This window comes from Hibiscus syriacus, unplaced genomic scaffold, assembly GCF_006381635.1.
Source record: "Hibiscus syriacus cultivar Baekdansim isolate YM2019G1 unplaced genomic scaffold, ASM638163v2 tig00111272_pilon, whole genome shotgun sequence".
Lineage (NCBI taxonomy): Eukaryota > Viridiplantae > Streptophyta > Magnoliopsida > Malvales > Malvaceae > Hibiscus > Hibiscus syriacus.
Genome location: NW_024063039.1, coordinates 148,894 through 220,982, shown reverse-complemented (window position 1 = coordinate 220,982; position 72,089 = coordinate 148,894). Strand labels below are relative to the sequence as shown.

Genomic DNA, 72,089 nt, shown 5'->3' with positions numbered 1-72,089 from the left:
TGAAAGTGGTATTCTCCATGTCTTAAGGGTGTATCTTGATCTGATTGTAACCCGAGAATCCATCCATGTATGAAAAATAGTTGTTCCCGACTGTATTGTCCACCGGAGTGTCTATGTGTGGCAGAGGAAAGTTGTCCTTGGAACTTGCCTTGTTAAGGTCCCAGTAATCGACACACATGCGTACTTTCCTGTCATTCTTCGGTACATGTACTATGTTGGCCACCCACTCCGGATATTTGGTCACTTGAAGAAAATCGACATCAAATTGTTTCTTGACTTCTTCCTTGATCTTAAGGAGTATTTCTGGTCGCATCCTTCTCAGTTTCTGCTGTACTGGTTTACATTCTGGTTTGGTAGGTAATTTGTGGACTACCATATCTGTGTCTAATCCCGGCATGTCTTGATATGACCAGGCGAACACCTCTCTGTACTCCTGAAGTAAGACTATTAGGTTGTGTCTTGCTTTTATCGAAAGAGTTGTGCCGATTTTAACCTTCTTTCGGTCTTCATCAGTGCCCAGATTCAAGATTTCGATTGTCTCTTTATGGGGCAGTATTTGTTTATCTTCTCTTTCTACTATTCTCAACAATTCGGTAGGCAAGTTACATTTCTCTTCAGAGTCGCATTCATCAAATTCCCCGAGACAAATAGCTGATTCAAAATCCACCTCCAGATCAGGATCATTAGTGCCTACATTATTGTTATCTGGGGATCTATTGTCCCGGGTATAGGCAAATAAAGATAGTTCGAATATTACTCTGAAAGACTCTTGTAAACCACAGGTAGTTCTTCGACCGACCAACTGCTAGGCACGAACCTAGGTGGCAGAGGGCATATCCTAGATTTATCTTCGCTGTCAGCTTTTCCAGTGGTCACGACATTGATGCTCAGATCTTCCAAATCTGCTTCTAAGTCTGATAAGGTGGTCTCAAATACATAACCACCTGACTTGAATGTGTGACAAAGAGGCGGGAATGTCATGGGTTCCTATTGAAGTTCACTTCCAGTCAACCTGGTTAGTCTTCTCTCTCGGTCTTCTGAACTTCTTTTCTCTTCTCATGATAACTGGGCTGAAAGTCGAGCCCAAACTGGTCTGGCTTTGAAATAGGAAGGACTGGATCAATCCTCCCTTGCAGAAACTTCCCAAACCCTTTTCCAATCTTGGTACCTCATCCCAATGTTTGCATGATCTCCATCCTGGTACACTTGGAAAACCGAGGTCCAGGAATTGTTCTTCCTTCTGCCACAAAGGTGGCATTCACAAATTCCAAGAAACGGAATGAACATTCCACCGCTTATTCATCTACTCCGATGTATGGGGCCTCCGTGGTCACACTTTCCACAATATCTTCCTCAGCATTGATAATTACTAAGGCCCGTCAATAACAATTTAACCTTTTGGTGCAGTGTGGATGTACTGCACCAGCTTGATGAATCCATGGCCTTCCCAAAAGACAGTTGTAAGAAGGCATAATATCCATCACAAGAAACTCAATGTTGTAGGTGGTTGGTCTGATCGTTAGCGGTACCTCAATCTTGTCAATTACCTCTCTCTTGGTCCCGTCAAATGCTCAGACCACGTTCTGGCAGGCTCTCATATGAGAGGTATCTATTGGCAGCCTCTTCAATATCACCAAAGGCATTACGTTCAAGGCTGAGTTGTTATCGATCAACACACTCGGTAAGGCATGCCCCTTACAATAGGTAGTGATGTGTAATGCCTTAGTTCAACCTCTTTCTTCGGATGGAATCTCATCATCTGAGAATGAGATGAGATTATCAGCTTGAATATTACTTACCAGTCGATCCATCTTGCTGACTGGTATGTCTTGTGGCACAAATGTTTTATTCAGGACTTTCAACAATGTCTCCCGATGTGCTTCAGAGTTTAATAAAAGTGCCAATATTGAAGTGCGCGTTGGTAAGCTGTGGAGTTGTTCTACAATATTGTACTCGCTATGCTTCAATAATTTGAGGAATTATTTAGCTTCCTTCTCCTTTATAGGTTCATTGATAGCCATCACATCTTCCTTGAAGGGCTCTAATGGTCTTTGCCCTACCTTGCTGTCACATTCTTTGGAAGCGCTTACCTGGCATTCGTACTTCCAAGGCACTTGTCGAATATCCTTGTATTGAAAAGGTCGAGGTGTCGTGATCACCACCTTTGCTTGTAAAGTTGTTGTTATCATCTTTGGTTTAGGAGTAATAACCAAAGGACTACCCCTACCGAGTATTTTGTTTGATGATTCTCCGGTAGCGTAAACATCTGCCTCCAGGGAATCCTGTTCTTCATAAAACTTCAACTCTTTCTGGTCCATCATGAGCTGGACTAAGATCATGAATTCAGAGCATTCTTACACTTTATGTCCCTCTTCGTTGTGATAACAACAATAGTTACCACATTCACCCTTTGCTACAAATGACTGTGGTGTAAGAAACTCTGCCTTTACCATTTGGCTCCATACCCAAGCCAGAGGAGCTTTGACTTCTGAAACACTGGTTTTAATTCTCCTACCATTTTCGGTGGTGATTGCATTAATTCCGGTCTCCGGATGATTAGGCAAGGGATTCTGGGCAACGTTTGGTGTTTCAGAGTCGAAAGTGATCCAATTCTTGTTCCGCATTCGTTGTACAAGCCTCTTGAATGCGAGGTAACCTTCGATTGAATGTCCCTGCACACCGCCATGATATTCGTAGTGAGCGTTTTCGTCATACCATCTCGGGTACGGGGGCTTCATCGGATCTATTGGGTAAGGTGACACTACATAAGTGTCGAAGAGTTGTTGATATAGATCTTTATATGTCATGGGAATGGGATCAATATGCTCCCTTTCTCTTTCTTTCCTTGGTTCTCTCTGAGCTTGGTTTGAAGTACCAGAAGGTACAGCTGCAGTGTTTTTTGAGCTTGAGATCGTAACACCCTTGTTGACGTTGTAAGTGTTGACATTGTTGATCTCTCGGTCTTTATTCTTCGTGGGAGGCTTTTTACTGGAGTCTCCTCCCTCGATTTTTCCTTGTTTAATGGCCAACTCGATCATTTCACCGGCCATGACTAGGTCTGAAAAACCTCCCGACGTAATTGCCACTAGGTGCCCGAAGTAAGGTGTCTTCAGGGTTTGTACAAACAACTTTCTAGTCTCTTTTTCATCAAATGGTGGATGAATCTGCACAGACAAATCCCTCCAACGCTGTGCGTATTGTCGGAAACTCTCGTTGTGCTTCTTTTCCAGGCCTTGTAGCATAACTCGATCTGGTCTCATATCATTAATATATTTGTATTGCTCCAGGAAAGACTTGGCTAGGTCTTTCCCTGTCTTGATATGAATTCGACTGAGTTGGTTGTACCACCAGATAGCTGAACCGGACATGCTCTCCTGAAAGCAGTAGATCAAGAATTGGTCATTCTCTCCATATCCTGTCATCTTCTGACAGAACATAGTGATATGGGCTGATAGGCAGCTGTTCCCATCGAACTTCTCAAACTCAGGAACTTTAAACTTTGGCGGAAACACCAAATCTGGAACTAGGCTCAACTCTCTTGCATCCACTCTATAATAATCATGGTCCCCTTGGACCATCTTCATTCGATCTTCTAACATCTTGATATTCTCTTCCATCTTTCTTGCTTTGTCATCTTCATTGAAATCCGGAGATATGTAATCACCGGATGATTATCAGGGTTAGTTTTGGAAGTTTGCACCTTTACAGCAGATGATGTTTTTCCTTTGATAGTAGAGGAGTTTTCTTGTGGTTTGGGTAAGATCCCGGGTGAAATAACCACTTGTGGGGTTGGTGATATGGTTACCCCATCGTAGGGACTTCCTCTTACTGCACTAGCTTGTTGTAATCCCGATAACTTGGCTACAATTTGGTCGACCAAGGACTCCTGGTTTTTCTTGATGGACTCCAGGGTGCTCTGATTGTTTTGAGCCATCTTATCTTCTAGTTCTTTTTGCAGTCTTGCCATGTTCTCCTCGAGTTTTTCCATTCTAGCCTCCATTTGTCTCTTCTTTGCTCGAGTGTTATGTGGATGATGCGTATTTAATGCTTGCAGTGGTAAATTTGGTGTTTGTTCTTTCCCTTTCTAATACATGTTATGTTAGTTAATATGAATATAAAAACATAGAAAATATAAAAATAATCATGAAATATAAAATGCAAAGTATGCAATGCACAATGTATGCAATTTAGAGGCATTGATCCAGAAAAGTGTCTATTATTATATATAATCCTTATTTAGACAGGAATGTTTTATCTTGTAAGAGACATAAAAAACAATCAAATGTATGTTCGGACTAAATCCTCTAGACCCCGAATAGTTTCTAATAGGTGGACAAGTCTTCTGTCTTCATCTGTCATTGGTTGAATGCCTTGTCGAACCACTCCAGCTTCCATTGCTAGGTCGTGAAGATGACGGGCTACTTTTTGCACTTGATCCAGGAAATCTCGGATGACTGCGTCTCTAGCTTTCACCCTTTGTTGTGCTTGCTCCCAACGAAAACGCCACTGCAGACCTCCGTCAAAGGGAACTATCTGAAGCTCGACTGCTTGCTTTTTGAATCCATCCACAATAACTTCTAACTCGGATATTGTTTTTCCATCTCTCTCATGTTGTTTTTCTAGGTTAGCCATCTGGATTCTCAAGCATTGATTTTGATGCTGACTGTCTGCTAAGCGCCTCTGAGCAGTTTTCAATTGTTCTTTCCAAGCTCTTTCATCAGACCCCTCGAACGTTCTTTTTAAGCTATAAAATTCGTCTTTCCAGTATTCAGAGGTTACTTTCAACTTGGAATTATCCTTGACTTTATTTTGATACCATTGTCTCAAATCCTCGAGCTCAAAACGGACTCTTTTCTGTCCTCTTTCCAACTTGTCTGTTGTATCTTTCTGAGATTCGACATCTAGCTTCCATTGATAACGTTCAGCTTCCAGTTCTCTAACCTTCTGCTTCAGCTCGTTATTCACAGCTTCAAACTTCGCCTTAGCTATCTTAAATTCAGAAGACATGCCTGATGTTCCTCCATGGTCGGGTGTCTTCACATTTTGGCACGGGATGTTATCATTCTTTCTCATTCTTCGCCACTCCACATAATCCGGAGTAAGCATGTCTCTGGCAGCCACAACATCCATCCGGTATACTTTCTTCCGCGAATCAGCTGCTTCCTTGATCATCTTCTTATAACTGTCACCATTATACACAAACTCTAATCTAGTTAGCCCGCGTGTTACCAGGACAAACTGACGAGCCCCATACTGTCAAAGTGCTAACAACAGAGCATACCCAACTGCAACCTAAAGTCCGAGTAAGGTTATAGTATCAGAATCCCCGCACCGGAAAAGAACATCACCGAGGAACAACCAGATAATATCCGATCCTGAAGATGTAAAAAACTTTCATCCACTTTTCCTTTGAAGCACCTTCATGCCTTTCCTATTGATGAATTATCCCAAAGGTGAATAGGTAGTGCTGAATCGGTGATAGGCTACCCCATTAGTCTTCCAAAAGTGGTTGTGAATCTAGACTTAAAGGAGCTGAATACACCCACCGAACCTTCCTCTGCCAGTTCTTCTGCAATGGTTGAGAGATCGAAAGGTTTCAGCTAAGATGGCCGGTGCTAGGTTGACTCACCTTGGAAGTTGTTCGAATAGCTCTACCACGGCTGCGTCGATGCAGCCCAAAGTCTTCGGAAAGATAACCAGACCGTACAGACGTAGTGCAAAAAGGTATATAGTCTTTCATTCATCAAGGTGGTTCTTCATTAGTTGCATTATGTGAATCCACTCGATTCCTTCCCGTTACCTTTGTGTCGAAGTCGATCAGCCACCCATTTTTCATCAACCCTGCATTCTTAGCTAGTCCGTTCTTGAAAGGTTGACTCTTGATGTGTTTGATATATGCCCTCTCTAGTCTGATGTTTTCGTAGTGCATTAGGGTAGTATACTCTTCAATTGTGGGCACCATGTCCTCCTGGTTAAAGGTGAAACAACTATATCCCGGGTTCCAGAATTGAATTAATGCTCGGAGCAGGGGCTCATCAATCTTAACATGGAGTAAGAGGGTAATATCACCATATCGTTGGCTGAACTTCTGCTTTCTGTCATTCCCCCAACTGTCCCAAATATTTTGCAGTTCTTGGACGTCGTTTTGTTTCAGGCTGACAGACGCGTAACTAACAAGCTCTGACACATAATTTCCCTGAAGACTATCTCCCTTCTCTTTCTGAGTCTTCTCGGACCATAGTCATGCCTCAGCGTTTTTAATCTCTTGTATTACAACACCTTTGTCCATTAATTTGAATTTATTGTGTGTTTAACAAATGCTTTTTAAGGATCAATAGCCTCTTGTTATGATGCAAATGCTAGAAAACAAACAAAAAGGCAAAAGGATTAGTAAAATAAAAATAAAAAAATGACGAAAGAAAAAAACACAAAAAAGAAAATGGTTAGGGTAAAAATATCCTAGGTTTTGGAATGTGGTTTCGGGGTAGGCTCTAATTCTCCATGGTTCCCAGTTTAGGTTCTAAAACAGGCTTGTGTGGACTAAGAAACTCGAGATGACACATTCTCTTATGCCCGCACGGTGAATAAATTCACACGAAGGTGTCGCTTTCACCCCCACTTAAGACAGGGTTTGGAGCTCGGGTGTAGAGCCTTAAATGAAAAAGATTTGAAGGCTAAAATTACGAGAAAACGATTAGTATAACTATTTACCCGAAAATATAATCAAAAGTATGTAAAAAAGGATCGAAATGTTACCTTAAAATTTAAACTTATCATTTTCGTTAAAAAGATAACTGGAAATTACCTTAGCCTGACTCACTTACATCTCCCCAGCGGAGTCGCCAAGCTGTCGTAATCGTCTTTCGGTTGGGCCCCAGAATTGGGCCCCAGAATTGGGCTTCGACTTGAAAAATGTGGATTGGAGTCGCCACCGACCATTTTAAAATAAATTTAGGTGGGTCGGACACCATCTTACATGATCTGCGTTTTTACCATAAATGTGTCGGGTTCGGGAATCGGTTACGATCAAAGAAGGATTAGCACCCTTGAATTGCCCTTTCGGTACCAATTAATTTATCGGTTGTCTTAGTTGTGAAAATTCGAAATTAAAATTTAACAGACCCGATTCAAATTACTTACAATTGATTGATTTGAATAACCTTAAAAGATAAAAACGTTTGACTCGTAGCGGAGTATAAAATCGAATTAGGATAGCAAGTGTGCAAACGTGAGAATAATAAATAAAACAAGAAAAAATAGAAAATAACAAAACACGTAAAAAAATAATAATAAAAATAAACAAAATGAATAAAATGTTAAAACACAAAGACACATATAAAAGGAAAATATTAATGGAGTAAAAAAAATAAAAAAGGTAAAAGAATTTAAAAAGGAATAAAAATAATGTGTACATATAAAGTAGTATTTACTAAACAAATAAAAATAATAAATATATAATACTAAGTAAAACAAATAAAAAATAAAGATATACATGATATTAAGAAAAAAATTAAAAAAAAAATAAAAAGTTAAAATATAATATATATAAATAAATAAAAACAAAAATAGAATATTAAGAAAATATATATATATAAACGTATAAAATATAATATTAAGAAAAAATATATATACATAGTAAATGGAGAAAAATTAATACATCTATACATCTATATATATATATATATAGATAATATATATATATAATGATATAAGATATATAATAAAAAAATAATATAAATAAATAAAGGAATATAGTAATAAATAAAAAAATATAATTAAAAATATATATATATGGGACAAAATTAATATAAAAGTAAAATTAAAGGGTAAATTTCAAGGTAAATTAAAGATTAAGATTGACTTAGGGGGAATATTAAATACTTTAAAAAATGAACATGCCTCGGGAGTGGATCTAGGTTCGAAACTTCGAAACCCCACCCCTTTTTGGTCATCGGCGCAACTCACGCTTTGGGTTATTCAAACCAAATCTCAAGAAAAATAACATGCTCATGCGAGAAATGAACGAATCAATGTAAAAAAAAATGCTACATTTTATTTCCCTTTCGAATCGTTTACAATAGCTTTGGCTTTGTATTTTTTCGTGCTTTCCTCTTTATATTCTATGTAAATCCGTGTGTTACAAATGGGGAAGATTACATGTATTTATAGTGAAAAAAAACTAACTAACAATAGAATCCTAATGCAACTAGACTCCTTGCTCGGTTGTTGCACGTTTGTTGGTGTGGTTGTTGCTTTAAAAGATATGGTGGTGGAAGAATCTTATTAGGAGATGAACTCTTGCTAGTTCTATCTTTTAAGAAAATAGATGTCTACAACCACCAACTACAAGGTCTTGATGATCTCTGGTAACAATTCCAATGGCCGCGGCTCTCGAGGTTTCAAACTAAGCACCGTCAACATTTATCTTCAGGCTACCAAACGGTGGACGTTTCCAGCAAATTTTTCCAAGAGCGTTTGAAGCTGATCTTTGGTTCAAAGCTGAGTTAAGGTCCGAGAGGATGAGCTTAGCATAGTCGTGTACCACCTTAGGCGGCAATAGGGTTTCTTAATGCTTTAGTTTGTTTCTTCTGTTTCATATATTCCAAAGGAGGGTGAGTAATAAAGCGAAGTGATCATTATCTATGAACTCGAAAATATAGTTAAGTCGGTCTTTGTTATTTGTTAAAGATTAGAAGGGTTGAAGATTATTCTATCCCATCTTATTGGGTCGCATTCATTTTAAATATCTGGTTCAGGGGTGGATTTTTTAGAAAACGTGTTCGGTCATATTAATTTTTAAAATCAAAAACACCTGATTTGATATGACTTAATTCGAAAACAATGTAATTTTAATTTATATATTTAGAGATAATTTCAATAATACTTATCTCTATGTTATTTGTTTTCAATTAGGTCATTATTTATTTTGAATAAAATCATATTTTTTATAAATTTATTTATTCCAAGTCAGTCAGGTTGTGTTTAAATTTTATCTCAAAATGACGGTCGAATCCAGATCGAGTGAAATCATTCTAACTTCGATCATATTAAATTTCAAACGAAGACTACATATTTTTTAAATTGGATCGAATTGATCGAAAATATGATCCGACCCAACTCATGTCGTTCCCTAATCCCAAGTGATGAGAAATTAGGTCAAAGGTGAAAGATAAATAATTTACTAACATATTAATCTTAGCTTAAGAGTAGCATTGAAGTTAGGTTCAAAGTCTAATATCCTGTCCCTATACCTTGCTTAGTGCACCACAAATTTTCCATCAAAAAGTGTATTCACCTTATGTAGCGAATCACGACTCACATGATATATAGTTCCATTATTCCTTCATCATTTAATAAAAATAAAATTTAGATTAAATAGAATAAAATTAATTTAAACTAATTAAGTTAATTTGATTAATTAGATTTTTCATTCATTATTATATATATATATATATTATATATAAATATATATATATATATAATATATATAAATCAATATTTAAGTATATGATCTAATTAATCAAAAAATATATTATCAAAATCTAAATCTAAATAATTATCTGAACCCTATAGCAAATAAAAAATTTAAAATATTTTGATCAAGATCAAAAAAAGTAATAGAATCACCTGTCAACTATTCATCTTTTCTTTGTTTTATCTTTTTAATGAAAACCAAATATTTTGATGTCAACCGATGATGTTTACTCATGATAGAAAGAGATATATCATCTATAATCATTACAACTTATTTATTTTCTTAAATAATTTTTAAAAGTTTTTTTATTTAAAAATATTTTTTTATTAATTTTAATGATTATAAGATAATATATGTTTAATTTTTTAATTTATTAACAATGAAAACACTTACATCTTTTAAAAATAATTACTCGAACTCAAATATCTAAGAAGTATAATACTCTATTATATCTTTAATATTTAAAAGGGTAAACTATGCAAACAATCATCTTTATTTTTGACCTAACCGACTTTTATCATTAATTTAAAAATTAAAATTAAATTATCCCTTATGTTATTGATCCGTCTGGTTTAAATTCATCCGTAGTTAATTTTCGATAACCCCTTTACGGAAGTCATATGTGTTACTTAAGAAATAAGAACAAAATCACGTGTTTTCTTCTTCTGTGAAATAAGTGAAAAAGAACGCAATCTTCCATAATGGAAACAATCCAGCAGGTTATTTGACTACTTCTCTCTCTGATTCACTTGCACATACAACAATATCTTAATTCTTCAGAAAAGGCCCACAAGTTTTTCTATTATTACAGTCATTTTTTTTCAAAGGACGTATTTTTTAAAGATTTTTTTCAAATGAAGTAAAAGTTAGATGATGGGGAAAGTTCCAACTCCAGTTTTTCAAACAACTCGTCTTATGTATTTTTTTATTCAAACCACCATGTTTGATGAGGACGAAAATTTTCATAAACAACTCTTAAGTTTTGAAGGTGCATGCCATGCATGTTTGATTGAACTCCATATATTTTTGTTGAGAAAGGGGTTAACCAGAAGAGTACAGACTTGTATATTGAATATCAGAATACCAGAAAATATATTTCATTAAGCGTGAGTTATACATCACCTAGCCTTAGCTTCTTATAGCAGGTTCATAACAAACTTTAACAAACTACTGCTTCTAGAATAGTTTACTAACAGCCTATTTTGCACGTGGATAGCACCCTCAGCTTCCTTGTGTATCTCAACATTCTCCCCGCTTCTTCTTCTTCTCCTCTTCTGACCATGAACACACTTGCACTCCAATATTTCCACAAATCACTTCAAATGTTGCTTGATGAAAAAACTAATTACAACTAATTTCTAACATTCAACCTTCTTGATGAAAAGATGAACAATTAAATCGAAAGTGCTTATGCTTCCTCCCGTTCACTTGAATCGAAAGTGCCGATGCTTCATTTCGTTCTTCTTGAGTCGAAAGTGTCGATGCTTCCTTCCGTTCACTTGAATCGAAAGTGTCGATGCTTCCTTTCGTTCTTCTTATTCGCCTTCATTTATTTCCTCTTCATCCTCTTTTACAAGGTTCCTTGACATTTTTTTAGCGAATATACTAATCTAATTGCAATATCAAATTAAGAGGAAATTGAAAGAACAAGAATATATCTAAGAATTGGTAAATTTGGTAACCGCTTTGGTTCCTTCAAAGACCGCGTGTTTAGCCAATTCACCAGGCAAAACCAGTCTAACCCCGTCTGGATCTCCCTCGACGTAATCATCGGCTTCTTGTTATACCTAGCCAATCTCGAAGCCTCCTGTTCCAGTTTCTCAAAGATATCATTGATGAAACTGTTCAGAATCCCCATGGCTTTTCTCGAGATCCCAATGTCCGGATGAACTGGTTTCAACACCTTGAAGATGTAGATCTTGTAAGTCTCGGTTCTCTTATTGATCTTCTTCTTCTTCTTTTCCTCCTTGGTGCTCTTATTGATCTTCTTTTTCTTCTTTTCCTCGCTGTCCTTTGAGATCTTTTTCTTAGCCTTCGGTATATTCTCTGTCGACACCGAAGATTTATCCACTACAGGCTTCTTCTTGGCTTTCGGTGCCATGTTTTGTGGGAAAGAAAACAGCGACTTAGGAGACGATGGAAAAGTTCGTGAGTGTTGAGAAAGAGCAAATTGAGGGAATCGATGGTAGAAATGGAAGCCGGCGGAAATGGAGAAGGACGAAGAACTCCATGCAACGGACGAAAAAGTCAGGACCGTTTGGCGAATGATACCATGTTGAGAAAGGGGTTAACCAGAAAAATATAGACTTGTGTATTGAATATCAGAATATCAGGAAATATATTTCATTAAGCGTGAGTTATACATCACCTAGCCTTAGCTTCTTATAACAGGTTCATAACAAACTTTAACAAACTACTGCTTCTAGAATAGTTTCCTAACAGCCTACTTTGCACGTGGATAGTACCCTTAGCTTCCTTATGTATCTCAACAATTTTCAAGTAATCTTAACTGAACTAAATTCTTTTTCACTGCAATATATAAAGGATCTACTCCCTATATCTCATACAATAACACTCACCTCAACGTTTGATTGTTTCGGTACCAAAAATAATGAAGATAAAACATAATGCAGTGGCAATTAAGCTACAAAAGTAGTTACTGGACTTGAATAAACCTTGCAGATTGTGTTGTTGTTGTTGAAGAGCTATGGTTTGTTCTCACTTCTTTTTCGTCTTTCTCCCAGCCAATTCACCAGCATCTACTATTGAGTGCCCCTATAAGGTGTCAACTTTTATAACACGTCCACTAGTACAGTCATTCTTCTCTAGCATTTTGTGTACTTTTTCTCTTCTTTGGTCTTCCCTTTTTACGTGTCATTTTTTCAATAATTTTATCAGTTCATTCTTTGACTCTTCATTCTCCTTCCAATATATATACCCAACCATTTTCTCTTCCCACTTTCAAGTCTCTACATCCATAGCCATTAGCCGATATTATTTGAACATATAAAGCACTTCTTTACAGTCTACATCAACTTCAAATTCCTTATGGGAACATCACCTTTGGCTGCTTTATCTCGATTCAAGCAGAACGAAAAATAGTTGAAATAATAAAGGCAGTGGGGATCATGTTAGAGGAACCCAGTCACATCATCTCTTCCGCGAAAGACCTAGAACAAACTCAAGGTTACTTTCCGAGCTAACGATGAACTTTTGGCGGGTGAGGTATCACCTTTGTGGCTGCTTTATCTCGATTCAAGCAGAACGAAAAATAGTTGAAATAATAAAGGCAGTGGGATCATGTTAGAGGAACCCAGTCACCATCATCTCTTCCGCGAAAGACTAGAACAAACTCAAGGTTACTTTCCGAGCTAACGATGAACTTTTGGCGGTGAGTTTATGTTTTGGACCTTTTGGTTCCCATAGGAAGGCTTCATAACAAGGTTCGAACGATATGCAATCATAGATACAGTCTGTCGTGGAAAGAAAATGAGAAAAAGTTCTGTAAAGGTTTTGCCGGGGTGGAAGAGATGGGTAAACCATAATGGATGTCTTTTATTTGAATAAACTATACGACAGTATAGCGGAGAAGGGGTAGGATAAGAGATAGTGGAGAGCTTGAAAGAGTGAACTTGAATGTGACCTAACTCAGTAAGATCAAAATGAAGATGATGATATTAAGAGAGTTTGGGGTAGTTACTTCTTTGGCTTAATGACAGTGTCTCTCCCTGTAGAGATAGTACCGTTGAGGGTCAGCCGACCATCATCTACGGGCCAATGACTGCCCTACAAGTAGGAGTTTGATGAGTCAAAATGGCTCTTAGAAAGATGATATGGGACAAAGCTGTCGGTCCAGAACAAATTCCTATCACTGTGTGGTTGGTCCTAGAGAAGAGGGAGTTCAGTGGTTACCAATATCTTAATATTATTTAGAGACTGCCAAGATGCCAGAGTGAGAGGTCTACGGTGATACCAATCTATAAGAATAAAGGAGATCCCCAATGATGTGGCAACTACAGAGGTATAAACTACTCAGCCATACATGAAGCTATGGGAGAGTGATAGAGGCTAGGTTGAGATAGGTTACTAAGGTTTCGGAAAACCAATTTAGCTTTATGCCAGGCAGGTCTACTACGGAGGTGATTCATCTACTTCGACGGCTTATGGTGAAATGTAGGGAAAAAATATAGATCTTCACATGGCGTTCATTGACTTTGAGAAGGCGTATGATAGTGTTCCCCGCAAAACGATCTGGAAGACCTTAGAAACAAGACAGATCCCAACTACTTATATCTGGGCGATTCGTGATATGTACTGTAGATCTACTACATACGTCAGGACTACAGTTGGCGACACCCAGGCATTCCCAGTGGAAATCGGACTCCACCAGGGGTCGGCTCTTAGCCCTTACATCTTCGCCTTGATTATGGACGACATCTATTGTGCGACACCAGACGGTGTTCCATGGTGTATGCTTTTTGCCGATGACATTGTCCTAGTTGCTGAAACAAAAACTGAGCTGAATAATAAACTGGCTACTTGGAAGACTGCTTTGAAGAAAAAGGTCTAAGGATCAATATTGAAAATACAGAGTATTTATGCTCAAACTTCAGTGGGAAACAAAATGATGAAGATGTAGAAGTTTGCATAGGAAACTCCCCTCAAAGGATTGTTTCAAGCACCTAGGGTCTATGATCATAAAGATGGGGTGTTGATGATGACGTGACACACCGTATAGGCGGGATGGCTAAAGTGGAGGGCCTGCTACTGGAGTTTTGTGTGACAAGATGGTGCCTCTAAAACTTAAGGGAAAATTTTATAGAATGTCAATAAGACCAGTACTGTTGTATGGATCATGTTGGGCAATCAAGAAGGATCACGTAAGGAGGATGGAGCCGTAGAAATGAAATGCTTCATGGGCATGTGTAGGACTGTGGGATATGATACCAAACTCTGCTATTAGGACGTCCTTGGAGGTGGTGCATGTATCCGAAAAAATGAGGGAAGACTACGATGGTTTGGGCATATCCTTAGGCGACAACCGTCGGATCGATCAGGGGTAGAGTTGATTACAGTCGACGGTGCCAAAGGAGAGGACGACCAAGGCAGAAGTGGGAAGACTGCTTGAGATCTGATTTGAGGGATTTAGCCCTTACCGAGGACATGACCTCTGATAGGAAAGTATGGAGACTTAAGACCAGGTAGCCGAGTAGTACGGGTCACATCATAGGTTATAACATCTATGTCCTCTTTTTAATGCATTTGTAGTAATTTCCCTGACTTCTACTTTCTTCACGTTTCTGTCATTGGAATTTATGAATGCTTAGATCTAGGGTAGCGGAGTAGTGTTGCCTTAATTTAGGTTTTAACACATTTGACTTTACTCCTTCTCGTAGCTTGTTATCATTGACTTCTTTGTATCATTCTCTTCATGTTTTCTCTTTTTAAATTTAGTCGGATCTTACGTTTCTGTCTATATTGCAGAGATTTTTATGCAGAGATTTATTTGCAGGGATTACTTCCTATTACAGACCGCATAAGACTGCTTATAAAATAAAAAAAATGGTCAACTATGTATTATTTATTTATTTATATGCATTACATTTATCTTTATTTGTAATTTTTATGACTACCGGAGGTCTTCCCGGAAGCTGCTCTCAACCAGGCGTTGGGGGCAGCCTACTACCCTACCTCTCCCTTACCCCATTGCATATGAGAATAGGGTTTCGTTGTTGTTGTTGTTGTTGTTCTAATAGTTTACCCATGTCACATATCCATTAAAGAGTTAACGAAAGTAACAGTATATAAACTTAAACAAAACAATCGATAATATAAAAATCATTTATCTTTAATTTTTAAATTGATGGTCAAATCTGTTATATTAAAAAATATATTATTCACATAATTTACCATGTTTAATTTCTTTTGAACATAATACAAGAAAAAAACTTAATCAAATCGACATACTATTATTAAACTAAAGCAATGAACAAAGCACAAGTAGGAAGGGAGAGTGAAAGAGCAAGCAATGATCCATGAGATGTAACCCACCTTTACCGCTTCCCAAGCTAAGATATTCCTCCACGTGACGATATTCAATAAACTTCAAATCAAAACCCCATCGCAACTCCGAAATACCTGGACCACCACCGTACTTGGACCGAGCTTACAAGAAATTATTTGATGAAATTAACTTACCACGTTTTGGTCTCGAGAATTAACTTACCACGTTATATTTCCATTTGAATTTCTTTTCTCAATTATTGTTAAGAGATGGATTTTCATGGCATGAAGAGAAAGCAAATGCAGGCTTTGTGTAAAAAGCACGGCCTCTCTGCCAATTTAACCAACCGTGAAATGGCGGATCGTTTGGCTTCCATATTTAAGGTACCATCTCTTTCATTATATTTTCCTAGAAAAAATTCATTCTGTCAATTGGGAACCGAATCTATGAATAAGGATAAATCTCGATCATGTGAAGAGTTTCAAGTAACTTGTTTAGATTATGTAGAGACGGACTGTTTTGAGTTTCTCCAATGCTTTTCTTTAGATCGATAGATCTGAAAGTAATTTTAAACGGGAAGCATTGAATTCTAAATTTTGGTGATGTGATTTCTTTTCTATGCTTTATTGCTCTTAAGCAAGGCAAGTTAGAAGTTTAAACACACATTTTTATTACTTTTCATTACTGGCCTTCATTTATGCAAAAGAAAAAAACCAAAGTAAAGAGGAAACAATGTTTTTGAACCGCTTGATTAGACTGTCAATTTAAATTTTATGGACAAAAACAATACGAATGGATAGATTTTGTTAGCTTTAAAGTTTAAACAATTTTCTCTCTTTTCCGATAATTGATTTCCTTTGGAGATAAAAAAAATAGAAGCAAGTAGCACAATAAATATCTGTGGTTCAATGATTTCAATCAATAATTATATTTTAAGTGACTCAGGTATTTTATTTGTTCCCCCCGTTTTAAACAGGAAAGTGAAGATCCTGTTTCGTCAGCAGAGTTGATCTCTAATCCAGAAGAAATATTGAGTGAAGATAAAGCTAATGCTGTCAAAAAGCAGATAAAGAAAGTCAGGTTTAGTCCTGACAATCAAACCATTGAGTATGAGGTTTCTGTCTATAGGCCCTAGAAGAAGGTCTAGGAGGCAAACATTGTCCAATATCCTGCCCAGGTGCTTGAAAATACTGTAAGTGAAGAAATTAAAAAGTTTGAAGGCTGCCAAGCAAGAGTCACAAGGTCCAGAATGCAAACTGCAGTTGAAGAAGAAATACACATGGCTTCTTCGCCTCCTGCTGGGCGAAAGAGGGAGAGAGGGGGCAAGAAGGTTAAAGATGCCAAGGTGTGGCTAATATGGGTGATTCGGAGGGTTTAGAATTGGGTCAGAAAGATATCAAGAATGGTCATTATAAGGTTACTGGTGGGTTTAGTGGGAGACAGTTAAGAAGTAGGAAGAATGTGTCTCGGGAAGATTCAAAGAAGATAATGAACGACAAAGGAAGTGACGAGGTTCATCTGTTGGATGAAGTTCAGAAGGCAATAATGGCCGAAAGCAATCAACGAGGAATGCTAGAAACGAGATCCGGGTGTGGCATTCAACAGTGACGTGGAAAAGGTTGAAGTTGTTTCTAGGGTGACACGGCAGTCTAGGGCACAATCCAAAGATGAAATTTCTATGGTTAAAAATGAAGTTAAAATAGTTGAGGTAAAGGATGGAAATGAAACAGAGAAGTCCCTGAGACGAACAAAACGCAATTCAGAAAAAGATAGTGATGGAAGTGTTGCTTCTGTGAAAATTGATGCTCAGGTAACAAAGGTTCAAGAAAATCTGAAAGACATGTTGCACTCGTGGAACCGCCAGAATGTTTGAGACATTCTTCCAGGCAAAATTCTGGTGTATTTCAGAGTGGCAAGGGGGAAATAAGGGAGAATTTCCAAAAGATGAGACCAGAAAACGAAGTAGGACTGCTGAATTGGAAGCTATTCTGGAAGATGTAGTGACGTTGAGAGGGACAAGTATGCGGTTACTTCACAACAGCAAGTTCCCTTGAGGAGGAGCAGGCGCAAGACTCTGATTATTACTGCTCCAGCTGTCAAGTTGGCAAATAAGGAAGATATTGGTGAAATGGAGCACTTAATAGCACCATTTCTAGGGAAAGGCACGACCGAAGAATTGGATGCTATTGTGGAAGATGGAGAGGTTAATAGGGCCAAGTATGCCGTGACTTCACAACACCAAGCCCCCTGGAGGAAGGGCAGGCGCAAGACCGGATTCTTACTGCTCCAGCTGCTGAGTTGACAAATAAGGAAGATCAAATTGCTGTTGCCGAAAGTGATCAGGGAGTTAAGCAGCAAGTGCAAGAGCCTATTTTGGAAGAAGAAGAAACTTCTGCTCGTGAACATCATCCAATGAAACAGAAACCCCAAAGAAGATCCAGACATATTACTTCTAAAAGTGCCTATGTGCACCTTCTAACTCAACAGCCAAAGGCGTCAAGAAGAACGACAAAGCAAGTCTAGAATGGAGATTGTAGAAGAGGAAGCTGCACCTAATGAGTCTTCCATCTCCTGAAGAATTACCAGCTGGAAAGGATGTGCAATTTGTTGTCAGAATGTGCAGGAGATAAAAATAATCTTGATTTGGACTTTAGCAAACAGGTTGTCAACAGTGGTGATGCATGCTCTAACAAAGCAAAGGAATTGAGAAGGAATTCTGGAGCAAAGCAGTGTGGATTTGCAGAGGCCTCTCCTACATTTCTTAACATGGAGAAAGGATTCTGCTGAAAATATGGAGGAAACTATTACTGCATCACCTGTGAAGTTGGTAGGCTCTTCTAAAGACCAAGAAAAGCAGCAGTCTGCTCACAAATCTGTGGCGGTTTATGAAGGAAAGCAACATAGTAGAAGATGACGTAGAGAATTTAGTCAATGGCGGCGGCAATGTTGAGAGTGAAGTGAATTGCATGTCAAGTCAGACTGTCAATAAAACATGTATTGGATGATGTTAACTGGTCGGACTTCAAACAGCTGAAACGTGAAAGCAAAGGCAGTCAAGGAGTGGATTCTTCTCTGATAACCTTTCCAGCCGAAAGCCATGGTGGGCCAAATTCCCAACTCTCTCTTATGTTCTGTTTTTGTTTTGTTTTAAAAATTTAATCCTTAATGATTTTTTTTATTCTTGAATTCATTTGTTTGACTATCTTGAAAATAAAATAGCTAGGGCTCAAAAATGCTATGTTGCAGGAAATGAAGTGTCTGATCAAGAAATGAAGGAAGATATAAATTTACTGGACGCACATTCTTCACATGAATCTTTGGTTGTTTTGAAGGAGAATAGAGCCCTTGTGGAAAGTGAGGTCCAGGTTGATGCTGCTGACAGTGAAATGAATCACCATTCCTCAACTTGGTTTTCAAACCAAAGGGGAGCTATTACAGACTCTAATGGGGTTAAATCTAGGCTGGTAGAGTTTGAAAGTAATGTTATCAACATGGATGAGATAACTTCTAGAGACAATGGTCATTCATTAGCTGATCAAAGAGATCTCACAGGTGAGTGGTGAGTGAATTCCGTTTTGATTTCATAAAAAAACTATATTATGTTAATTTTGTTTCTCGTTCTGCCCACAGGAGCAATCTCTGCCTTCCTTCAATCGGAGAAAGCATTGGAGACAGAGCTACCAGTTGGTGAAAACACTAACTTCGCGAGTGATGATGAGACCGATGCTATAAGCAGAACTCCTTCGGGAGAGGCTCTGATCATAGTGGAATTAAAAGATACCAATGTCCCTGCTGCTGAATCTGTCAAGGAGGAAGGTTTTGACATTAATAGATCTAGTGAAATTACTGGTTTGAAGAGTGAACTAAAAAATTTCCTGAAGAAAGCTGAAGAAATGACTGCTACTGATGTCTCACATAGCTGAAAATCAAGAGAGTAGTGCACAATCTCATTCTGCTACTGCTGAAACCGATGCTCAAAAGATACCTGAAATCCAGCAGAGCTTTTGTAGCAGCACTGTTACCTCAGGAACTCCATTTGGTGGACCTGCACCAGGAAACAAATGTGTGTGAATTCTTTACTTTTCTATAGGTACAAGTTCTATAGATTGCATAATTTTTCACGGTTTGCTTTTTTGGTCTTATTTTTCTTCATTGCAGTTGAAGATATGTGCAGGGCTGAAGCTGCTGATGCAGCAGGAAGAGGGATGTTTGATCAAGAAAGGTGTGAAGATCCAAATCCAGGAAATGAACACTGTATTCATGAATCTGTATTAGTATATGAGGGGAATACTGGATTGGTGAAAAATGCTGAAGAGAAAAAGATACATGATGATTATTTTGAAAATGAGTCTTCCCTGTCCTCAAATAGAACAGGCACGGTTGATGATTCTAACTTGGTTGAATCTAGAATGGTAGGTTCTGAAAACAGAGGTAGCAAAGCCGTTTGTTCTGAGATAGCTTCTCTGGCTGATGTTTTTTCTTCTGCTAACCATGCTGGTGAGTGACTTGATGTGCTTTTGATGCTATAAATAAACTGTAAAAGCTCAAATTTCGTAGTTACTCGGTGCTCGATAATTTGCAGGCAAAATTTCAAGTCGTATGGAGCTTAAGAAGGTATTGGAGATGCAAGAACCTTCTGGAAACATGAACTCTATAAACTATAATTTGGATGCTGAAGGAATCAGTACTCCAGTTGTGGAAGACCAAATAAAAGGGAAATTAGAAAATGCCAATATGGCTATTGCCGACTCAGTTGAGGAGGTAATTTTCAATGATCTCCTGAATGAACTTGGTGAAAGTATTGGTTTGAAGAGAGGATCAGGAACTCCTTTGAAGACATCTGAAAAACTGAGTGCTAATATGTTATCTAATGGAGAACAAATTATACTCACAGAGAGTTCTGTGAAAGCTGAAAGCAAGAACATAGAACTGCGATTGACGTTGCTGCTGCAATAAATGGTACACCAAACACTACAGGAATGAAGTGTAGATCAAGAAGTGATACTGCTAATCGCAGAACTTCAGATGGACTTGTACCACAAGGCCCAGGTGTGCGGAATTCATTTTTTTATTAGTTATATGCAGTTTAGAACATAAAATTCTGTGAGACCATTTCTGATTTTTTTCTTCATTTCGGTTCAAGATAAATTATGCAGTGCTGAGATGACTATCAGTTTGGTGGAGGATGAAAAGGAGAAACAGCTTCAGGATGATATCATTATGGGTGAAATAAAAAATCAACCGTTTCTGTCCTTAAATAAAACAGGTTCTCTTGAGGATGCTTTGGTTGAAGTTGCAAGCAATCCTAACAAAGTAGTTTCTACGGGGACGACCTATCTTGCTGATTTTTACTTTTCAGTCAACCAAACAACATTTGCTGGTGAGTTTGTTTATGATTTCATAATTAACAATATCATGTTGATTTCTTAATTTAACACTTTGTGATTGATATTTGCAGGTGAAACATCAAATGAGTTGAAACTGGAGAAAGTATTGGATTTAGAATCATCATCAAGGACTGAAAATGTTGTTAACTATACAAGTTACAAAATGGAAGTTAAAGAGGACAAAAATCATGCTCCAGAGGATCACAGTTCAATGCACTTAGAAGATACCAACATAACTGCTGCTGAACCAGTTCAGGAGGTAGTTGTCTGGGAAAGTGACAAAATTGAAGTTAAGGAGGACTCACGTCTTGTTGAAGAGGATCCGATTTCACTGCAATTAGAAGATACCAACACAATTGCAGCTGAACCAGCTCAGGAGGTAGTTTACTGGGAAAGTGAAAAAGATGAAGTTAAAGAGGTTACGATTCTTGCTCAAGGAGACCACAGTTCAATACACTTAGAAGATACCGACATAACTGCTGCTGAACCAGCTCAGGAGCAAGTTTTCTGGGAAAGTGACAAAATTGAAGTTAAAGAGGACACAAGTGCTGCACTAGAGGATCAGAATTTAATGCAATTTGAAGATATCAGCATAACTGCTACTGAACCAGTTCAGGAGGTAGTTTTCAGGGATCACAAGAATGAATCCTGTGAAAGTGTTGGTACAGAGGAATCTGAAGTTTCCTTGAAGAAAGCAAAGAAACAGGAGCCAATGATTCTTCTGGAATTGGAACAGTACAAACTGAGAGTTCAGTTGAGACTAATGAAGTGAGTAAAGCCACTGTTGAAAAGCCAGTAACGGCAATGCAATGGAGCTTAAGCAGTCACGATAAAGATTTGATAAGCCCCCTTAGACCTCAAGTACGCAGCAAAGATGTCCAAGGTACCTGTACATTTCACTTTTTATCATTTCTTTTCAGAATATTGAACGCCGATAAGAGGGTTTTATTTATATTAAGATCAAGGCAGATATTTAATTGAGTTTTTTTACCATACACTTACGGGTACAACTTAGAGTTGAAACTGATCTGACCAATGCAGGATGTGCAGTGCCTGGTCAGCTAAACAATGAAGAAAATGTGAAAATGGTGGAAAATGAAGACACAATAAATACTGAAAAGTTGTCAGCGGAAAAAAGATTACTGATCCGAGCTCAGAAGGAAAATACGGGGCAAATGCCATTTATCATCCACTCTTGGAAAGTAATGACACTCAATGTGCAAAAGATGAAAAATTAGACGTATCACATGGAAGCTTTGATAATGTTTCTGGTGAAACAGGAGAAACATATTAGATGAAGGAGCATATCCTGTTTCACCAGAAAAGGGTAATGATATATTAGAAAGTGCTTTTCACGCTGATGTTTATCCACAATGCCAGTACAATAAGATTTTCCATTTTTTTGTTAAAATACACCATACTGTTGCTTGATCGTCGATGAACAAAGTGATAGAACTTAAATTACATCACGCTGATGTCTATCAATGACTTTTCTTCTTTCTGACTGACAGGACTTTGTATTGAGATATTGCCCGTCAACGGCTGTCCTGCATGCCATCAATGACATGCAAGAAAAATGTGAGGCAATTCCCATGGATATGAGAAATGAATTTCAGCAAATTCCTTGCCTCAACATGCAATGGTGCAGTGGATGAAAGTCAAACTCTGAATCAAGGTGCTGAAATCAGAGAAGTTCATAACTTTTAGTACTGCCACTCAAGCTTTGCCACCGGAGGAATCTTTTTCAATGAACCCTTTTGATCATGTGCTGGTGGATGGAGACATGAATGCTAGTGGTGAAAGAGGTGTTGATCATCCTTTTATTATTGGCTTTGCTGCAACCATGGATAGCAATGGAATCAGTGTGAGCGGTGAAACAGATGTACAGGAAGATAACATCGCAGAAAATAGCAATATTGCCCCTGAAAGTCGAGCTTACTGACTGCACTAACGGCAATGGGATGCAGAGTTGTATGACCCCAATATGAAAGTCACAGATCCAATATTTCAAGAAACTAAGGCTTCTGAGGTTCCCAGCACTGAATATGCAGAAGAGATAGCAAATGCACCTATAAAATGGAAGTTGAGAACAATGATGATCTTGATGATCAAGGTGAAGAAGTTGGACTTGAACATAATCGTAGCTCTTCCTTCGAAATAGATGGTTTAATGTCAACTGCGGATAACATTTCGTTGGTTGGCACATTGGAGCAATTAAACAGTACTATCCTCAATCTGGAACAAAAGTTGATGATCCAGACAGAAAGGATAGTGATGCAACAAAACAATTAGACACTTCCTTCACCATTGAAGAAGCTGGGGTCTTGGATGGTGAAAAAGCAATTGTTTCTCAACAGAGATCTTTTCATGGTGTTGAAGAGGAAGATATCTCATCATCTGCTGATACGCCTTGTAGTAAGGTTGAAATCAGTAGGAATTCAAATATTTCAAATACTGAAAGTTTTGACTGGATGCAGTTGCTTTTTTTTAACTAACTGTACATCACCTCTCTATCTACTTTTGTTTCAAATTATATGACTCAACTTTTTCTTTTTCCCGTGGCAAAGCAGACAAAGAACATTCACAAGCTATGGATGATATCGATGTGGTGGGAACTGAAATCTCTACTGAATGCGAAAGTATAGTTGTTAATTGCATTGAGCCTTTAACTTTCACGACTCATCTTCTATACACGAAGGTTGTAAACTTTTCATCCTTGAGAGGAGGTGACTAATTGCTGGGTTTACTTTTTCATGATCATGATACAGTTACAAGGGAGGAAAGAGATGGGTGCCAAACCAATTCCGGAGGTTTTAATTATGTAATGATGGTACCTTGGAAGAAATTGTTGGAGCAAAGTCTGATGATTGTGGGGCCCATGAAAACTGACATAGAGCTGGATGGTATTGACAATTCAGGTGTGAACCAGTCTCCGTTTGGCTGAAAGGAAGAATTGTAACCCGGAGACAGAGGAACCAAATGCTTTACATTTTCCTGAAATCAAAGATGATGATTCCTGGGAAGTTCATAACTGCAGCAAACTGAACATTGTTTCTTCAATGAAACCTGAGATGTTTGTAGATTGCGGTTCGGATGGTAAGTACTCATTCATTCCCTTCATTGCAATTACTGATTGGTAAGTACAGCAAAATTTGTGTCCACTGATGACATTAAAATGCAACAGAACGTAAACACCTAGAGAATCCCGATGAATCAAACATCTTTACTAACATGGAGATGAAATTGTTTTTCCCGGTTGAAGATGAAGTTAAAAATTCAGATGCAAAGGCCCGTTATGGTAATGATGTTGCTTTAGACATGTCCATCACAGAATGCAATTCAAGCGACATTAAAGAGGATATTGAGGACACATATTTCAGAGTGAGGAAGGACGATCCTGAAGATACAGAAGAAACAATGGAGTTGAGTAATGACTTGTCAGGGCTGGATGCGGCAATGGCAGATAAATCACCACTTTTAAAGGGTTCAGAAATTGGCAAAGGTTAATCAGTTAATTTTGGACGCTAATTACCACCAGGCACAAAAAAAAACATTATGTTTGGCAGTGACATGCAGAAAACATTAATTTTTTTACTGCCAAACATAATGTTTTTGGCGCATAATTTCGTTGCAGGTGAGGGTGGTGAAAACGCAGCAGCCTTCAGAACCGAACTAAATTTGCTAAATGCAACTGCAGAAAAGGAACGGAGAAAGAGTGTGCCGGTTAAGCAATTTATTTCTTCCATAATGAAAAGCAAGAGCAAGCCTGGTTTGATTCAAAGAACACCAAAGCTACCGATATTTCATGACATGAAGGAGAACGAACGTAGCAGCAAAAGGGAGCAAATTGCCAACCGAACAACGCCTAAAACATCCAAGCTGAGGCTGCCACTTGGGCGCATCTGAAACTCAGTATTAGACCCAACTGTTTCTTTATGAATGTTCCATTAGAACAGTGACTTTTCCATGACAATAGGCAGGCATTAACGCAGTTTGCTATGTACAATATAGGCATATCTCATGCATTATTTGTTTGTAGAATTGTGAGAACTTTGTAATGTTTGTGGACTTGGCGTGTGACTTGCAATTATACCCATAATTCATGGCATTTATGGATAAAAACTACAGGTTTTATTATCTTATTAAGAGATTACAAAGGACCTTATGAAATCAATACCTTCTGACCCACAAAGTATATAAAGAATCAAAATGGAGTAAAACTCAACACCAACAAATAGGATCACAATTCGATATATGCATCTACAAGCACCTTACAACATGACTTCCTCTTATGCTCACCTTTTACATCTTACATGAGGACAAACATGTTATTGCAGGATGTCGCCTTCATCTTCAACCAAAAACACAGCAGATTTATGCAATTTTCACAAATCCTTTCTTCATTGAACACAGGACATCTATTTTTACTCCTTTCTCCTCCTTTTATTGTATTTTTAGTCACAGTTCAACCCACACACTTCTAAAACAATGCCTCCTTTCGATATAAACGGGTTTACTCGAGCCCACAAAAGAGAGAAAATTGATGCTAAAAGTATTGACCAAACCACAATAATGGTGGGAAGCCTGTCTTGTTTCCCCATCAAACCCTTGAGGAAGGGGTAAAGATGAACGATGACCCAGAGCGCAAAGAACAGCCTACCAAATAAGGGTCCCCACGAGTCGTATCCATTTGAGATGGCATCTGAAATCCCAACTATGACTCCGATTATGTTGATGATCAACAATGTCATGGGAGGAATCAACAAAGATGTCCACTTGAATACGTACAACTCCGAAAATTCCCCATCATCTCCTCCCTTTGATGTAACAGTGAAGTTTGTGTTAACACCTGCTAAACCTTAAGCAGGCCCTGGAAGAGCGCAAATAGGTGTGATGAGACGCCACCGATCACCCAGAACTGCTCATTTCTCCACCAGTGTATTCCACTCCCCACTGCATTTCTAGTATACTAGTCACAGCTATGATGAAGAGAGACATGAAAGGAGACTCGCATAATTACTAATCTGCAAATAGAAAAACCCGTATTAGCTAAAAATTTGACAAAGCCAGGTAAAATGCAGTATCCAGATTTGTAATTCCCTCTGTATATCAAGCAAAATTCAACGATATTATAGTTACAGCCGAAATGGAGGTGTTGTTCATATAGATTGCATAGGACAGGCTTATAAGTATGCTTCCAGATATCATATGAGCTGTTCTACAACTTGAGTGTGACAAAGAGCGTCCTACAAACAGTTTTGAAAATGACTAGTCCTAGCTGATTGTTTTAAATAATTGATCCAAAATAATTACGAAGTATGCATGTTAGAAAGATATGCTACTCAGAAATTCAGAATTACCTCAGGGACAATAAACTTTCCAGTGAGAAGACAGATAGCCGGCAGTGTACAATATACGAGCAGTGGAATTGACGTCAAAGGGTACACAACAGAAGCCATATATGAAAAGCGCTCCAAGGATTTCAATCCACAACCATACCCATACCATAATGGGCAATGCCTGCTCAAGAAAATTTCAACAGATCCCAAAGCCCAACGTAGAACCTGGTGACGATCTGAGAGGTTAATAGGAGCTGAACCTTTGAATGCTGGCCTTTTTGGCATGCAGTACACTGATCGCCAGCCATGGCAGTGCATCTTGAAGCCTGTTAATATATCCTCGGTAACGGACCCATATCCATCCCACCTGATGATAGGAATTGACGAGTATCAATCAAAATTCAATCATTCAAATCAAAAGACAATTAATTTATTAAGTGTGGGACAGTTTCGACATACTTCCTTTCCCCAATCTGTTTTATCTTCATAACCACAGCTGATGACAGAATTGCTTCTTTCAAGAGTGATGCAGTGGTTGCTCCCTTTGGATTCCCCCATCCTCCATAAGTGTTGAAGCAATGAAAACAGGTGACTGACCGAATTTCTTCTCGAATTTGATTTGTGGCATAAGGGCCGACTTCTCATTATCTATACCTACGACACAACGATGGCACTATAAATGATAAGGCCCTAAAATAATTGAAAGATTCTAGGTTTGCAAAAATTTATATGTAAATATCAAAGACCAAACTCTGATGCGGACAAAATGTCTGAAGGAAGAATATTCCAAGATTTTGCAGCTGCATACTGGAAGCAAATAGAAGAACAATAATTACCTTCAATTCCCTCTTCGATGTTCTCTAGAGTTGGTGCTTTGGAACCTCATTTTTCTTCTTATCGGACTTCGATTTCCTATTCTTCTTTTTAGATCGGCAACAGCAGCAGCAGCACCATTTTGGCAAACAATTGCATGTCCTTCTTGGAGGCTTTTTCTTGACAGGGGCATCGTATCCGTAGAGTGCCTGCCTCCTGAAGACACATCCAGTTCCAACATAAATAGGTCCTTGAATCCCATCCAGGCCTTTCATGTTGATCTGTTTTTTGGAAAACAAAAAGTAACAATGTCATCTCCTTTTACAAATAAAGGTATCCACAAAATTGAAGTTCGACAATCATACTTACATCAAAAAGACAACATTTCGGTTTGAGTATCTATCATGTCGGTCAATGCCATCAAATCTTTGAGGAAACTGGACATAGCAGATTTTCTTTCCTGAAATAGGGTCCATCATGAAGCACATGGCTTCACGAAGAGCCTTGCTGTTGTTTATGTAGTGATCACAATCAACATTTAGTAGGAAAGGAGCATTGGAGATGACAGCAGAAAACACGCACCTTCATAAATCCGCCAAAAATTATTACAAGATAAAAACAGAACTGACAGATCAAAGGACATGCCAGCTGCATGCTTGAGATAGAGAGAAGAGAGGGATATACCAAAGCATTCATCCCCAGCTTTCTTGTGGTGATCAAAACCGGGTCTCTTTTCACGAGAACATAAATTAGACGAGGTAATTCATTCCCTTCAAGATCACGAACACCATCATGTCCAAGGAAAACCTAAAACAAAGAATAAATGTTTACCATTTAATGCATACTGCAAATAGTATGGGGCTGGATAGCATCTAAACATAATCCCAAACAGCATTTAAAGAAAAACAGCGCACCTGGATCATTCCAGGATGGTCCCTGACATTGTTTCCGGCCATGGAGTCCCATCCTGCATAGTCCAACCATCTTCTGGAACCTTTTGTGCCATTGCAACCACCATTTATTCTAACTTTGAACTCTTCATATTCCCTCTGTATCAACAAATTAGCAACACCGGATATGAAACATCTGTCTTGAAACCATTGGATAATCCGTTTTACGAACAAAATGCCGTGCATAAAAATAAAGAAATAGCAGTTATATAGTTGATGTTTTCTTTTTCCGGAGGCTTAACAGCCTCTCTGCCTGCTAAAATTTTATGCTTAAGTAATGCGATCTCTCAGTTGACACTTGGTTCTTTCATGCAGTATGCAGGTAAGCTAGTCAAATGGCAGATGCTTAGCAGCAGCAAACATATTAATATTACGAAAAAGTTACAAACCTTCATGGCCGGCGTTCCCTAACAAATGTTGGATCTACTTTATCTCTCAAGTAGTCAACTTTCTGAGCAAAATACCATTCCGGTGCACGAGGTTCAATGCTAAACTTCTTACAAAATGGTACCCATTTTCTTGCAAATTCAGATGTCTCAGATAGAGCCTCAACGTGAGCATGGCAGCACCATCGTCAGAGACAGCAAGCTACCTTATCAACAGGATAATCTACCGCAAGGATAGACAGAACTGTATTTGCAGTGATAAGCGGTGGCTCCTTCATCGGATCAACTGTACTCACAAATACGTCCACAGAAGCTAGCTCAGATGGCTTCCCTTCTTTCTCATACCTTAAAAAATGGGAGAAAAACCAATAATAAAATAAAATTAAAAATAACTAACTGAATTCCCCCTCTGATATGCAGAGAAGTTTAGTGTGAGTACAGAGGCAAGGAGAGAGAGGAAACCAGATACAAAGAAAAAGAGTGGGGAAGGGAAGAGGAGAAATGAAGATGAAATCACCTCAATGCTAAACGATCAAGGTATGTTTCCCGTTCGATTGGTACCATTTCGGGAACTGATCCAATATCCATGATACAGCAAACCATATTTCACAAATGACTGAAATAAGCCAGAGAACATAAGCATCATTCACGGATGCAATTCTGTAGTGAAAAAACAGAATCAGGATGGCAAGCCGGAGTAGGATTATTATTCTGTATGGATTTCTTGCTGGAGGGTATTGGTAGTTTCCTTGAAAGTGGTTGCCTGCCTTCATCCATCCTATAACAACACATAAATTTACAACTTTTAGTCGTGCATGTGAAAAAGCGGGTGTTATTGAATCCGTAAAGATTCGCCTACAGTGTATGATGCATAGACCTAAAATATAGTATAAAAAACTTTTTCAACAATGAAAAACGGTGCATTCATTTGCTCGCATCGCAAAACGGAAGTAACATATATGCAAAAAGGATATGAACTGTAGAGCCTACAAAAAAATCATCATTTCTCATTAGAAAAGAAAGCGGGGAAAGAGTATTGGCTGTAGAGAAAAGCAGCAACCATGCATATGTATTAACCGTAAATAACCAAATGATTAGCAGTTCAAGCTCTAGATGGAGCAGCAAGGTCTTCTTCCAAATCACTTGACAGTTTCTACAATTTTTTTTCAATCCGAAAAAGGAGAGGAATCTAAACAAACAGTTGCAATAACAAGCTTCTAGACTTAAACATGCACAGACAACCAAAAAGAATTTCAGAGAATAAATGAACGTACATAGGCAAATCAGAATCCTCATCTCCATTGTTTCCTTCATGCCTAACCACCTGGAGTTTCTCATTCTGTTATTCTTCCAATCCTCCATTCTTCTCTTCCATGCAACAGTTCCAATCCCGTACACTGTCAATCTTTTTAGGATCCATTGGTCTAGGTGGTACTGTGATATCAAAAACACAAACTATGTTAAGTGCTCAAATAGAATGATGTTTAACAGACAAATTCAGATGTACTTCAAATATCTTTCGAAATTAAATTACAAGTTCTCATACATTCTACCAATTGTATGATATAACTCACAAGTCATTGAAGGATCAGTTGGCATTGGATGGACACGTTTTCCACGACTCATAAAGGGAGGAACGATAAGAGCATGCTTATCGGAGGAAATCTCAACATCCTTCATTAATAATCAATCAGATGTAAACCACGAGTGTAATAGCAAACTCAAATGAACATTTTTTATGATAAAACCAATTCACCTCGCCATATGTCAGGAGAGGGACCTTTGACTCAACAGATGCAGCATCGAACTCTGCCGGGGTGCTCAAACCTGAAGCGTGAGATCGGGAACCATGATTGATATTGTATCGAGCAGAGAGCATGGCTGCAGCAATATGGTGAGGATCTCTCCTATCATGGCCTGCGATATCAAACTCATTCTCCAAATCATCATCGCCATCCTCTTCCTCATCTCATCTACACGAGCGCAACCTGAAATATATAGGTCACATTTGTTAGCTTAATTACAAAAAGACAAACTATTACCAAATTGCTCTCTAATGGGGTTTCATTGAAACATATTTAACAAGGATCACCTTTAAGGCGCTTGTATCTGGTTTTGCATTGAGGGCATGCTTGATTGCCCTCCCTTCTTTCGTATTCATAGCAAGGCCTGCATACCGGGAATGCACACTCATTGCAGGCAACAAATGGCTCCCCGTCAACAGAAAGCTCTATCTCATCGCCACAGATCTGGCAAATCTGCCCGCTTAATTCTTTAACAGATGTCACCTGCAAGTCATAGTTGCACAATTAACAATGTCAACCGCCAGCAGATCATAAAAACTGATTTTTTTTATATATACAACAGACAGAAGTCTTTAGACAACCCAAAGTCCCAACTGAAATTTTTTTGTTATAGACTAATTAACAAAATTTTATTCAAATTCAGTGTTGGTAATTGTTTGAATTGGATGCATCAGCTGAGATCTACAGGTTACAGAAGAATTTACAGAGTTGGGACAACAAGGAATGTCTGCTGAACTGTATCTAAACACCATACCAAGAAACAGAACATACACACCATAAGAAAATGGAGCTATAAAGAAAAGGGTTTAAAAAGCAAAAAAATTTGAGGGTGCTTACTCTTGCAACCTCATCAGCATTTATGAGAACGAACTCATTCCTGTTGTGAGAACCAGCAATGAGTCTTCCTATGGTCCTCCTCCCAAACCCCGACAATAAAACAAACCCCAGGTTAAATAAAAGCTTTAAAGGCAACAGAAACACACTACAATGGAGCTATTCTCTCTTTCTGTCCATCACTCAACTCATAAAGACCCAAGCTTTACCCCCTCTTCGACTCTCTGTTCCTCTCAGGCACCAATTACAGGGAATAAGAAACCCACATTGTAGAATGCACAAAAGCACACAGCTTTTAGAGAGATAATCAGAGAAAGATAAAGAAGCTAATATAGAAATACAGCTAGAAATAAAAATATATACATGCCAATTATTAAAATATAAAAAATGTTGTTATTATTATTATTATATTAAATACAGATAAATAAATAGTACCACCTTTGTTTTTGTATGACTGTGTGTGTTTATCGATTGACTCTTTCCTTGACAGAGAGAGAGAGAGACCCGATTTTACCAACAAATGGGCCTCTCAGCTATAAATAAACTAATCAACAACAAAAAAGTGAAAACTTCGGAATGAAAAATTCAACGTTAAACCCGCATATCTTATTTATGATTTCATCTCAATTTTTTTCCTGGAAGAAGAAAGCTCGTTGATACTTCCCATACGTAAAGTTGCTCAACTGTAAAACAAACCTCTTACAACGGATCTTATATCCCATGGTGGGGACCAAGGGGGTTGCCCCACCTTGCCACGATGAGTGTTGTTAAGGGTATGTTTGTAATCTAATACGTTTTGGAATTCTTATGAGCAATTAATCCAAGTTGGCTTAGCCGGCCTTGGGGTTTTCCGTTTTAACTTTTCTTGATTTGAAGACCGTCTCCGGTACCAAAATGCAATCCATTCCACCATACTCGGATACACTTAGCTTACCGTATTGTTCATGGAATAACGCCACAAGCATATTCCGTTTACTGATTCTGTTAGTGTCGGCAGAGCTACATCTGTATTTTTTTTCGTTAAAAAAATTAATTAATCAACAAATATTTTTTTTATTTGAAGATAAACTATAACAAAAATTAATTGACAGCGCCTTGGTTATACATTTTATTTCTCAACATAATTAAGTTTAATCGGGGAGTTAATTTTAAATTGCCCATTAACTTGCACTGTTCCTTTAATTCATAAATAATTAAAGTAGATCTACTGATTGCTTATTGAAGAAGGGCCAAATTGTAGTTGACTGAGAAGAGATGATAATTTGAGGAAGTTACCAATGATTTAATGGATCATTAACGAATGCGTATAACTTTTAACGTCTAATTTAAATAAAAAGAATATTGTAATTATGGGTTAAAATTTGTTAAGAAGGCGAGTCATTGCCAGATCATTTGAGTGAGTTGCAACAACATTCTACTAATTACTTATTTATGTTTAAGATTAGGTTAGGTACTACTAACTACTAGGAGTTAGTAATTTTGTTTTTTCCAGTGTCTTGCGTTTCCACTAACAAGGAGAAAATATTTATAATTATTTTATATTTGGTTGGCCCATTATTATCACCGCCATTAGAATAATAATCAAGGTCATATTATTGCATTATCATAAGCTAGTTTGCACATGATGTTTACATTCCAACAGATTAGAAAATAAAATTTTAAAAATCAAGAAGATCCAAAATCGTGCTCTTCTTACAATTAAAAAAAAAATTCCCTTTCCGTGACAGTGATGGACCATCTGCGGCTTCGTTGGCTAACCAAATGACATTTATGTTTTTGGGAATAAAAATACTTTTTTTATTTCCTTATTTTTTCGAAATAAGTAATACCCATTTGTTCCAAATTAAAGTGTAGGCTTGTAGCCAAAAAAAACAAAAACACCAGACCCTACCTAATGAATCAAATTCTGGAAGAAAATGAAACAGGTGATAATATAAGAATTCAAGGCCAAAGATGGACCCAAAGGGTCAATCGTCCTCTCTGTGTTAATGACAACAGGCGATACAAGATCATTTTGGAAGATACTCTAAAACCATGTCCACACAAGTCTTTGGTATTTGAACAAAAGTGATTGATCTTAATCTATAGGGTGAAATCTCAGTGTAAAGGTCACTTATACGATTGGAATCTGCAGGATAAAGAACAACGACCATAATATCGCAATCTCATGCTTTTACTTTTGCCTGGATATAGCATCAGCATGAATGGAACACGATATGTGCTACATGTGTCATAACCATTTTTTATAAAACAATTAAATATTATTTTTAATAACAATTACGATTTTAATTTTGGAAAATTTGTGATTTGAAATTAATCTGAATTAAATTGGAAAAGGAGTCGCCATCGACCTTTAGATTAGGCAGGTCGAATACCTAAAAACGTCTTTCAAAATAATTTTAAGAAAAATCATTTTTAAAGACAAAAAGGGGTCTACGTTTACCAGAAAATCGATTGGATGGGTTCGGGAGTCGGTTACGCGTGGGGAAGGATTAGCACCTCCACAGCGCCCAAAATTGGTACTGTATCGCTTACATATCGTCGTGATGATGGAAATTACAAATCGAATATAAAGTTAAATTACGATCCCTTTATTGAAATTTAATTAATTTACTTCGAGTTAACTATTTAAAGAAAATCCTTTAACTCGATAAGAATCTTGAAATTTTGCAATCCTCCGTCGGGAAAGCTATTTCAACTATTTCTCTTTTGTAAAAGAATATTCTACCATTGATTATGAAAAAAAAAAATTGCGAATCAAATATAACTAAAAACGATGCTTACATACGAGTAAATTGATTAACTACAAAATGTGAATTAAAAAAATTTGAAATTTTCATTCACATAAAATAAAATAAATTGTCACTTAAAAGAACACACAATGCATCGTTTGAACAAATTAATTAGCAAAATATACTCGACTTATTTCAAGTTTCTATGTAGTTAAAATGCCGTACCGGATCACACCACTTCGATCAAGTGGTACTTTCCACGCCCATTCTACGCATACTTGTTCTTGAAAGTATTTGGACAATATTTAAATAAAGAAAAATGGAAATAAATAGAAATAGAAATATGTGAAATAAATATTTACAACAAATAAAAATAAACATATTTAATTACATATAGTACAAATAAATACATAACATGAAAAATGTACATACATAGGGGATTAAAAGAATGTTACAACCCAAAAATATGGTCAAAAAGTAAGTATTTAATAGTTACAATGACTAACATGGTAATAACAAATTAAGGGCTAAAACAGAAAAATAGAAAATTAAAAGACTAAAATGGCAAAAACGAAACGTAGGACTAAAATAGTAATTAAACGAATGCACACTAGTGACCAAAAATTTACAAATCTTAGAGTCAAATTTGAACATCAGCCAAATACAACATACAAAATCAGTGACTAGAATGAAACTAATACAAACATTGTGGCCAAAGTAAAATATGAGTATAATAATATACATGTAATAATAGGACTAAAATAAAAATACATAAACATAATGGACTAAATTAGTAAAAGTAGAATTAACAGGGCTAAAAAATAATTACAAAATAAACAGGGCCCAAATCACAAACACAACTAATACAAACATCAGAAATGTGAATAAGCCATAAATATGCTTAGGACTAGATTGCATTAAAATATAAACATGAACGCTGACAAAAATTAAACCAAAGTAAAACAGTGACCAAAATGAAAGATTTACAAATGTTGCTGTCTAATTCGAACATAAAAACATAACACATGATCAGTGACTAAAATGTAAGATACATAAATATCATATCCAAATTCGAACGTTCACAAAATAAGCAACACACAAAACCCGTGACTAAATTGAAATAATTATAAATATTGGGACCAAAGTCACACAAACCATAATAGCATAACAAGTAATAGCAGGACTAAAATGTGAGGAAGGAAAATAAAGGCTCGAAATCAAATAATAGAACTTCATTATATGGCTTAATAATTATTACAAAGCGCGGGGGGTGTAGTTAACCCAAATGATGAAATTACAGATTGGTCCCATTGAAACTACGTCGTTTTGGTTTGTAGATATAAGCCCAAAACCGGCTTAATTTCTTCTCCATTTCTCATTTTTTCGTTTTGACAAAAATCAGAGAGAGAGAGTGAGAGAGAACTCTCTCAACTCTCTCATCAGATGGAAAACCAACTGCCACCGCCGGTGGCGCTCACGGCGGCACTCGCGGTGGTCGACGGTGGCCGGAGAGAGAGAAACTTCTCACAACGTTCCTCTCTTAGCTCTCAACCCAAATCTAAAGTCCCCTACCCCAAAATCCAAACAGAAAACCCTAGATTTAGGATTTACCTCACGGAAAACCGAGACTCCAACGACCCTTTGGACTTCCGATGGTTCCTCCGATCAAGGTATGGGTTCCCCTCCCTCTGTTTTTTTCTTTCGTATTTCTGTTTGAATGGGATGGATGGTTTTTTTTCTCTCGGTTTCTTTCTTTTCTTTCCTCTGTATATTTTTTCTCTCTTTTTTCTTTTGTTCGAATCTGGTATGTTCTTCTCTGTTTTTCCTTTTTTTTTTCTCTCTCCAAACCCCCCCCAAAAAACCCCCTTGTCTCCTTGCATCCTTGATTTATTAGGGGTTTTGAATGAAATCATGAAGCCTACGGGGTATGGGGATTGTTTCTCTGATTTGGTACGATTGAATCCCGAAAAAATCAGGATTTAGAATGATATTTTAATGGGTTTTAGATTTGATATATTTTGACTGATTTGGGCACTGTGGATGACGTTCAGTTACTGTTTGGAAGCTGGATGACAATGGCAGTGGCTTGGGATCGTCGGCGGCACTCACTCGGCTGAGAGGCTAAAAGGCGACGATGGCTGGATTGGCTTAGGGTTGTGAAACCCTATTTACCATCGATCTGGACCGTTGGATGGGTCCAGATCGAATGGTCTATGTTGGTGCGGCGCTGGGATGTTGATACCCTAAGGTTAGGGTTTGGTATTGGGCCTGAATCGGGTTTGGGCTCCAGCTTGTATCTGCTGTTGGGCTTAGGGATTAGGCCTGCAAAAAAAATATGTAAAAATGTAATATTAATAATAAAATAACGATAATAATAATATAATAATAATAAAATAACGATAAAAAACCCGGACAAAAACGGGTGTCTACAGCTGCCCCTCTTTGCACATTCTTGTGTTAACAAGAATAGGGCAAAGATGATAAGACAACACGTTTTTGTCTGGTTCTCTTCCATTTATACATAGAAATTGGATAATATTGGTTGTTGGGGACGACACTGCTCATACGTGATGAAGAGTTTGGTTATCTATGGTTGACACGGCTCCTACGTGATGAAGAGATCTGGTCGGGGAATGACACGGCTCATACGTGATGAAGAGTTCTGGCCATCTAAAGGTGATAACACGGTTCCTACGTGATGAGGACGGCTGGTTATCTAGGGTGACACGGCTCATACGTGATGAAGAGATCTGGTCGGGGAATGACACGGCTCATACGTGATGAAGAGTTCTGGCCATCTAAAGGTGATAACACGGTTCCTACGTGATGAGGACGGCTGGTTATCTATGGTTGACACGGCTCATACGTGAAGAGATCTGGTCGGGGAATGAACGGCTCATACGTGATGAAGATTCTGGCCATCTAAAGGTGATAACACGGTTCCTACGTGATGAGGACGGCTGGTTATCTATGGTTGACACGGTTCATACGTGATGAAGAGATCTGGTCTGGGGATGACACGGTTCCTACATGATGAGGACGACTGGCCATCTTTAGGAGTTATGGTTTCTAGAGAAACCAAATTAAAGATTTGTTTCAAATAACTCAAAGATGATATTTTTAAAAGCAACTGTCTCAAAAGAGACAAATTCGTTTTAAGGGAAACGACTCAAAGACGACGTTTAAAGGGAAACTGTCTCAAATGAGACAAAATTCGTTTAAAGGGAATTGATCTCAAGATGTTTGTTTTGTTTCAAGGGAAACAAAATTCAAAGATGGTAAATTTTGTTTTCCAAATAAACAAACTCGAAGATTTTTCTCACAGAAACCGTCTCGAGAGACACAAAATTTTGTTTCCAAAGAAAGAGATTCAATGATTTTTTTTTTTTTTCAAAGAAATTGTTTTAAGGGATAAAAATTGTTTCCAGAGAACAAACTCAAAGATGATCTTGTTTTAAGAGAAAATGTTTCAAGAGAAAATGTTTCAAGTGAAATGACTCAAAATGGTTTTATTTCAATTGAAACAACTCAAAGATCTTGTATTTCTAGAGAAACTGCCTCAAGGGAGTCAAAATTTGTTTTAATAAAAACAATCTCAAAGGTGGGTATTTTCAAAGAAGTTGTCTCGAGAGACAAAATTTTGTTTCAAAGGAAACCAACTCAAAGATTTTTTCAAAAGAAATTGTCTTTAGGAGATAAATTTTTCAAAGAAATAGACTCAAAGATATTTGTTTCAAAAGAAACAACTCAAAGATTTTTATTCAAAAGGAATAGACTCAAAGATTTATCTCAAGAGAAACTGTCTCCAGAGAGACAAAATTCGTTTTAAGAGAAAAGATTCAAAGATTGTCGATATTGTTTATATGGAATAATCTCAAGGTTTTTTCAAAAGTGTTTATTTTGTTTCAAATGAAACAATTTCAGGATTTGTTAAAAGGGGAAACTGTCTCGTGCAGACAAATCAGCTTTGAAAATCTCAAGTGATATTAATTTTGCTTTAAGTACAACAACCTTGAAATTTGTATTATGAGAGAAAATGATGTCTCAAGCGAGACGAAATTTGCTTTAAGATATAGTCTCAAATGAGACAAAGTTGTTTTTGAGGAAACGATCTCAAGTGAGATCAACTTTGTTTAATGTGAAACAAATTCGAAATTTGGATCTCAACGGAAAGGTCTCAAGCGAGACGAAATTTGTTTTAAAAGAAACACAATCTAAGGTGAGATTAATTTTGTTTTAAGTGAATCAAATTCAAAATTTGTATCTCAAAGGAAAAATGTCTCAAGCGAGACGAAGTTTGTTTTAAGAGAATTTGTCTCAAACGAGACAAAATTTGTTTTTAGAAAGCTGTCTCAAGCGAGACAAAATTTGCTTCGAAAGAAATTGTCTCAAGCGAGACAAAAATTTGTTTTAAAATTCTCAAAATTTGTGAAAAAAATATCTCAAGTGAGACAAAAATTTTGTTTCCAGAAAAACACCCTCAAAGGCGATAAAGGTCTGTTTGTTCATGCACGTTGAGGCAATGTCTTGATTTTGACTTCAGGAAGCCCAAATCATTGTTTCTGTAAGTTAGACATCTGGTCATTTCCGAGCTTTGATTTCCTGAGATCAAAATGATGCATTTTTTGACTGACTATTTTGTTATGATGGATGTCAAGATGAAATTTATTTTTTTTTTTGTCCAATTTGTCCCCAAGTGAGGAGAAAATGTCTTTAATATATATGATGATAAATGTTTGATGCAAATTTTATGTTATTGTATGTATTGATGTATGTAGTATTGATATATGTTTTATTGATGTATGTATGTTGATTTGTGAGGAAGGGTTGTTTGTGCAGTCTTCATTCTATCACTGACTTAGTTGTCTTCATTTCCACCATGGTGTACTCTTGCACACCTTGACCTGAGATAATTTGTTTCCTTGCCCCAGCAAATTTTGCCCCAAAATAGCTTCTCTTGCCCAACTTCGATTCTGAGCTTCGGAGATATATTTGTTGAATTCCAAGATATTTCCGGAGAGATTATCTTGTTTGAAAATGTTTTTCTTCTTCTCAAATTTTCAAATTTGAAAAATTTGCCTCCTTCTAAGTTTCACAATTGAAGCCAATCATAAAACATGAATTCATTGGATACAAAGAATCAAATGCTCTTTAATCATTGATAATTACAAATCTTTGACAAATATCAAGATCGACAGTGGGTTTAGAGGTTGGCTACCTAAATTCTAAGGTGTGTTTCATCCATTGGTCCTCGTGAAGGTAATGACATACCCCTTTTTCTTGATTTGGCATTTTAATCGAAGGCGATCAAAATGACACCACTAGCATAGTCACTTGCTAAACTCTTTAGACACTTTTGTTTCAGTTCTCTGAAATCTTCAATTTGTTCAAGCTTCGTAGACTTACCTAGTCAAGGTAGTGCAGAAATATCGGTCTAAAAACGAGAATTCTAAGTGCTCGTGTGAGTCGACTATAACAGGCGTTCCTCAACTCCCTTAGTCCATATTCATCGAAACTCCTTATTTATTAAATTTGATTTAATTTGCCATTGTTTGGCTAGCTGAATTCAGCTTTATTGTACATATATTTTATAATTGCCTTTATCAGGCTAGCTGAAGGATTCATGTCGTCACAAAGTCTTCGACTTGACACACCACAGTGGAGCATACACCGGATTGCCAAATACCCGATCAATGTCATGGTTTGAATGTACTCTATTCATAAAGCCAGGGCTTTCGAGTTTCCTCTATTACCAATTGCTTTAGCGAATAGCTCAGCTTTATTGTATACATATATTTTTTGTTTGTTTGTTTACGTATTCCATTTCTTAAGCTTGCTGAGGAGAACCTGTTATAGTCTCGGTGTTTGTTGAAGGTCAGAAATCTCATCGTTAGAGTTCAATTCCCAAGCAACTGACCTAAACTAGATTCATCTACTTGACCATTCCATCTGAGAAGATTATGATCATCATTGAACGTCATAAACATAATATAACCAATTGGTTTTGCAATCTCATGTGCTAGTTGCCCCATTTTATCCGCTCCTAACACATACCTGAATGCCAAACCCTTTGATTGACTCTTTACGTGAACAGAAAACTAGCTCGGTCCCTACAAGAAAATGGTATGTATTCTGGTGTACCTCTGGATTAGGATCAAGGGGTCATGTTTTGTAGGGTTCAATCTTGTCATTTGTCAAAGATTTACAACCTCAATTATTAAAATGCTTTTAATTAAAATGATATTCAAAATTCAAGATTAAAATTTGCTCATTGTCATTTTTTTTTTTTCTTTTTTTTTTTTTTTAAAAAGATTTTATTTACAATGTCGAACGTCAAGTGACTTACAAAAATTAACATAAGAAGAACGAAAGAAAAACAATTCAAACAGATGTGCATGAGAATGCAACAAAATCTCCTGATGGATGCCCCGACCGACTTCCGATCAGAATGCCCCATTACACATTGAACGTTAATGTCCCTGAATCGATCAGATCTTGGACCTTGCACTTTAATGCCCACAATTCTCAGTGGTATGCCCTGAGATCCCAATGTGATAGCTGCATATGGCATTAATATCATGGCCTTCAGGATATGGGTCAGTTCTTGGTTTGGATTGAACTGGAATCACCAGGTTGTTCTCAATTAGAGCTGGGAGCAATTCCTCATATGTCATCGGAATTGGATTGATGCATGTCTTTTACGAAAAACATTATGAGACACGGTCCCCAGATTAGTTAATCCACTAGACTGACCTCAGCTCTTTCCTCAATGTCAGTATGGCTAGTACCACATATCTGGCCATTATTATAGCTCTTTCAATCATTTCTCCACACATGACAAGTCAGAGAAACTCTTAGTGGCAACCCCTATCATGTAGTCGATATAAGGAGACTGTAATGTATCTATGAATATAGTGATGAACTCTCTTTCATCATGGTGGATGCACTTGAGATGCAATATCCCTCCATCGTTGTGCGTACTGTCGAAAACTCTCATAATTCTTCATCCCCATATTCTGAAGCATTGTTCGATCGGGGCCATATCAATCATGTGCTTGTATTGGCCCAGAAAAGCCTAACCAAATCCCTCCAGGAGCGGACTTGAGAACGACTCAGTTGGTGGTACCACCTTGAAGCAGGTCCAATCAACTGTCTTGAAACATGGATCAACATCTGATCATTGTTAGTGTATCCAGTCATCTTCGAATAAACATCGTGAGGTGGGCATTGGGGCAACTGGTTCCCCTGTACTTTTCAAACTCGGGCATCTTGAATTTGGGCGGGAGCACCAAGTCGGGAACTAGTACTATTCTGTTGCATCCATCCCGTTGTGAGAGGTTTGTCCTCTCATTCCCTGAAATGTCTCTCTGCACCACTGTTTCAGATTCTCTGGGATCTCGTTCTTGGCTCTTCTCGTCGCTTGGTGACTAGGAATCCTGTTGGACGAGATAAGTGGTTGTGAATTAGCCTGTGCTTTCACACATTTAACTGTTTCACGGGTCAATGAAATCTTTTCTTTGCCTTTTTCTTGTTGAGCTCAGCCATCTTTGCTACCATTTGGTCAACTAGATCTTTTGGTTTTGCAAGATACGATCCACGTGGTCTTTTGCATCTGCTCCATTTTAACCTCCCACTCAACTTGCATCTTTTGCAAACTCTCGTTCAGCTCTTTCTTTAATTCCTCAAACTTTGCATCCATTCTCAGTACTGTGTGAATGCAATTGCACAGTTAGAAGTGCTTCCTCAAGTTTCCAGCAAGGTACGATTATGCATGTAAACATGCTTAAATGAATGTTGCAAAATGCAACGATGCAAATGCAAATCAGAAATGTGGATCCCAACAATGAATATTTTAGAACAATTTCACCAGAAATAAAAGTTTTCACATTACAAGACATCCACTTTACAGACTTGACTTCTCTTAGATGTTGAATCTGAAATGGGTCGCTGCTTCATCTGGGATCTTCATCCTTGAAAATGATGCCCCTCAGCGTTTTGTAAACAGACTCTTTTAATGCCCCGGCGATGCTGAAGTCAGTGCATCACTCTTCGATGAATAACGTCGGAACGTCGTAAATAATAATCTACTGCTGGATTATCCCCAGACTTCAGTCTTAAATGTTGCACGATCTTCGAGCTCACTGCTTTGTCTCGGATCTTTGTATTTGGAACTGATGCCCTAAAGCATTCTGTAACCTAACTCTGTTAATACCCCAGTGGTGCGGAAGTCAGTGTGTCGCTCCTTGATAAATAGCGATGAAATGATCGTAGATAAAATCGACTGCTGATCACTCATCGATCAGTGGCTCATCATTTTAGTCGAACGTTGCACGATCGTCTTGAGCAGTCTCCTTCTTGTACTCTGTGCATTTCTTTTTAGCCTTCGGTGCATGTCTGTGTACGCGACTGCTTTGGTTGAAAACTTTTATCTCTTCTTGTGAAAATTTTCTCTCGAATATCCCTTGCTGATCAATTTTCGCATTATGTTATGATGATGCAATGTAAAGAAGAATAAAAAACAAAACAACAGAAATAAATAAGTTAGTGCACACAAAGAAAAGAAAAGAATTAGTATACATAAAATATTATTTAGAGATGAATATAACACCTACCCCATCATGATATCTACCCAAAACATGCTTTCAATAGATAACATCCTACCCGACATGCTATCTACCCAAAATTGATTTAATTTCCAGAAAATAATCCTAACCGCATGATATCTAGTTCGCATGCTTTTATTCTAAAAGAAAAATTCTTCTACAAACTTAAACAAAAGGTAGGTTTAGAACATTCCTCCTTTGTGTACACCTATTTTAGGTACCTACTGACGGACAGGTTCGATATAACTATACCTAGGGTGACCATTCTACGGTTCACTCTATGCATGGTTTCGGTTCTAACAGAAAGGGACTCGATTGTCCTTGATGTCGATGCCCCTTGGGCTGCCAACCCTCGATCCTCACCCATTACAGTTCAAGCGGACGAGTTCAATTCGAGGGGATTCACTGCCTTATACCCATGCGAGATAAATTCCTACGAAGGTATAAGGTATGTATCCCATGGGTTATTTGCTAAAACTCATACGAGAATAAATCCTTACGAGAGTAAAGCAATCACCCCGACTAATTGGATCGAAGCTCGTGTCTAGAGCTTATGTTATGCAAATGCGAGTGATGTGGAGAGGAGGACATACCTACCTTCGACCCAAAAGGAAAACAAAACAAGGAAAATAAATCCTGACAAAAGCTGAAAGCCAAAAATAAAATGTTAGTACGAAAAAAAAATGAAGCAATTAAAAATTTCAATAAACGGATCATAAATTAACTAAAACTAGAAATCATAATTTCCACCAAGACGACAATGTGTAAGCGACATACAGCTTGACTCTCTAAAAAAAAGGTCCCCAGCGGAGTCGCCAAGCTGTCATAACCATTTTTTATAAAACATTAAATATTATTTTAATAACAATTACGACTTTAATTTTGGAAAATTTGTGATTTGAAATTAATCGAATTAAATTGGAAAAGGAGTCGCCATCGACCTTTAGATTAGCAGGTCGAATACCTAAAAACTCTTTCAAAATAATTTTAAGAAAAATCATTTTTAAAGACAAAAAGGGGTCTACGTTTACCAAAAATCGATTGGATGGGTTCGGGAGTCGGTTACGCGTGGGGAAGGATTAGCACCCCCACAGCGCCCAAATTGGTACTTATCGCTTACATATCGTCATGATGATGGAAATTACAAATCGAATATAAAGTTAAATTACGATCCCTTTATTGAAATTTAATTAATTTACTTCGAGTTAACTATTTAAAGAAAATCCTTTAACTCGATAAGAATCTTGAAATTTTGCAATCCTCCGTCGGGAAAGCTATTTCACTATTTCTTTTGTAAAAGAATATTCTACCATTGATTATGAACAAAAAAAATTGCGAATCAATATAACTAAAAACGATGCTTACATACGAGTAAATTGATTAACTACAAAATGTGAATTAAAAAAATTTGAAATTTTCATTCACATAAAATAAAATAAATTGTCACTTAAAAGAACACACATTGCATCGTTTGAACAAATTAATTAGCAAATATACTCGACTTATTTCAAGTTCTATGTAATTAATGCCGTACCGGATCACACCACTTCGATCAAGTGGTACTTCCACGCCCATTCTACGCATACTTGTTCTTGAAAGTATTTGGACAATATTTAAATAAAGAAAAATGGAAATAAATAGAAATAGAAATATGTGAAATAAATATTTACAACAAATAAAAATAAACATATTTAATTACATATAGTACAAATAAATACATAACATGAAATGTACATACATAGGATTAAAAGATGTTACACCCCAAAATAATGGTCAAAGTAAGTATTTAATAGTTACAATGACTAACATGTAATAACAAATTAAAGGGCTAAAAACAGAAAAATAGAAAATTAAAGACTAAAATGGCAAATCAGAAACGTAAAGGGACTAAAATAGTAATTAAACGAATGCACACTAGTGAGTATATAATATAACATGTAATAATAGGACTAAGCCTCTCAGCTATAAATAAACTAAATCAACAAACAAAAAAAAGTGAAAAACTTCGGAATGAAAAAATTCACGTTAAACCCGCATATCTTATTTATGATTTCATCTCAATTTTTTTCCTGGAAGAAGAAAGCTTGTTGATACTTCCCATACGTAAAGTTGCTCAACTGTAAAACAAACCTCTTACAACGGATCTATATCCCATGGTGGGACCAAGGGGGTTGCCCCACCTTGCCACGATGAGTGTTGTTAAGGGTATGTTTGTAATCTAATACGTTTTGGAATTCTTATGAGCATTAATCCAAGTTGGCTTAGCCGCCTTGGGGTTTTCCGTTTTAAACTTTTCTGATTTGAAGACCGTCTCCGGTACCAAAATGCAATCCATTCCACCATACTCGGATACACTTAGCTTACCGTATTGTTCATGGAATAACGCCACAAGCATATTCCGTTTACTGAGTCTGTTAGTGTCGGCAGAGCTACATCTGTATTTTTTTCGTTAAAAAAAATTAATCAACAATATTTTTTTTTTATTTGAAGATAAACTATAACAAAAATTAATTGACAGCGCCGTGGTTATACATTTTATTTCTCAACATAATTAAGTTTAATCGGGGAGTTAATTTTAAATTGCCCATAACTTGCACTGTTCCTTTAATTCATAATAATTAAAGTAGATCTACTGATTGCTTATTGAAGAAGGGCAAATTGTAGTTTGACTGAGAAGAGATGATAATAATTTGAGGAAGTTACCAATGATTAATGGATCATTAACGAATGCGTATAACTTTTAACGTCTAATATTAAATAAAAAGAATATTGTAATTATGGGTTAAAATTGTTAAGAAGGCGAGTCATTGCCAGATCATTTGAGTGAGTTGCAACAACATTCTACTAATTACTTATTTATTTAAGATTAGTTAGGTACTACTAACTACTAGGAGTTAGTAATTTTGTTTTTTCCAGTGTCTTGCGTTTCCACTAACAAGAGAAAATATTTATAATTATTTATATTGGTGCCCATTATATCACCGCCATTAGAATAATAATCAAGGTCATATTATTGCATTATCATAAGCTAGTTTGCACATGATGTTTACATTCCACAGATTAGAAAATAAAATTTTAAAATCAAGAAGATCCAAAATCGTGCTCTTCTTACATTAAAAAAAAATTCCCTTTCCGTGACAGTGATGGACCATCTGCGGCTTCGTTGGCTAACCCAATGACATTTATGTTTTTGGGAATAAAATACTTTTTTTATTTCCTTATTTATTCGAAATAAGTAATCCCATTTGTTCCAAATTAAATTGTAGGCGTGTAGCCAAAAAAACAAAAACACCAGACCCCCTAATGATCAAATTCTGGAAGAAAATGAAACAGGTGATAATAAAGAATTCAAGGCCAAAGATGGACCCAAGGGTGAAATCGTCCTCTCTGTGTTAATGACAACAGGCGATGCAAGATCATTTGGAAGATACTCTAAACCATGTCCACACAAGTCTTTGGTATTTGAACAAAAGTGATTGATCTTAATCTATAGGGTGAAATCTCAGTGTAAAGGTCACTTATACGATTGGAATCTGCAGGATTAAGAACAACGACCATAATATCGCAATCTCATGCTTCTACTTTTGCCTGGATATAGCATCAGCATGAATGGAACACGATATGTGCTACATATGGATAAATATGATTTGGCATTATGTGCAGTTTTGTTTTCCATTTTAACACTTACGGATTTCAACTAATGTGTAAGTAATTTTAAATTTTTTAAATCTGGTTTAGGTTCTACTGTTATCGTATTAGTTATATGGTACATTAATAACTTTTTTGTAGGGTAAATGATTAATTGCCTTTCATAATGGCTATATACGGGTAATAGCTGAGACATCTGTGGGTAACGAAAACAAGGGCATAAATTACCGGCTTTACCAAATTTGATATGGTAATTATTTAGAACTAATTATACGTATTCCATAAATGTTTGTCAGGTACGCAACACCGACGATTTCTTAAGCATATGAAGGGAAAGTGTTTATTACCATCAAAATGAATGGCAGACATTGACCTACAATTTTTTTTTCTTGTAAGATTCACTCCTTGCTACTCCTAGTTATAGGCGTGTTGTCCTTGTCCTCACGGCACGCATCATTACCCTCTCATAATTTCTTTGCCTATGTACGACACTTCATGTCATGTATTTTTTTCTCTATTTTCAAATTTATAAAATAAAAATAATATAAATGAATTTAAATTCATCAAACAATCTTAATAATAAAAATAATATTATTCTTTACAGAGATTTTAAATTCGAATAATTACATTTATGGGATGTATCTTATAATAACTTCATATTATTAAAAAAATTAAATAACATAAACAAATTTCATTACCTAACCACCCGGAGTCTTTCTCTAATTTGTTCATATATTATTCCAATAATGACAATAAATTTTATAAAATTAATGGGTAATAGGTAAACATCAATTGAACTTACAAGTGTAGGTGATTAGTATCTTTCAAATTATAGTCGAATCTTGAAGAATATAGTTTCAATTGTAGCCGCAAATTAGGAAATTTTTAAGTCACAAGTGAGCAGTTAGTTAGACTTGGAAAATACAAGTGTCGGTGATCATTTTCACTCCTTTCTTTTTTCCTTTAGAAATTCCATCACATGGTGTATTAACCAAATACATACATATCAAACATAAGTTTATTCTTCAAGTTATATATTTGGTTGAAAAGAAATATCGAATAAGAATATATGAGAAAGAACCAGAAAAAATCGTCAGAAAAAAATAATGATAGTAAATGTAAGAAACTCATTAAATTATTTGGAAATGAATAAAACTCGACTCTTGAATAAATTATTTTTATTTTAAATTATTTAAGTTAACTCGAATTATTGAGATATCTTTCGAGTTCAAGTTTAGTTAGAATTTGAAAATTTTGAATAAAACTAAAATAACGAGTATCTTAACAGCTTTACAATTTGATTGTTGATTTTCTTGTTCCTTCATTCCTCGGTTTAAGTTCATTTTATCAAATTTGAATCATATGTTTCTAAATCATTATAGAATATATATGTATACTCAATTATTCTTTTAGTTAATGAATTTTTAATTTTTTATCAACTTTGCATAATTTCTCATTCTTTGATTCATCCTTTATTTTAAATCTATTTTATCCAAATTTGAACGACACGCTCATCTACCACTATAGAATACTTATACAACTTCAATTTTATTTTATCTATAAAAGTACTATTTTTCAATTTAGTCCCATAAATTTACATTTTATTCAAATTGGTCTTTTAATAATGTGTTCTTTTTTCCCATAAGTTTATTGACTTCTATACACTCTCGTCAATATACTTTATCCTCAAAAATATTATTTCAAAAATAATATTATAAATATATTTTATAACGGTATATTATATTTAATTTATTAAATATCATTACAATATGGAAAAAATATAAAGAAATGTATATATCTTATAAGGTTGGAGAAAATTGATAAATTGGAACCAATACATACTGTAATATTATAATCAAATCCATATATAAATTTAACAATTCGACTAAAAAAATTAAATAATCATAAATATGACTCATCAACTCAACTAACTCAAATTAATTTAACTTGACTTGAATGGATGCTCTGTCCTACTATTATTGCCAAGGAAATGAATGGATGCTCTATCCTACTATTATTGCCAAGGAAATAAATGAGAAAGTTAAGAGGAAAATGGGATGATGAGGGATATGTAAAAAAAATATGTATTAAGCTCGAAATTACATATGTACGGGCACGTGTATAAATTGAACTCAGAAAAAATCTTGAGTTCAAAATTTTGATAATATAATCTTAAATATTTGATAAAAAATTGACTGCACTTACTTATATTAGACTATTAAAACATATACATAACATTAACTCAGTCGGTAAATTTAATATAGCGTATATTACAATGTATATTTTTAATTGCAAAAAAATATACAAAGTTTGTGGCATAAACCAAAAGTAGACACCATTGAGTCACTGACCCAATATCAAGAAGCATGTGCGGTTAAATCGGAACTTTGGCTTTGGATGCTTTCCTCTTTTGTCGGCCGTTTTCATTGGCCGAACTTAGGTTATTGAAAATAAAATATTTCCAAACAGTCACCGAACTTGGGTTTCATTTTTGTTTTAATCATTCATGGTTATGTTTTTTGTTAATGGTCTGTTAATAACATTTGTCATCGACTAGACGTTAATATTATTATGACTAATATAAAAAATAAGAACTTGTCTTTTTATTTTTAAAAAAGTCATTCAATGCATTTGGCTCATGAAATATTAAATATCTTTGAAATAGGACTCCATGATGTAACATTATGTGAAGATTTTATTTGATGACGTCTTCGGAGTTAGAAGTTATTAAATATCTTGGAGATATATATTATTTAGGACTCTTATATTGATTTCTCATATTGATAAGTGTCCATAATCTGATATATTTAATTTTGAGTTGTGATAAAGTTATTTAACACGAATTTATATTTATTACCATCTTAGCGATGACAGTGCTTATCTTTCACTGATAAGCATAATATTTGTTTGTATCATTTATTCATTGTCATTCGTTAGGTTAGATTTATTAACCATTTCTTTGTACAATCGTCCTTTTAACAATTTAGTGGTTAATTTTCTTATATTTTTCTTATTTATTCCATAATACTAGTTTCATTATTATTAAAAAAAAAAATCCCTTGCAATGGATTGCTCAATTAGAGATTAAGGTGTATGACACATATATATATAATGACGTCGTTATATTTCAGTGGAGGGTAATTGAGGTAAATTAAATTATTAAGAAAAACAATTTTGCAGATTTTTAGGTGAATTTATTTGATAATAAGATTAAAAAATACATATATTGTGTTTAAATGATTTTTCATGTATTATATATTAGTAGTCTTTTATATGTTCATATGTTGGTAATATTTATATTATTTTCATGCATATGTTAATATTGTTTCCTATTTTGTTTCATGCAGTAATTCCATAGGTTGAATATATTATTTAAAACACGTTTTAAGAGTTATATGGATATGAAACGAGATCCTGAAATTTATTGTTGTGTCCTCTAATTTGTGCTGCAATTTCGAGAGTAGGAGCAAAACAGGAGTCCTACATGATATGCCTAAAATAGTTCTGCCTACTTTGATGCCCATCTTGAAGCGGTATTGTTTTACAAATGCCACGTCAAGGAGTTGGGGCCACCTTGATCAGTTCTTTTACGCGTGGCATTTACTAAATATTTTGTACAAAGTCATGCTACTAGAAAATTCCTTTATGTAAAGAAACCACGACACGAAGGAGAGTGGGTCCCACCTATACCTTTGAGTGAAATTGACTGTCGGTGCCGGACATATTTTGATTAACCAAAAATAAATTTCGAGAAAAAAGGTAACGCGATCGCCCAATCAGATAACAGTGATCGGGTGGTTCAATGAAACACGCGTGTCATGACTGTGGGCCATGATGTTTCTTTTTTTCTGGGTGTATGGGAACTGATTGTGAGGGGTGATTTGTCATTTTATCACTCGCTTTCACAAAGCTGTTTCCCAAAAGAAAGTGTCTGATTATGGCAAGGTGACGTCAGTTTTTAATGATTATTTAGTCTTTTTTAATTAATCTGTTAAATAATTATTATTTACTTTTATTTAGAAAACAGTATTGGTTATAATCAGCAATCGGCGGTTTAGAGAGAAAGAGGCGACGGGCAGTATTTAGAAAATCGGATCGGATCGGTCGATTCAATCGGAACTGTTGTCTAGTCCTTTTTTATCTGCATCGGTTGAATTGTTACTAGTGAACCGGTTAGAACCGTTGAACCATTCGAACCATATCAGTTGAAAACCGGAAAAAAACATCCTTTTTTTTTTTAATTAAACCAAACGACGTTTGTTAAACGAGCCAAGTCGAACTCGAGTATTGCTGACTCGAACTTTAAAACTTTAAAAGTAAGCTTAACTCGACTTAAACTCACGAGCTAAAAATTATCAAGTTCAACTCAAACTCAAAATATAATATTAGAACTTGAACTCAAAAAGTCTTAAACTCAAAAAAAATTTAGAAGCTCGATTGAAACTTAAAATTTGAGCTTGATTGAAGTGAAATAATAGTTCACTCAATGCTTACCAAATGGCTCCATGATTTTGAATGTCAAATTATCTCTATTTATAGAAGTTATTGTGATGCTCTTCTATGTTTTTTAGCCATGTAATATTGTTTTAAAAAAATTAAACCAAACAAATATCATTTTTTTATGATTTTTTAGTCCCAAATTTATTTTTTAATTATAGTTATATAATTATATTTATTATTTAATATGTTTTACCTTAAATATTATGTTGTATTTAATTCGAAAAATTCTATTTCACTTGATTTTATGATTTTTTACTTATATATGTTATGATTTGCTTTGAATATGACTTGTGATATAAAAAATTATTTTTTATTAAATATTTTTTTATATTTTTATTTAATTTTTTAAATAATTATGACATCGTCCGGTTCTTCCGACCGATCGGACTGGTTCGACCGGTTGAACAGTAAACCGATAGCATGACCGATTCGCTAACCGATTCAGTTTTGAAAAATATGACGGCGAGTTAAAACTTGAAACCCCAAATCAAACTTTTTATCTTAACATTTTTTAATAGAAAGTGAAATATCTAAAATTATAATAAGAGGTTATAATTATTATAAAAAACTATATATATATATATATATTATATTTTCTTATAACATTAAAATTTACTATTTTAGATCATATAGGGAACATACATAATTTAAAAAACTCAATCAAAAGATTCAAGCAAAAAAATAGATAAGAACAAATATGAACATCGTAAAAAATTATTCACGAACGTAACATGGCGTATTTAAATTCAATCTACGGGCCCATAGTAGGGAAGATCAATATAATTACAAAAAACTATCTTGATCAATCGTGACATTGTCAAATCCAATCTTGAGAAAACACAAAATAAAAAGAACGAAAAATGATCGAGAAAAAAAAAACTACTACAAAGATAAAAAAAATCGTAACACAAAGGTAAAATTATTTTTATTAAAAAATTTAAAAATAAATAAAGGAAAAGGAAAATCGATGATCAAAAACCAATAATAAAACTATCGTCGTTGCCGAATAAATAAAATCAAAGAAAAAAATTGATTCAATTTGTAAAAAATAAACCAATCTTAAAGGAAAAAAAGAGAGAAAATAATTGTTCTTTTAACATTTTAATTATTTTGACCTCATACTCAAATCAATTTAATTATATTAATCAATAATTCTTATTTTGAAATAATAATTTTTGATATTAGGGATGAGCATGGGTCGGGTCGGGTTAAATTTTCAGTCCACTCAATCTGAACCAACCTGAAAAATATATAAATTCACCCGACACTATTTTTTGCAATAAAATCCGACACACCCAACTCAAAATAATATATTTATTAAAAAATATTATTTTATTCAATAAAATAGAGATTTAACTGAAAGAAAATAATATAGAGAGATATTATTGTAATTATCTCTAAATATATAAGGTAAAATTATATTTTTTTTGCCGATATGGTCATGTCGGGTATTTTCATCCTAAATCCAGCTGAACTTAACCTTAAAATGACCGATCGACCGAACTCTATTTTTTTATAAAAAATCTACCCGATCAAATCATATCGGATCAGAATCCGTTTGGTTCGAGTCCATACCGTTCCCTAGATATGATAATAATTTACAATGATTTGAAGATTATGACTTTAATTGTGCCGTAGTATCGGATCAGAATCCGTTTGGTTCGAGTCCCATACCGTTCCCTAGATATGATATAATTTACAATGATTTGAAAGATTATGACTTTAATTGTGCCGTAGTGCGAGATTAGGAATCATTGAAGTGGCAGTGTAAAGGTAGCCCACAGCACTCAACACTCTATTTCAGCCCATTCAGAGCCATTGAGTATTTAAGAGATGGCTAAATATTAAGAAACGAATTTCATTTTTTTTTAGAAGTGTTAAAGATCACTTATAATAAAAGCCCACGTTGGAGCAGCTCTCAAAGAACTACATTAATTGATTATAATATAATTAATTTTTCTACATTTATTTATTAACTAAAAAAATAATTGCATCTTGTTAATAATTTACAAGGTAATATATAATAATATTTTTCTTTTAAAATAACTATTAATGAATCTTAAATAAATATTTTTTTATCTAATTACATACATATAAAGTAATTTGTTGCAAAGATTATTTATTTATTATAACGCACGTAAATTCATTAATACTTTTTATAACGTACAAGTTCCATAGTTAAAGTTCAATATCACTTTATAAACTGAAAATATTATTGCCGTGAAATAGATGTTATTGAAGTAATAATGCAAAGAAGTGTCTGTTTAACTTCCTCCTCAAACCAGCCTGAAACACCATTTGATCCGAGCAATGGCCTTGAGCATGAAGTAATGCTGGCCGGACTCGAGCAGGTCACCGTGCTGTTCCCGCTCTTGTCGAAGAACTTAGCATCACTTGCGTTTGCAGGCGATGAACTTAAACTGTGTCACCTCTGCCACGCTATAATCTTTGGTAGCATCATGTTGAACACTATTCAATCAACAGAACGAAAAGAAACTATGCATAAGGTTTCGCAGATAACACAATATAACGTGTTTCGTAAAATGAATGGCGAAAAAACAGACCCAAAGTGTCGCCTAGCTTAATGGACTTGGCTACGAACCCAACTATAATAGTTAACGAGCGGTCGCCAGCCAAGCTGGTCACCTACTGTGTGCTCTGTCGCCAAACTTGATCCCACATGGGATAGAATTAGAATCAGAAACAAAGTCATGAACTTGACAGCGGAGCTTGCCATTTGGTGCATGTTTCAGCGATAAAGGAAATCTAGAGTGGATAAAATAGATTGGTTTTATAGTGGGAAAGAAATGAGTTGGGTTCGTTGGGCAATGCTTCTTGTGCTTCTTGAATTTAATTCAATTGACTAGTGAATAGATTTCTTAGGATTTTTTCCCTAAATTATCACCCTAAAAAATCAATACCCATTTTTAATACCATTTTCTAATTAATTTTTGGATTGACACCCTTTTTAGTCATGAGATGATTATTAATTAACCCTTGACATACAATTTTTTTCAAAATAACATGTATGATTACAAAGTAGTATTTGTTCAAAATATTTCTTAACCATAGACAAAGCAAACATCTTGCAGATAACTACTCGAACCATATTTTTAAGAATAACAATACTTAACACTAATGTCACTTAATGGATTCGTGGTCTACAAAATTAAGTGTTTTCTCAAATCAAAATACATGGATTTGAAATAACAAGTTAATGTCATTACATTTATGATGAGTACATAATTTATCGGGTAGTTCTGCTGTACGCCTAATACAAGGTTAAGGAAAGACGCTACCGGAAATCTTAATATTTTTATAACATTTTCAGTAAAACACTACCTAAAATTATTTTTTTCTATCGAAAATGTTAATTTCACTATCTAAAATGAATATTTATGATATTAACATTTATGGCAAAAAAAATAACATTTAAGTTGTCCCCGATATTAATATTTTCGATAAAAAAAAATAACATTTAAGGTAACACTCTACCAAAAATATTAAAAAAATATTAACATTTTCGGTAGTGCCTTTTTTTAGCCTTATATTAAACTATCTTTCCTTAACATCCCTAATTTAAGAAAATGTTACACAAGTGGTTATGCTAACAGTTGTTGATAGTGGGTTATGATGAGTGGTAGTCAATAGATGCAATTGTGATTACCAAACAAGTGTGTGCGCTTTTGGGTGCTAAAGTAATGTCTTTTATTAGTGTAATCAGTCTTCCGTATTGTCATATGCGACGGTGAAAGCTTTGAAACTGGTAGCTCATCTTGAATATCATCATATTATTGCATTTTTCTTCCAAGGAATGATCTTCAAATTAATGGTCAACCGATTATTGATTAAACACGAATTTTTTCAATGGCATATAACAAAATCATCTATAAAAAAGACTTGTGAGTTCATCACCAGTTTCAATACTCTAAACCCGTATTCTAATCCAAGGGAACATGTCTCTTTCAGTAGATATCCGAGGCTCACCGGGCCTATTGCATCACACTTAACGAAGTTTCAATGCGTTGAATGAGCTGCTCAGCACCCAATGTACCCTCCTGATGATCATAACTCGAACAAGTCAAAAATAGTTGGATTAAAAGCTAGATGACTTGATCATGAATTTATAAACAACAGAAATTAGTTCAAAGAGGAAATTGAAATTCATGATCGGTGCAGTCTCTGAGTGGGATAAACTGCAAGGATTACACAAAATGAACCTCCTATCCCAAGCAACAAATGCCAGTTCTATTGGTTATAACATGCAGCCTATACGAAAAGCCGAAAAAAGAGAGTTCCTGGTGTAAATAAACCAGACGAGAGAAAGGAAGATCATATATATTGACCTGAATGGTTCACAATTTCACAAATAACTACATAGGACAAGCATCCCAAGGCATTGATAATGAAACGGCAAAGGTATTTTACAAATCACACGCATAAAAGGATAGCTTCAGTTTTGTTTAATTTCATTGTAGCCGAGGCTGTTGTAAGCAGTCAGAACATTTTCGTTTTACAGAATTAGGTTGTAAGGATGAAAATCTTTTGGACTTTCGCCTCATAAAACTGGCTTAGGTTGTAAGGATGAAAATGTTAAAGTGAGCAGATTAATCAGACTTACAAAACGATCAAAGGGCTTCCCATCTTTAAATATGATGAAAGTGGGCAATCCTTGAATTTTATATTTATCAGCAATGCTGGGGTACTTCTCGGTGTCAATTTTCACAACCTGAATCTTATCTTTCAGAGTAGCACTCACTTCATCGAGGACTGGAACCATGAATTGACAAGGCCCACACCTACAAAATCAGACCTACGCTCGTAGAATTTCAATCCGTCAAAAGAAAATCTACATTCATGAATTAGGGCTCACATTCAAGTATGTTTTTTTCAAAAGAAAATTTTACCAGGTCGCATAGAAGTCAACCACACAGGCTTGTCGGAGTTCGCCAACAAATCATCCAAGGATTTAAATGTTTGCTTCTTTGCTTCAACCTATGGAAATCATTTCGCCAAACTTGTCAAAATTATTGTTCTACAAAACATCTTCTACTTACCCTGCAACTTAACGTAAACATCGAAAACAGCAATAAGCCTTCACTAAATTGGCTTAACCTTAGCTTTATTGAGATGAAGTAACCGAGTCTAAAAAAATCGATGTTCGCATTCAATTCATGCAACGAGACAAACACAGGAACCGATAATTATTACATAATAGCAACGAAACTAGGTGTAAAAGCGTTTACTTGCAAAGAACGACAGCGAGGGGAAACTGATCTATTAACCATTCGAATGGGTTGAAGTTGAAGAGAAGAGGAGAAATAAGTTGGAAGAACAATAATAAGGGATAACCCAGTTGAGCTTCTTGGATTAAGCGAAGGAACAGCTGCTGATGCCGAAACAGAGATCGCCATTTTCCCCAGAATTTGAAGAACCTGATTACAAACATTCCAGTGGGTTAGGTTAGGTTATCTGGTGTTTGGGCTTCGAATTTTTAATCCGGAAGGAGACAAACATACGAAAGCGAGGAACGTGAATCGATAATCTCGTGTTTGTGTGGCGCAGGTCTTTGGTATCATTCAGTGGAATCGTAATTAGGGCCGATGAGTTGTGAGTTTTTGGGTGTTTTTGTTTTGACTCGGAATGTCCTAATAGGTTTGAGGTGGCAATGGATTCCCTAATGAACAGAGTCGTATCAGATCAATAACGATTCAGATTCGGTGACGTGGCGCTGCGATGAACCCGAACGCCGATGATTGATAACAAAGTTATTTGTCCACGTGGCTGATTTAATTTGTGCTCATATTGGACATTATTTAAATTATTGGATGCTTATTTATTTAAAAGAGGGAGCCAAAAACCATAAATCATTGTAGTAACTTATAAAATACATCATATGGCCGTTTATAAATTTGATAGCAAATGGCACTACACCAATAACGATGTTAGTGGATTACGAATATCACAACTACTTGAAAGGAATCTACTGAGAAAACAAGAATTCACGACCAAAAAGTAACATAATTGAGCAACAAACGGGGGAAACAAACGAAATGGTGGCAGAAGATCTGACCCCCAAGAAGAAAACAAACAAATCGTCACAGAAGAAAGACTAATGCCATTGCACACTATAGGAAAAATCTAAAACCGATGTCCTTCCCTACTCTCAACTTCTCTCTGCCACGAACATAATGGGGAAAAAAATCTTTCTAAGTGGTAACAAGGTTAAGAGAATTTAAGATTTCCACAATCCACAAGGCAGGCAGCACAATTTTCCAATTTGTAGAAAGAACCACTGTAAAGGGTTTGGATGATCATTCCCTCCAACGCTGCAGTAGGCAATGGTAGCTCCGGAGGTAAATGCCGGTGAAATGCATCGACCGCAGCAGCAACGCCATCTTCGTTTTCTATCAGTTTTGCTAACTCCATCGCATGGGATTTCACCTGCCAGAAATCATGTTCCATTGAAAAGCTTCAACTTGAATCTAGCAATGTTATCAACCGCATATGGAAGGTATGATTCCACATATCAGAAACATGCTACGTGGATATGGAATCCAATGCAACTGGTCATGAACTCATCGGTTGGAAGAATGATCATGATTCGCCAACAAAGAAGGCTTCTTGGAGTAAGCTGATTCAAATCATCGTTCAAATGGATCAAAAAGAAAACTCTTTCAAAGCCATTTGTTTTATGATTTTTCTCCATAAACAGAAGCGGACTTTTAAACGCTGTCGTTCTGTACATATTTGTTCAGATTCGAGCTTGCCTTCACCAAATTGGGCAAAGGCAAGTTCAATTGCATGAAGCATTTCACTTCATTTCGCACTTCAACTCTTTCATATTTTCAGGAAACAATAATGCATGCATCAAAAAAGTAGATGAGAAATTACCAAAAACAAAGATAAAGAAAGATTACAGCAGTCTAATGCAAATCCAATAACTTTCATCTTGAGTCTCTTTATAGCAGAGGAGCATGCTAATGCTCAATATAAGTTTTTATGAAAATTATACTTACAAATGTTCTAATGAGTAGTATTTAAGCAACGGCTATAACATCTTGACATTAAATAGGTGGTCAAATTTCAAAAGCAGTACACGAGTAACAATGTAGAATTAGATGCTTGCCAAAAGAGTACCTGTAAATTTTAAATGAGAAATTTTGAGGGTAAAAATAACTATTCTCATATATCCTAATATTACAACCTTTTGCAATCAAATATTATAGAATATTTACCTTCGCATCCATCAACTACAAATATGGGGAGATGGTTCTACACGGACAAGTGCTTGATAATGCAATGAATCAGATTAAATTAGGCAAACGAAAGCTACTTGAGTTACCTCTGGCTGGAGCATGAATCTGATAGCATTTGAAAACTTCTCAACACTGAGCTCTGATATTGGTATTGGTGCACGTCCAAGCCCTCTCTGATGTATTCTATCACCCCAAAAGAATTGATCTCCAAGAACGGCACTATGGTCATTGGACACTAATAATTCAAAATTTTTCATTAGCACAATTTAAATTACAAGTACATAAGATCCTATAAGAAGGTTAAATTTGGTAGCTTTGAAACAAGGTATCACTCAATCACGTATACTAAGAACTAGAGGTCATAATTCAAACAAAAACAAATACATCAACAAAACTAGAAGTGCAAAAAAAAAAATTTATTTATAACAAAAGCAAAGTAAAAGAAAATATTACCCAGCTTTAAGTCCAGTGGCCGTAGTTCCAGCACCACCATGATGCTAGTGCATATTTACGGAACCATTTTCAACAGGCACAAAATAATTATCGAAAGGATTTTGAACTCTTCATCATTGGACACATTTGCTATATTCAGGTTATCTTATCATCAGATATCTGAGTTTTTTCAACTCCCACAATCATTTTGCAATTTTTAACATCTAAGCATGTCAAAGAATCCCTTCAAATTAAGCTAAAATAGATTCGAATTAATTGAATACTTACCACAGCTGAACATTGGGGAAACAACCAATCATGAGGGCAGTCTTCCAGGAGGAAAATTCTCAGTAACTTCTGCAACTGCAGGACAAATAAAATATAGAAAATCTGCTTGTCATTCTGAATACTAGTGCATGTCCCATAATATATAGGGCTAATTACAACCTCCACAGATAAGAACTTGTAAGAACATAGCATTCTTTTATCAGTATGTTTATCTAAATAATGATTATAACATCAATTTCCAATTAATTGATTGAAGTTAATGACAACCGGTCTTACATTGACAAAGTAAACAATAAGATCAAAACCGAAAAAACAACATACCACAAAAAATGTGAAAGCACAACAAAAATGAATACCCTCTATAACCAGAAATGAGCTCTCAAGACATTAAGGTGAGGAAAACAGAACGGCATGCAAAAGTTACTTACAGTGCCCTAGATCTCCCCAACCCTGGTCAATTATTCCTCTTTGTCCTGTGTCATTTAATGCCTCTAAAATAACATCTGTTGTTTTCTTGGAATCATCAAGAGGCTTCACGGGCAATAATAGATAATTTCAGTACTAATTTTCAGAAGTAAAGAAGTGTGTATCAGTAAAAGAATCCTCATTTGACTTCAACCTCAAGAAAATGATTTTGACATGTCATTTTAGTTCAGCCCTGATCTCTTTCGATTGTATTAACTTGAGAAATTCAGGATCTCTATAATCAAAGTGAGCTTAATATCATACACAAATTAGAAACTGAATCAACATTAGATATTTAGTTGATACATATTTTATCAATTCTCAGAATTCGCATCTAAGATATTATATTCAATTCCCATACAAGTCAAAGTCCAACAAACAAGATATATATTCAATTCCCTACAAGTCAAAGTCCAACAAACAGAATTTAAGGCTCATCAAGCATCTTTCCTTTAAAATATTAGGCAGGATGGCAGTGCATATGCACAACACACTTTTTGAGATAAATGCTTGGATAAACTGGTAAAGTTTAAGTTTCATTCAGTTGATTTTATATCATCACTTTTCAAACCACTAGAAATAACCTTGGAAAGCATGACATAGATCTCATAACTCCTTTTAAGGAAAAGGAAAGATAATCATAAAATTTACTTCAAACATGATTCAGAGATACCATACCCTGCTTCCAAATCCGATATATGGGTTGTGGTCCTTTTTTAATCACTGCACAAACTCTTCTCGAGGATGATTCTTTGACCCCAAGTTCAAAAAACAGTAACCAACAGCATCAACCAAGTACCCCAATCTACAAATTATTTCACATTAAGCTACAAGATTCTTAAAAAATATTAGAATGAATGACATTCCAATAGTAAAAAAGTTTTTATATCAACCATATCAAATAAAGAGGGAAAAAAACTTGTTAAAATAACATTAAAGTTACAGGAGGAAGAAAAAAGGATTTCTTTTAGAATGACTAACATAGAAGAAGTATATGAGAAGAGCACGGAAAGATAAAAAGAACCATCACTTTGCATTACCGCAGATACAAGTTGCTACATAACCATACTGAAGTGTATAAAAGGAAAGAGAAAGAAGAAATTCCTAACTACTTTGTTGATTCAAGTATTTCTTATCCTTGGAAAGTTTCATCACTTAAGGAGAAAATTCTTTTAAAAAGCACATGTCACATCACTAACCTTTTGGTTTAGGCACAAGATGAGAACTCCCACATGTAACCAGTTGGCAAATGAGATATTGATCCATTATTACTGAAGTATGCGATAGGAGCAATTTCAACTACCTTGTTTTCCGTTTTATATAGACCAATCATAATTTTTTGAGTCAATTGTATTCTCACATATTTTCTATTCGTGTTATTCTCCTGCAAAAAACTTTTCTAAGCTGTTCTTTATTATTTTGTCTTAATGTTCTTTCAAGAATGGGGTGTTTTTTAAAGGAGACAAAGTTGAAGTATGCAGCAAGTAAGAAGGGTTTTTTGGGTTTGTAGTTTGTACTATGAGGCTAAGGTGTCGTCATTGAATAATCCCAGGCCATCATGCAGCCAAGACAACTAACAAAAAATTATTTAAGTTGCATGCAAACACATATTGAAGTACAACTTATTCCAGCGGAAAAGACATTGACCCCATTCCAATTTATACATCTATTATAGAAGTTTAAAGTAACAACTTGCTATGAACTCGACCATAGCAATTTTATTTGTGTGTAATACAGCTCAGCCACTAGTCAGAGGATGACAACAGAAAATCCACCCATAGACGGATGACATTTATACTTGAACCAAGCTGGCTAACTTGCAGAAAGAAAACATGCATTTCCAAAGAGAAATAATGTGTAGCAAACTTGGAATTACTAGCAGCAAATATTCTGTTGTAAAAAAAATTATAACCTAGAGACATAGAGGAATCAACAAGACAATCAATGAAATCAGATTTACTACGTACTACTTACTAATAGCAAAGAAGTATGAAACTTCTAGAAACGACTTTGCAGCCTGTTACAAGGTGCTTATTGCAGATTAAAACCATTTCTGTTAGAAGGCCTTTCAGAGAGAACAAAGAGAGAATGCAAGTCAAAGAACTAATATTGCAGTTATAAGATACTTTTCACAGCTATATTGGCATCTAAGAAACAAGAGAAGTTTAGTCATATAATACAAACACTTTTCATGAACTTAAACATGTCACAATAGAAACATTAGTGCTAAAAAATAACTTAGTGGTACTGAACGAGGGTGCCCAAGAAACATGTAAAACACCAGGAAGGAAGGCCGTAAGACTCCCGCCCATGCCAATGATTTCAAGGGTGAGACTGAAAGACTTACTCAGAGCAAGAAAAAGATAGTTTTGCAAGCATTTTGTAACCTTTTTTTCCATTTTAGACAGACCAATGATAACCTGAGTCAGTTGTCTTCCCACATTTTCTTATTGTGTTATTCTCCAAAAAACTTTTCTAAGCTGTTCTTTAATTTTTTCTTTAATGTTCGTTCAAGAATGTGGTGTTTTTTTAAAGGAGACAAAGTTGAAGTATGCAGCAAGTAAGAAGGGTTTTTGGGTTTGTACTATGAGGCTAAGGTGGTTTGTCATTGAATAACAATACTCGTTACAAAGTGTACTTGGACAAAGAAGATCAGACTCGCAGTGATCGATAGTTTCAGTTGATGAGTCCTATCGTGCCTGAAAACCAGAAATGAAGCCGCTTGGGTTTTCAATCATCTTGAAAGGGTGGATGCTTTCAACAATGAGGTTGGTGGGTAGGATTATTACTGGAACACAGAAGAAGTATTGGGTTTATTGGAAACTACATGCGATGAGCATTGGTTTCTTTTAAGAGAATGTTTTTGTAAGTTGCCTGCATGCATGGCTTTTAGTATGTTTGACTTATAGTTTTGCCATCTGAACTAAAATTTTCAAAATACAGTCACCCACTTCGATAATAATCAAATATTATAAACTAAACTATTTCAAAATTAAAGAATAAAGGATTAAAAAAAATTACCACTGCAAAACAAAAAAAAAGCTTCTAGGGATTGAAGTTGAGACTGTCACGGTTGCAAGAGAGACCAGACGAGGAGATAGAATTGAAGCGAGGGAATTGGGGAAATGGACGAGGAATTAGGATTGGGAGAAAGAGATAGGGAATTAGGGATTTCAATCTCTAATGAGAGGGCTGAAGGAAATTACCTGGAGTTTGCAACAGAAGAGTTGGGCAGGAGATGGGCTCAGACGTGGATCCAGTTATCAACCCAAAGGAGGAAAATATTCAGCTGCAAGGAGTTTGTTAGAATTAGTTATACAGCTGTCCTCTTCCTATTTGCTATAGTACATTGTAATCAAATAAAACTGTGTACTAAGGAATGAGAAAGATACCTGATGATGAATGAAATTCTGATTTCTGAAATCTCTCTGCTTTTCTTCTTCTAAAACCTTTATTCCTTCAATTTTTCCTTTTCTATTCTCTTCAGTTCATAACAATTGGTATACAGAGCCTAATTTCCTGGCATTAGCAACTGGGGAAAACAGAGAAAGAATCAAGCAATGGCAGAGTCGGCTGAACTTACTGCCATTCAGCAGCAGATTGAAGATTTATCAAAAAGGGTAGAAAATGTCAGTGATGAAACAAAACCTCCAAAATGGTGGAAGAGCAAAACAACCGTCTAACAGTCTAGAATCGAAGATGAACACCAATCAAGCCTATATAGAACAAGTCCTACGAATATTAACGGGGAATGATGAGCAAGACATGGCAAGCTCAGAAAAGGAGCAGACTGCTACACCTCCAACTAAGGTTGATGGAAAGAAACCGGTGATGGTGACAGTGATTAATGATAAGTCCAGATTCTCGTACAATATGGATGAACCATATCCTCAAATCTAAACCCTATGAGTTGCAATGGATCAATGAAATATGGATGGAAAATCAAACAAGGATAATAATGGGGACAAAATGGTTCAGGGAGGGGCAATAGGAAACACTGGATTTATACTTCCTAGGCCTAAGTAGAGCTAAAGAATTTTGATGGAACTAATCCAAGGGTTGGGTGCAAAAATGTCATAAGTTCTTTCATCTCTTTGGAATTCCTGAAGAGCAAAAAGTTGAGTTAGATGCCATGTATTTAGAGGAAAAAGCTGAATCATGGTTTGATGGTTATATCATGCAAAAAAATCGAGTACATTGGCATGAGTTTCGAAGCAGACTTATGTCATCGATTTGGTGATATGCAGTATGCAGATGTCATAGAGGAATTTAGTAAGCTAATTCAAAAGGAACAGAGGAAGAATACCAAGTAGGTTTGAAGAGCTGAAACCTTTCATTCTAATGCAGAACCCAACCTTGGGGGAATTTTTTGTGTCCATTTTCATAGTGGACTGAAGGAGGAGTTGAAACATAGGGTCAAAGCTCTTAATCCTAAGAAGTCACTGAAGCTTGCAGGCATGCAAATTATATGAGATTTCAATGGAGTTTGAAAGCAAAAGACAGAAACAGAATTCAAGATTCTCACCCTATCCCACCCAAACAAATTTTAACAGACCTGCTGCTATTACAACAACACAGAAAGTTCTACCAAATCCTCCTAACAAGAACAATTTGCTGGAGTATCGCAGATTGAATATTTGTGTTACAAATGTGGTGAACGATTTCAACCAGGCCACCAATGCAAGTTAAGACAATTGAATGCTATGGAGGAAGTGGATAACCAGGAAGATGCAGTCATAACAGATGAGGTTTTGGAGATTCAAATGATAAAGATGAGAATCTGGAATTTCAGTTAATGCTCTCACAGGATATACTACAATTGAATTCAAGGCTTGGTCAAGGGCAAACCTCTCAATATTCTTATTGACAGTGGCAGCACACACAGCTTTACCACTCCTAAGTGGGCTAAAGCTGGTACTGAGTTAGTTTCAACTCAACCACTAGCCATTACAGTTGCTAATGGTGAGAAATTATTCAGTTCAGCCAAGAGCAATCATTATGTTGGATTATGCAAGGCCATCAGTTTTTTCATGATTTTCGGGTACTTAATCTGGGGGCAGTGATATGGTTCTTGGAGTTGATTGGATGCGCAAATATAGTCCAATCCTTATGGATTTTAATGCCATGACTATTACTTTTGAGAAGGAGGGACAACAACTATCTTCAAGGACATCAAGCACCATTCCTTATGAAACAGTTTCTAATGACAAAATGCAAAAGATTACTGCCAAGGATCCATATTTATTGGGAGAAATTTATTTCCTAACTATGGAAACTGATGAGCAGCAGGTACCTCATGCTATAACCATTATTAGCAGAATTTGCAGGAGTTTTTGATGAACCTAAAGGATTACCTCCTAAACGAGTACATGACCCATTCAATTACACTTAAACTGGGTGCAGCCCCCGGTCAATTTGCGGCATTCAATTACACTTAAACTGGGTGCAGCCCCGGTCAATTTGCGGCCTTAAGATTTCCACATCATCAAAAAGCAGAGTGGAAAGACAATTTCTGATATGCTAGCAGCTTCTGTCTTCAAGCAAGCAAGAGCCCTTTTGCCTCACCTTGCTTACTTGTTAAGAAAAAAGATGGTTCTTGGAGATTTTGCGTCGATTATAGACAATTAAACAACCAGACAGTAAAAATAAGTTTCCAATACAAGTGGTGGAGGATTTATTAGATGAATTACATGGAGCAGCCTATTTTTCTAAGTTGGACTTACGTTCTGGTTACTGCAGATTCGAATTCAGCCTACAGACATCTACAAAACTGCCTTTCGCACTCATCATGGACATTTTGAATTCAAGGTAAACAGACATCTACAAAACGCCTTTCGCACTCATCATGGACATTTTGAATTCAAGGTAAGCCCTTTGGTCTTACTAATGCCCTGCTACATTTCAATCTCTTATGAATGATCTATTCACTCCCTATTTGCGAAAGTTTGTTCTGGTATTTTTTGATGATATATTAGTGTACAACACTACATTGTCTGCTCATGCACTACACTTGAGAAGAGTTTTGGAAATATTGACACAACATCAGCTATATGCTAAGAGGATAAATGTTATTTTTGGTCAACCACAAGTGGAATATTTAGGCCATATTATTAATGCTCAAGGGGTTTCCACTGATCCATCAAAAATTGCTGCTATGAAAAATTGGCCAATTCCTCAAAACTTAAAATCTCTCGGAGATTTTTGGGGCTAACAGGCTATTATAGAAGGCTCATCAAAGGCTATGTGCAATTAGTCGACCACTTACAATGATGTTAAAAAAGAAGGTTTTATATGGACTCCTACAACATTGACAACCTTTAATCAATTGAAGGAAGTAATGTGTAAGGCTCCAGTTTTGGCTCTTCCTGATTTTACTAAAGAATTTTGTTTAGAAACTGATGCAAGCTCAGAAGGTATTGGGGTGTTTTCCCAAGGAGGTCGTCCTTCGGCCTATCTTAGCAAAGCTTTAAGCCCTAAAAACGTGGACCTTTCTATTTATGAGAAGAATATTTGGCTATTCTTTTGGCAGTTTGGAAATGGTGACATTATCTTGAGTGTGTCCGTATCATTAAAACAGACCACAAGCCTTTGAAGTATTTGTTAGAGCAGAAACTCACAACAACATTCAGAAGAAAGGATTGACTAAATTGTTGGGTTTGGACTACACAATTCAATATCGAAAAGGGCGTAATAATGTGTGCCGATGCTTTGTCAAGACAATTTGTGCAGGTGGTGAGTGTTAAAAGATGGGTGCCATGATTATAATTCCGGCTTGGGTTAAGGACATTGAACAAAGCTATGAAAATGATGCTGATGCTAAAGAATACATTCAAGCAGTAACTATTAACACTGCTAGTGTTCCAAATTGGAAAGTATTCAAAAGAGGTGTTGCGTTACAAAATAGAGTTTATGTGGAAAAGGCCTGTGATTTACGATTGCAGATACTACAGATTTTACATGATTCTCCTCATGGAGGGCATTCGGGTATTCAGGCTACATACCGGGTGAAATCTTATTTTTTATTGGCCTAAACTTAAAACCATGGTCTCTAATTATGTACAGAAATGTGAAGTCTGCCAACGCACTAAGGTGGAGCATGTGGCTAAACCTGGGCTGCTACAACCAATTCCAATTCCTCAACAAGCATGGAGGTGATAACTATGGATTTTATTGGAGTTTACCTAATTCTTTGCATAAGAATTGCATTTTAGTAGTAGTGGATAAACTGACTAAATATGCTCATTTTTTAGCACTTTCTCATCCCTACACTGTTATGGAAGTAGCTAAATTATATTTAGAACAAGTTTATAAGCTTCATGGTCAGCCTACGATGGCCATTTCAGATCGTGACAAGACCTTCACTAGTCTTTTTTGGAAAGAACTAATGAAGCAGTTGGGAACCAGCACACTCTTTACAGCTTACCATCCTGAACGGATGGTCAAACTGAGAGAGTGAATCAATGTCTTGAGCAGTACTTAAGGGGTTTGTGTTTCCTAAAACCTACTCATGGGCAAGATGGTTCCTCATGCTGAATGGTGGTACAATACAAACTATCATACAACACTAAAATTACCCCTTTTGAGGCACTCTATGGATATAAACCTCCTACAATGTTATGGTGTTCTGAATCTAATGTTAACAGTGTTCAGACTTATTACAAGACAGAGAGCAGATCATACAAATTGTTAGAGACCAGTTACAGCAAGCCCAGAACCGTATGAAACAGCAAGCTGATAAAATCGCAGTGAAAGAACATTTGATGTGGGAGAAGAGGTGTACCTGAAACTGCAACCATATCGCAAACTTCCCTGGCAATCAGAAAAAATTTGAAGTTAGCAGCTCGTTTTTATGACCCTTACAAATTCTTGAAAAGATTGGTGAGGTTGCTTATAAATTGGACTTACCAGAAACTGCTCAAATACACCCTGTTTTCCATGTCAGTCTCTTGATGCGGAAACTGGGAGAGAAGACAGTGGCTTCATTAGACCCTCCTCAGGTAATAGTTGATGGTCAACTTAAAGTATTTCCTGCGAAATTTTAAGAAAACGAATTGTCAAACGAGATAATCGTGCTGTTACTCAATTATTGGTTTGTTGGACAAATTTAAGTGCTGAAAACGATACCTGGAAGATTACAGTCTTGCGTGCCCAGTTTCCTGAATTCGATCCTTGGGGACAAGGATCTGATGATGGAGGGGTATTGTCCTGGTTGCAAGAGAAGATCAGACGAGGAGATTAGAATTGAAGCGAGAGAATTGGGGGAAATGGACGAGGAATTAGGGATTAGGAGAAAAGAGATAAGGGAATTAGGGATTTCAATCTCTAATGAGAGGGCTGAAGGAAATTACCTGGAGTTGCAGCAGAAAGAGTTGGGCAGAGGAGATGGGCTCAGACGTGGATCCAGTTATCAACCCAAAGGAGAAAAATATTCAGTTGCAAGGAGTTTGTTAGAGAATTAGTTATACAGCTGTCCTCTTCCTATTTGCTATAGTACATTGTAATCAAATAAAACTGTGTACTAAGGAATGAGAAAGTTACCTGATGAATGAATGAAATTCTGATTTCTGAAATCTCTCTGCTTTTCTTCTTCTAAAACCTTTATTCCTTCGATTTTTCCTTTTCTATTCTCTTCATTCATAACAGAGACTTTATACATACTTTGAAGTGTTGCAAAGCAGAGTGTGCTGGCAGCAACGCCCATTTGGTAGGTAGCAAAAGGAGGAGGAGTTGAATTTGGTTCCTCTGGAGTATGCAGATGTTATATTCCACCAACCATGCCATTTCATTTCTCATATTATCAAGAAATGGGACAAAGCAGAGGGAGAGAGCCACAAGAGCTATTGTTTTAATCAGTTAAATGCGGAATACATGATGTCTAAACCACATACATCCAACAGTAACATCAATCATCACTCTACTACTGGATACAACAAACACTGACACGTTGCATTACTCACTGTGTTTAAAAGTAGGCTCACCATTCATAACATACATGGATAATCCACAAATTCATCAATCCCTTTCCTTCTTTAAAACTGGTAATTGCTTTCAGCAATACCTGCAAGAACAATAAAATTCTGCTTTAAAGCAATACCAGAGGAATAAAATAACGTAAACCGAAGCTTTCAAACACACTGGGAAACCAAAAAGAAAATATGAGGAACAGATATATTCAATGAGTATGCATACAAGTTATATGCCCGATAGAGCGAAAAGATAGTACTTCCATAAGAATGCATACAAATTTCACATTTCATCCAATACTTACAGCTTTGGCAAAAAACTTAGCATAAAATTGAACACTCCCAGTCATAAGCAGTCATCTTATTATTGTATCTAAAATGCACTGTAGAGTATAATAAAACACCCAACATCTATATACCATTGACAATTAGAAAAAAATTTGAACAAAAATTAACTACAGAACCAAGATGCAAATTTACTGAGAAATTTGATTACACATACTAACATAAGGTTGGACATCAACAGCAGGACCCCTAACTTGGCTTTCCAACGGTTCTAAACCTTCCTTCATTGCATTGCAATGTGTCTCAATTCTTTCACTCTTTCCCTAACCTTCACTTCCTTCTCCTCACTCAACGGAAGCTGAACAGTCAGCAAGCTCACCCAACAATTGTGAACACTTCTCGACTTGATAAATCTCCCTCAACAATCCACAAGAACTTTTCCTATCTCTCTTCTTCGACTCCTCCATAATCCGATCGTGTAGCGAAAGCATTGGAGCCGCCCACGAAAACTGCCTGGGCACATAAAAACGAACCTGCAAACCGCGATCCTGGCATGGAATTGCAGCTACCAACACCCACATTACAAACAACAAACACAACCCATTGTGTAAACAGGGATTGCAAGTCCATTGTGTAAACAGGGATTGCAAGTCCATTGGTAGTCACCTCATTCCCTCGCGGCACAGTCAAGTTGTTCCAATAGCCTGGAGCTGTCTAGCCGCAGACCAAGACCTCGAAACACTCCAAGACAACGACCTGAAATGACCCTTGGAGTAACTGCTGCTATTATTGTTTCTTCCGAAAGAACGATTCCGATGAGCCAAAGCTCGACCGGAATCCTTCTCATCAAGCTCATAATTGCTAAATCTATCAACGCCTTTTTCACGCGACGAAATGCCATTCACCTAAACTTCTCCGAAAGCAATTTTCACTACCGTTGGCATTCGTATTATTATTAACTTTACTATCACCCAAAGTGCATAGCACGATTTCAAGAAGCTTCTGCCACTGCCTGATCTGTTCTATTCCTTCTTGAACCGCATTACAAACATCAAGAGCCTTAACACTACGCTCGTAAAAATCGCCAATCAACGGTCCATGGGAGCTTTGGTCAGTTGAGCTTTGTTGTTAAAATGGATGACCCGAAATTCTTCTAGACAACAAAGGAAAACGTCGAGCAATTTTCGAACCCACTGAAGAGAAAGCAATTCATCGGAAGGAACAAAATAAATCGTGAAATCTGTCGGCAACGTGCCTTTGAAACGACTCCAGCTCCAGCTCGTGCGAAGCGGATACATAGTTCGGAGATTCCATGGCGTGCACATGAGAAAATCGAACGGCCGATATTTGTCACGGAGTCGAATCGGTGGCGGGCAGTCTCAAATCGAATATCATAATTGCAGAAGAAATAAATCAAGTTTAGATTAAAATTGAACTTATTAAGGAGAGAATTTTGGAAGAATTGAGATAGACGACGAAGCCCTGTTGAAAGGAAATGCCATTTATTCGGGATTTTCGGACCGCGTTTGATTATGGTTGCTGGGAAAAAGAAAGGTCTAAAGTCTAAACCGTGGTCGAGAAAGCTACATATTTTTAAATGGAAAATCACAAATACCATCACTCAACTTTGACTTTTTTTTTTTGGTGACTAGAATTTCAATTTAATCACTAAACTTTTAATTTATTTCTAGAGAATTAAATCTAAAGTAAATGTGACATGAAAGTTTTATTTTTTATTTTATTTTTTTCTCTAAAGATGAAAGTTTATAGTTTCATTTATATCACATCAATGTTAGAATCATTGTCCTTCGACGCTTACTACTATCATTCAAGACATTAAAAAACTCGTTTCATGTACCTTATCACTCTATCAGTTTAAATTTGTTAAAATCACTTTAAAACTCGTGAAATTCAACAAAAAAACTTAAAACTTTTGAAATCTCAAACCACTTTTATCTATAAGATTCATTGTCTGATCAACATAGAATCAATATATACAGTTCGCGTCATCCTTCTACACCTCCTCATTTTCGAGATTTTGAAGAAGAATTTAACGATAAATGTTTAGGGATCAACATAGAATACTTTTGAGATTTTTTATAAAAATTAAAATGTTTAGGGATCATTTAATAATTTTAAAAGATAAATTTCCATTCATAATATCATAATTATTTAATGATTAAAACAACAAACTGAAAGTTTAATGATTAAATTAAAATTTTAAATTTGAGTGAAAAATAAGAATGAAAAGAAAGTTGATACAATTTGAAATTTACCCATTTTAAAATGAATTTATTGAAAAATAGAATTGAATGTTTTATTGAAGTTCGCAAAAGTAGAAAAGAATATTGTACGCGGCACACACGCAGTGGACACGCATGGATGGACCATGGTTACAAACTTACAATAATGTTTCAAATTAATGATGTGAGCAGATCAAGACCGTTGATCATAATATTAAACTTGTTTTTATTCAATCTTGTCACTTGGATTTTAATTATTTTAACTTTAATTTCAAATAAAATGTTTCCTACGTTTCATTGTATCCTCAAACAATTTTAAATTAAAATTCACGACAAAATTTAATATTAATTAAAAGTAATGAAAACCTCTTATTCTTATATATATATAGATATATATATATATATATATATTGAAAACAAAGGGTAATTAAATCAGGTAATAAAAAGTATAATTTTAAACAATTTTAATTTAATAATTTAATATAATATATTATCCTTCCTTAAATAATATATTATATTTCTTAATTAAATTGATATATTAGTATGTGACTTATATATTCTTATTTTTCTACTATTAATCCCAGTCATTTATATGTTCTCATCTAACGATTCTAAATTTATATAAAACTAAAAGAGTTTTACATTATATGATGTGATCATACCTTATATATATTAAAAAAGAAGGAAATGGTTGAAATAATGTCTTTGAAAAAAAACATTTATCAAAGTAATCCACCTCCAACATTATTTCCTGGATTAGGCCAAAATGAACAGTATTTTAGAAGACTCCAAGAGTGCATAGTCTTCACTTGATGACTTCATGACTACATGGAATCTTCGCTTAAAGACTCTAAGATTACTATGCGTTTTTAGCTTTGGTAAAATTGAAAACGTATGGATTATTATGTATCTTCCACCCAAAAATTAAAGTTGTATAGTGTTTTTAACATTATCTCCATTACACTATAATAACCATCCTATATTAAAAAATAATATGACAAGAGTCTTATATAGGAAATTTTTCCCCTGACACTACAAGTGTTTTTACCCAAAAATTACCCAACCATTAAATAATTACTTGTCATCGATCGTCCTAATTTTACCGATATAGCACCCTTGAGACAACGTGGCAAAAAGGCGTGGATGGTGTCCAAGTTGGGCCACGTAGGGTAAAGCGCAGATCACCATCCACGTATTCCTGGGGTTCTAACACTCATGTGATCCGCGCCTCCCATTATTGAATTATTTGGTACTCCATCATTACCCAAACCCCGAACCACTCACCCTCCCCTATAAATAGCATCGTTAATAAACATAAAATCACACCAAACTTTAATTTCATATTATTCCTTCTATTTTTCTCTATCAAGCTAAGTAGATTTGTTATAGTTATTAGAAGGTAAAAATATTTTTTATATTTTGCCATTTTAAATTTAATTATTGGATTAAATATTTTGTACTAATAATTTGTTTTATTTTGTGAGGGTATCAAATAGAAGGAGGGATCAAATCTCGAGACATTTTCTCGAGACAGTAACAATGTTAAATTGTATTATTAAATTTACTATGATTTTTTAATGTTTTAGCATTAAATTATTTTTAAGTTCGTATATTATTATTTAATTAGACGTACTTAATCTATTATTTTGCAGATATAAGACTCTCAATCTTTCAAACA

At 35.8% G+C, this 72,089-nt stretch overlaps 4 protein-coding genes, 3 long non-coding RNA genes and 4 pseudogenes across 8 annotated transcripts; 5 read left to right on the top strand and 6 right to left on the bottom strand.

The window, feature by feature from the left end:
• Positions 1-11,133: 11,133 nt before the first annotated feature.
• LOC120157456 lies at positions 11,134-11,713 on the bottom strand (annotated as a pseudogene).
• Positions 11,714-15,776: 4,063 nt separating this feature from the next.
• LOC120157470 lies at positions 15,777-18,169 on the top strand. The gene is made up of 2 exons (XR_005519142.1): positions 15,777-15,862; positions 16,456-18,169. It is a non-coding gene; the product is annotated as an uncharacterized LOC120157470 (long non-coding RNA).
• Positions 18,170-19,110: 941 nt separating this feature from the next.
• LOC120157468 lies at positions 19,111-20,522 on the top strand. The gene is made up of 3 exons (XM_039168576.1): positions 19,111-19,542; positions 19,638-19,976; positions 20,062-20,522. Exons 1-3 carry the CDS (start codon positions 19,386-19,388, stop codon positions 20,433-20,435), a joined length of 870 nt encoding a protein of 289 aa, XP_039024507.1. The 5' UTR covers positions 19,111-19,385; the 3' UTR covers positions 20,436-20,522.
• A 99-nt stretch (positions 20,523-20,621) lies between these two features.
• LOC120157447 lies at positions 20,622-21,555 on the top strand. The gene is made up of 3 exons (XM_039168557.1): positions 20,622-20,859; positions 20,938-21,485; positions 21,535-21,555. Exons 1-3 carry the CDS (start codon positions 20,643-20,645, stop codon positions 21,553-21,555), a joined length of 786 nt encoding a protein of 261 aa, XP_039024488.1. The 5' UTR covers positions 20,622-20,642.
• A 969-nt stretch (positions 21,556-22,524) lies between these two features.
• LOC120157471 lies at positions 22,525-23,718 on the top strand. Its single transcript, XR_005519143.1, has 3 exons — positions 22,525-23,286; positions 23,437-23,505; positions 23,635-23,718. It is a non-coding gene; the product is annotated as an uncharacterized LOC120157471 (long non-coding RNA).
• Positions 23,719-23,749: 31 nt separating this feature from the next.
• Positions 23,750-24,986, top strand: LOC120157469. The gene is made up of 3 exons (XM_039168577.1): positions 23,750-23,962; positions 24,051-24,368; positions 24,501-24,986. The coding sequence occupies exons 1-3, from the start codon at positions 23,926-23,928 to the stop codon at positions 24,770-24,772; spliced, it is 627 nt and encodes a 208-aa protein (XP_039024508.1). The 5' UTR covers positions 23,750-23,925; the 3' UTR covers positions 24,773-24,986.
• Positions 24,987-25,087: 101 nt separating this feature from the next.
• LOC120157446 lies at positions 25,088-35,097 on the bottom strand (annotated as a pseudogene).
• Positions 35,098-54,302: 19,205 nt separating this feature from the next.
• LOC120157445 lies at positions 54,303-56,141 on the bottom strand (annotated as a pseudogene).
• Positions 56,142-56,693: 552 nt separating this feature from the next.
• LOC120157458 (sterol 3-beta-glucosyltransferase UGT80B1-like) lies at positions 56,694-59,637 on the bottom strand. Of its 2 annotated transcripts, XR_005519140.1 has the most exons (6): positions 59,599-59,637; positions 58,884-58,986; positions 58,456-58,530; positions 57,822-57,970; positions 57,496-57,616; positions 56,748-56,920 (listed from the first exon to the last, which is right to left on the bottom strand). XR_005519140.1 is itself a non-coding variant. In XM_039168564.1 (5 exons), exons 3-5 carry the CDS (start codon positions 58,466-58,468, stop codon positions 56,702-56,704), a joined length of 381 nt encoding a protein of 126 aa, XP_039024495.1. In that variant the 5' UTR covers positions 58,469-58,530; positions 58,884-58,986; positions 59,599-59,637; the 3' UTR covers positions 56,694-56,701. The 2 variants fall into 2 exon arrangements, 1 of the variants encoding a protein (XP_039024495.1); XM_039168564.1 differs by lacking the exon at positions 57,496-57,616 and having other exon boundaries at positions 56,694-56,920.
• Positions 59,638-59,639: 2 nt separating this feature from the next.
• LOC120157459 lies at positions 59,640-66,949 on the bottom strand. The gene is made up of 3 exons (XR_005519141.1): positions 66,826-66,949; positions 66,701-66,729; positions 59,640-59,725 (listed from the first exon to the last, which is right to left on the bottom strand). It is a non-coding gene; the product is annotated as an uncharacterized LOC120157459 (long non-coding RNA).
• An 816-nt stretch (positions 66,950-67,765) lies between these two features.
• Positions 67,766-69,638, bottom strand: LOC120157443 (annotated as a pseudogene).
• Positions 69,639-72,089: the final 2,451 nt, after the last annotated feature.

Coding starts and splice junctions, on each gene's coding strand:
- LOC120157468 (XM_039168576.1), top strand. CDS start 19,386: ATGTCTCACATAGCTGAAAATCAAGAGAGTAGTGCACAATCTCATTCT. Junction 19,543..19,637: donor ACCTGCACCAGGAAACAAAT/GTGTGTGAATTC, acceptor TCTTCATTGCAG/TTGAAGATATGTGCAGGGCT. Junction 19,977..20,061: donor TTCTTCTGCTAACCATGCTG/GTGAGTGACTTG, acceptor GATAATTTGCAG/GCAAAATTTCAAGTCGTATG.
- LOC120157469 (XM_039168577.1), top strand. CDS start 23,926: ATGAAACCTGAGATGTTTGTAGATTGCGGTTCGGATG. Junction 23,963..24,050: donor TGTAGATTGCGGTTCGGATG/GTAAGTACTCAT, acceptor AAAATGCAACAG/AACGTAAACACCTAGAGAAT. Junction 24,369..24,500: donor GGGTTCAGAAATTGGCAAAG/GTTAATCAGTTA, acceptor ATTTCGTTGCAG/GTGAGGGTGGTGAAAACGCA.
- LOC120157447 (XM_039168557.1), top strand. CDS start 20,643: ATGACTATCAGTTTGGTGGAGGATGAAAAGGAGAAACAGCTTCAGGAT. Junction 20,860..20,937: donor CAACCAAACAACATTTGCTG/GTGAGTTTGTTT, acceptor TGATATTTGCAG/GTGAAACATCAAATGAGTTG. Junction 21,486..21,534: donor CTACTGAACCAGTTCAGGAG/GTAGTTTTCAGG, acceptor GTGTTGGTACAG/AGGAATCTGAAGTTTCCTTG.
- LOC120157458 (XM_039168564.1), bottom strand. Junction 56,921..57,821: donor GATTCATGCTCCAGCCAGAG/GTAACTCAAGTA, acceptor GATTTCTGGCAG/GTGAAATCCCATGCGATGGA.